At 41.1% G+C, this 66,353-nt stretch overlaps 7 non-coding genes across 7 annotated transcripts; all 7 read right to left on the bottom strand.

Annotated features, from left to right (window-relative positions):
* Positions 1–34,670: 34,670 nt before the first annotated feature.
* LOC147271121 (U1 spliceosomal RNA) lies at positions 34,671–34,834 on the bottom strand. Its single transcript, XR_015116520.1, has one exon. It is a non-coding gene; the product is annotated as a U1 spliceosomal RNA (small nuclear RNA).
* A 542-nt stretch (positions 34,835–35,376) lies between these two features.
* Positions 35,377–35,567, bottom strand: LOC147271120 (U2 spliceosomal RNA). The gene has a single exon (XR_015117211.1). It is a non-coding gene; the product is annotated as a U2 spliceosomal RNA (small nuclear RNA).
* A 586-nt stretch (positions 35,568–36,153) lies between these two features.
* Positions 36,154–36,317, bottom strand: LOC147271119 (U1 spliceosomal RNA). The gene has a single exon (XR_015116506.1). It is a non-coding gene; the product is annotated as a U1 spliceosomal RNA (small nuclear RNA).
* A 542-nt stretch (positions 36,318–36,859) lies between these two features.
* Positions 36,860–37,050, bottom strand: LOC147271118 (U2 spliceosomal RNA). The gene has a single exon (XR_015117204.1). It is a non-coding gene; the product is annotated as a U2 spliceosomal RNA (small nuclear RNA).
* Positions 37,051–37,636: 586 nt separating this feature from the next.
* Positions 37,637–37,799, bottom strand: LOC147271117 (U1 spliceosomal RNA). Its single transcript, XR_015116977.1, has one exon. It is a non-coding gene; the product is annotated as a U1 spliceosomal RNA (small nuclear RNA).
* A 542-nt stretch (positions 37,800–38,341) lies between these two features.
* On the bottom strand, positions 38,342–38,532 carry LOC147271116 (U2 spliceosomal RNA). The gene has a single exon (XR_015117273.1). It is a non-coding gene; the product is annotated as a U2 spliceosomal RNA (small nuclear RNA).
* Positions 38,533–39,118: 586 nt separating this feature from the next.
* Positions 39,119–39,282, bottom strand: LOC147271115 (U1 spliceosomal RNA). Its single transcript, XR_015116895.1, has one exon. It is a non-coding gene; the product is annotated as a U1 spliceosomal RNA (small nuclear RNA).
* Between the last annotated feature and the right edge of the window lie 27,071 nt (positions 39,283–66,353).

Here is a 66,353-nt window from a genome sequence, read left to right as displayed (position 1 = left end):
GTATGAAGTGTTTCGAACAACCTCAAAGTGATGCTGACAGTCATGTAGTAAGAGTTGCTACGAACCTCAAAATAATGTGACAGTGATGTCAGAAGAATTGTTAATGATCTGAAAATGATGCGACAGTGATGTAGTAAGAATTGCTAGTGAACTCAAAATGATGCTAACAGTAATGGAGTGAAAGTTTCGAATAACCTCAAAGAGATGCTGACAGTCATGTAGTAAGAGTTGCTACGAACCTCAAAATAATGTGACAGTAATGTAGTAAAAGTTGCTACGAACCTCAAAATATTGCGACAGTGATGTCGGAAGAATTGCTAATGAACTCAAAATGATGCTAACAGTAATGTAGTGATAGTTGCTAATCAACTCAGTGATGCTGACAGTAATGTATGAAGTGTTTCGAACAACCTCAAAGTGATGCTGACAGTCATGTAGTAAGAGTTGCTACGAACCTCAAAATAATGCGACAGTGATGTCAGAAGAAATCCTAAAGATCTAAAAATGATGCGACAGTGATTTAGTCAGAATTGCTAATGAACTCAAAATGATGCTAACAGTAATGGAGTGAACGTTTTGAATAACCTCAAAGTGATGCTGAGAGTCATGTACTAAGAGTTGCTACGAACCTCAAAATAATGCGACAGTAATGTAGTAAAAGTTGCAACGAACCTCAAAATATTGCGACAGTGATGTCGGAAGAATTGCAAATGAACTCAAGATGATGCTAACAGTAATGGATTGAAACTTTCGAATAACCTCAAAGTGATGCTGACAGTCATGTAGTAAGTGTTGCTACGAACCTCAAAATAATGCGACAGTAATGTAGTCAAAGTTGCTACGAACCTAAAAATATTGCGACAGTGATGTCGGAAGAATTGCTAATGAACTCAAAATGATGCTAACAGTAATGTAGTGATAGTTGCTAAGAAACTCAGTGATGCTTAAAGTAATGTAGAAAGAGTTTCTAACAACCTCAAAGTGATGCTGACAGTCATTTAGTAAGAGTTGCTAATGAACTCAATTTAATGCTACAGTGATGTCGTGAGAATTGCTCAACAACTCAAAATGATGCTAACAGTAATGTAGTGATAGTTGCTAAAAAACTCAAAGTGATGCTGACAATAATGTAGTAAAAGTTGCTACGAACCTCAAAATAATGCAACAATAATGTAGTAAAAGTTGCTACGAACCTCAAAATATTGCGACAGTCATGTAGTAAAAGTTAATACGAACCTCAAAATATTGCGACAGTGATGTCGGAAGAACTGCTAATGAACTCAAAATGATGCTAACAGTAATGTAGTGATAGTTGCTAATCAACTCAGTGATGCTGAAAGTCATGTAGTAAGTGTTTCGAACAACCTCAAAGTGATGCTGACAGTCATGTAGTCAGAGTTGCTACGAACCTCAAAATAATGTGACAGTGATGTAGTAAGAATTGCTAGTGAACTCAAAATGATGCTCACAGTAATGGAGTGAAAGTTTCGAATAACCTCAAAGAGATGCTGACAGTCATGTAGTAAGAGTTGCTTCGAACCTCAAAATAATGCGACAGTAATGTAGTAAAAGTTGCTAGGAACCTCAAAATATTGCGACAGTGATGTCGGAAGAATTGCTAATGAACACAAAATGATGCTAAAAGTAATGTAGTGATAGTTGCTAATCAAGTCAGTAATGCTTTCAGTAATGTAGTAAGTGTTTCGAAGAACCTCAAAGTGATGCTGACAGTGATGTAGTAAGAGTTGCTAAGAACCTCAAAATATTGCACGGGAATGTAGTAAAAGTTGCTACGAACCTCAAAATATTGCGACAGTGATGTCGGAAGAATTGCTAATGAACTTAAAATGATGCTAACAGTAATGTAGTGATAGTTGCTAATCAAGTCAGTGATGCTTACAGTAATGTAGTAAGTGTTTCAAATAACCTCAAAGTGATGCTGACAGTCATGTAGTAAGAGTTGCTGATGAACTCAATATAATGCCACAGTAATGGAGTAAAAGTTGCTACGAACCTCAAAATATTGCGACAGTGATGTCGGAAGAATTGCAAATGAACTTAAAATGATGCTAACAGTAATGTAGTGATAGTTGCTCATTAACTCAGTGATGCTTACAGTAATGTAGTAAGTGTTTCGAATAACCTCAAAGTGATGGTGACAGTCATGTAGTAAGAGTTGCTACGAACCTCAAAATAATGCGACAGTGATGTCGGAAGAATTGCTAATGATCTCAAAATGATGCGACAGTGACGTAGTAAGAAATGCTAATGAACTCAAGATGATGCTAACAGTAATGGAGTGAAACTTTCAAATAACCTCAAAGTGATGCTGACAGTCATGTAGTAAGTGTTGCTACGAACCTCAAAATAATGCGACAGTAATGTAGTAAAAGTTGCTACGAACCTCAAAATATTGCGACAGTGATGTCGGAAGAATTGCTAATGAACTCAAAATGATGCTAACAGTAATGTAGTGATAGTTGCTAAGAAACTCAGTGATGCTTAAAGTAATGTAGAAAGAGTTTCTAACAACCTCAAAGTGATGCTGACAGTCATTTAGTAAGAGTTGCTAATGAACTCAATTTAATGCTACAGTGATGTCGTGAGAATTGCTCAACAACTCAAAATGATGCTAACAGTAATGTAGTGATAGTTGCTAAAAAACTCAAAGTGATGCTGACAATAATGTAGTAAAAGTTGCTATGAACCTCAAAATAATGCAACAATAATGTAGTAAAAGTTGCTACGAACCTCAAAATATTGCAACAGTCATGTAGTAAAAGTTAATACGAACCTCAAAATATTGCGACAGTGATGTCGGAAGAACTGCTAATGAACTCAAAATGATGCTAACAGTAATGAAGTGATAGTTGCTAATCAACTCAGTGATGCTGACAGTAATGTAGTAAGTGTTTCGAACAACCTCAAAGTGATGCTGACAGTCATGTAGTAAGAGTTGCTACGAACCTCAAAATAATGTGACAGTGATGTCAGAAGAATTGTTAATGATCTGAAAATGATGCGACAGTGATGTAGTAAGAATTGCTAGTGAACTAAAAAATGATGCTAACAGTAATGGAGTGAAAGTTTCGAATAACCTCAAAGAGATGCTGACAGTCATGTAGTAAGAGTTGCTACGAACCTCAAAATAATGCGACAGTAATGTAGTAAAAGTTGCTAGGAACCTCAAAATATTGCGACAGTGATGTCGGAAGAATTGCTAATGAACTTAAAATGATGCTAACAGTAATGTAGTGATAGTTGCTCATCAACTCAGTGATGCTTACAGTAATGTAGTAAGTGTTTCGAATAACCTCAAAGTGATGGTGAATGTCATGTAGTAAGAGTTGCTACGAACCTCAAAATAATGCGACAGTGATGTCGGAAGAATTGCTAAATATCTCAAAATGATGCGACAGTGACGTAGTAAGAAATGCTAATGAACTCAAAATGATGCTAACAATAATGGAGTGAAAGTTTCGAATAACCTCAAAGTGATGCTGACAGTCATGTAGTAAGTGTTGCTACGAACCTCAAAATATTGCGACAGTGATGTCGGAAGCATTTCGAATAAACTCAAAATGATGCTAACAGTAATGTAGTGATAGTTGCTAATAAACTCAAAGAGATGCTGACAGTCATGTAGTAAGAGTTGCTACGAACCTTAAAATAATGCAACAATAATGTAGTAAGAGTTGCTACGAACCTCAAAATATTGCGACAGTGATGTCAGAAGAATTGCTAATGAACTCAAAAGGATGCTAAAAGTTATGTAGTGATAGTTGCTAATCAACTCAGTGGTGCTTACAGTAATGTAGTAAGTGTTTCGAATAACCTCAAAGTGATGCTGACAGTCATGTAGTAAGAGTTGCTACGAACCTCAATATAATGCGACAGTGATGTAGTAAGAATTGCTAATGAACTCAAAATGATGACAACAGTAATGGAGTGAAACTTTCGAATAACCTCAAAGTGATGCTGACTGCCATGTAGTAAGAGTTGCTACGAACCTTAAAATAATGCAACAATAATGTAGACAGAGTTGCTACGAACCTCAAAATAATGTGACAGTGATGTCAGAAGAATTGCTCAAAAACTCAAAATGATGCCAACAGTAATGTAGTGATAGTTGCTAATAAACTCAAAGTGATGCTGACAGTAATGTAGTAAGAGTTGCTACGAACCTCAAAATACTGCGACAGTGATGTCGGAAGAATTGCTAATGAACTCAAAATGATGCTAACAGTAATGTAGTGATAGTTGCTCATCAACTCAGTGATGCTTACAGTAATGTAGTAAGTGTTTCGAATAACCTCAAAGTGATGCTGACAGTCAAGTACTAAGAGTTGCTACGAACCTCAAAATAATGCGACAGTAATGTAGTAAAAGTTGCTACGAACCTCAAAATATTGCGACAGTGATGTCGGAAGAATTGCTAATGAACTCAAAATGATGCTAACAGTAATGTAGTGATAGTTGCTAATCAACTCAGTGATGCTGACAGTAATGTAGTAACAGTTTCGAACAACCTCAAAGTGATGCTGAGAGTCATTTAGTAAGAGTTGCTAATGAACTCAATTTAATGCTACAGTGATGTCGTGAGAATTGCTCAACAACTCAAAATGATGCTAACAGTAATGTAGTGATAGTTGCTAATAAACTCAAAGTGATATTGACAGTAATGTAGTAAGAGTTGCTACCAACCTTAAAATAATGCAACAATAATGTAGTAAGAGTTGCTACGAACCTCAAAATATTGTGACAGTGATGTCAGAAGAATTGCTGATGATCTCAAAATGATGTGACAGTGATGTAGTAAGAATTGCTAATGAACTCAAAATGATGCTAACAGTAATGGAGTGAAACTTTCGAATAACCTCAAAGTGATGCTGACAGTCAGGTAGTAAGAGTTGCTACGAACCTCAAAATAATGCGACAGTAATGTAGTAAAAGTTAATAAGAACCTCAAAATATTGCGACAGTGATGTTGGAAGAACTGCGAATGAACTCAAAATGATGCTAACAGTAATGGAGTGAAACTTTCGAATAACCTCAAAGTGATGCTTACAGTCATGTCGTAAGTGTTGCTACAAACCTCAAAATAATGTGACAGTCATGTAGTAAAAGTTGCTACGAACCTCAAAATATTGCGACAGTGATGTCGGAAGAATTGCTAATGAACTTAAAATGATGCTAACAGTAATGTAGTGATAGTTGCTCATCAACTCAGTGATGCTTACAGTAATGTAGTAAGTGTTTCGAATAACCTCAAAGTGATGGTGAATGTCATGTAGTAAGAGTTGCTACGAACCTCAAAATAATGCGACAGTGATGTCGGAAGAATTGCTAAATATCTCAAAATGATGCGACAGTGACGTAGTAAGAAATGCTAATGAACTCAAAATGATGCTAACAATAATGGAGTGAAAGTTTCGAATAACCTCAAAGTGATGCTGACAGTCATGTAGTAAGTGTTGCTACGAACCTCAAAATATTGCGACAGTGATGTCGGAAGCATTTCGAATAAACTCAAAATGATGCTAACAGTAATGTAGTGATAGTTGCTAATAAACTCAAAGAGATGCTGACAGTCATGTAGTAAGAGTTGCTACGAACCTTAAAATAATGCAACAATAATGTAGTAAGAGTTGCTACGAACCTCAAAATATTGCGACAGTGATGTCAGAAGAATTGCTAATGAACTCAAAAGGATGCTAAAAGTTATGTAGTGATAGTTGCTAATCAACTCAGTGGTGCTTACAGTAATGTAGTAAGTGTTTCGAATAACCTCAAAGTGATGCTGACAGTCATGTAGTAAGAGTTGCTACGAACCTCAATATAATGCGACAGTGATGTAGTAAGAATTGCTAATGAACTCAAAATGATGACAACAGTAATGGAGTGATAGTTGCTAATAAACTCAAAGAGATGCTGACAGTCATGTAGTAAGAGTTGCTACGAACCTTAAAATAATGCAACAATAATGTAGTAAGAGTTGCTACGAACCTCAAAATATTGCGACAGTGATGTCAGAAGAATTGCTAATGAACTCAAAAGGATGCTAAAAGTTATGTAGTGATAGTTGCTAATCAACTCAGTGGTGCTTACAGTAATGTAGTAAGTGTTTCGAATAACCTCAAAGTGATGCTGACAGTCATGTAGTAAGAGTTGCTACGAACCTCAATATAATGCGACAGTGATGTAGTAAGAATTGCTAATGAACTCAAAATGATGACAACAGTAATGGAGTGAAACTTTCGAATAACCTCAAAGTGATGCTGACTGCCATGTAGTAAGAGTTGCTACGAACCTTAAAATAATGCAACAATAATGTAGTAAGAGTTGCTACGAACCTCAAAATAATGTGACAGTGATGTCAGAAGAATTGCTCAAAAACTCAAAATGATGCCAACAGTAATGTAGTGATAGTTGCTAATAAACTCAAAGTGATGCTGACAGTAATGTAGTAAGAGTTGCTACGAACCTCAAAATACTGCGACAGTGATGTCGGAAGAATTGCTAATGAACTCAAAATGATGCTAACAGTAATGTAGTGATAGTTGCTCATCAACTCAGTGATGCTTACAGTAATGTAGTAAGTGTTTCGAATAACCTCAAAGTGATGCTGACAGTCAAGTACTAAGAGTTGCTACGAACCTCAAAATAATGCGACAGTAATGTAGTAAAAGTTGCTACGAACCTCAAAATATTGCGACAGTGATGTCGGAAGAATTGCTAATGAACTCAAAATGATGCTAACAGTAATGTAGTGATAGTTGCTAATCAACTCAGTGATGCTGACAGTAATGTAGTAACAGTTTCGAACAACCTCAAAGTGATGCTGAGAGTCATTTAGTAAGAGTTGCTAATGAACTCAATTTAATGCTACAGTGATGTCGTGAGAATTGCTCAACAACTCAAAATGATGCTAACAGTAATGTAGTGATAGTTGCTAATAAACTCAAAGTGATATTGACAGTAATGTAGTAAGAGTTGCTACCAACCTTAAAATAATGCAACAATAATGTAGTAAGAGTTGCTACGAACCTCAAAATATTGTGACAGTGATGTCAGAAGAATTGCTAATGATCTCAAAATGATGCGACAGTGATGTAGTAAGAATTGCTAATGAACTCAAAATGATGCTAACAGTAATGGAGTGAAACTTTCGAATAACCTCAAAGTGATGCTGACAGTCAGGTAGTAAGAGTTGCTACGAACCTCAAAATAATGCGACAGTAATGTAGTAAAAGTTAATAAGAACCTCAAAATATTGCGACAGTGATGTTGGAAGAACTGCGAATGAACTCAAAATGATGCTAACAGTAATGGAGTGAAACTTTCGAATAACCTCAAAGTGATGCTTACAGTCATGTCGTAAGTGTTGCTACAAACCTCAAAATAATGTGACAGTCATGTAGTAAAAGTTGCTACGAACCTCAAAATATTGCGACAGTGATGTCGGAAGAATTGCTAATGAACTAAAGATGATGCTAACAGTAACGTACCGATAGTTGCTAAGAAACTCAGTGATGTTTAAAGTAATGTAGTAAGAGTTTCGAACAACCTTAAAGTGATGCTGACAGTCATTTAGTAAGAGTTGCTAATGAACTCATTTCAACGCTACAGTGATGTCGTGAGAATTGCTCATTGACTCAAAATGATGCTAACAGTAATGTAGTGATAGTTGCAAATAAACTCAAAGTGATGCTGACAGTCATGTAGTAAGAGTTGCAAGGAACCTTAAAATAATGCGACAGTAATGTAGTAAAAGTTGCTACGAACCTCAACATATTGCGACAGTGATGTCGGAAGAATTGCTCATGAACCCAAAATGATGCTAACAGTAATGGAGTGAACGTTTCGAATAACCTCAAAGTGATGCTGACAGTCTTGTACTAAGTGTTGCTACGAACATCAAAATAATGCGACAGTGATGTCAGAAGAATTGCGAATGATCTCAAAATGATGCGACAGTGATGTAGTAAGAATTGCTAATGACCTCAAAATGATGCTAACAGTAATGGAGTGAAACTTTCGAATAACCTCAAAGTGATGCTTACAGTCATGTAGTAAGAGTTGCTCCGAACCTTAAAATAATGCAACAATAATGTAGTAAGAGTTGCAACGAACCTAAAAATATTGCGACAGTGATGTCGGAAGAATTGCTAATGATCTCAAAATGATGCGACAGTGATGTATTAAGAATTGCTAATGGACTCAAAATGATGCAAAAGTAATGTAGTGATAGTTGCTAATCAACTCAGTGATGCTGACAGTAATGCAGTAAGTGTTTCGAATAACCTCAAAGTGATGCTGACAGTCACGTAGTAAGTGTTGCTACGAACCTCAAAAAATGCGACAGTAATGTAGTAAAAGTTTCTACGAACCTCAAAATATTGCGACAGTGATGTCGGAAGAATTGCTAATGAACTAAAGATGATGCTAACAGTAATGTACCGATAGTTGCTAAGAAACTCAGTGATGTTTAAAGTATTGTAGTAAGAGTTTCGAACAACCTCAAAGTGATGCTGACAGTCATTTAGTAAGAGTTGCTAATGAACTCAATTCAACGCTACAGTGATGTCGTGAGAATTGCTCATTAACTCAAAATGATGCTAACAGTAATGTAGTGATAGTTGCAAATAAACTCAAAGTGATGCTGACAGTCATGTAGTAAGAGTTGCTAGGAACCTTAAAATAATGCGACAGTAATGTAGTAAAAGTTGCTACGAACCTCAACATATTGCGAAAGTGATGTCGGAAGAATTGCTCATGAACTCAAAATGATGCTAACAGTAATGGAGTGAACGTTTCGAATAACCTCAAAGTGATGCTGACAGTCTTGTACAAAGAGTTGCTACGAACCTCAAAATAATGCGACAGTGATGTCGGAAGAATTGCTAATGATCTCAAAATGATGCGACAGTGATGTAGTAAGAATTGCTAATGAACTCAAAATGATGCTAACAGTAATGGAGTGAACGTTTCGAATATCCTCAAAGTGATGCTGACAGTCATGTAGTAAGTGTTGCTATAAAACCTCAAAATAATGCGAAAGTAATGTCGTAAAAGTTGCTACGAACCTCAAAATAATGTGACAGTGATGTCGGAAGAATCGCTAATGAACTCAAGATGATGCTAACAGTAATGTAGTGAAAGTTGCTAAGAAACTCAGTGATGCTTACAGTAATGTAGTAAGAGTTTCGAACAACCTCAAAGTGATGCTGATAGTCATTTAATAAGATTTGCTAATGAACTCAATTCAATGCTACAGTGATGTCGTGAGAATTGCTCATGAACTCAAAATGATGCGAACAGTAATGTAGTGATAGTTGCTAATAACCTCAAAGTGATGCTGACAGTCATGTAGTAAGAGTTGCTACGAACCTCAAAATAATGTGACGGTGATGTCAGAAGAATTGCTAATGATCTCAAAATGATGCGACAGTGATTTAGTAAGAATTGCTAATGAAATCAAAATGATGCTAACAGTAATGGAGTGAACGTTTCGAATAACCTCAAAGTGATGCTGACAGTCATGTACTAAGAGTTGCTACGAACCTCAAAATAATGCGACAGTAATGCAGTAAAAGTTGCTACGAACCTCAAAATATTGCGACAGTGATGTCAGAAGAATTGCAAATGATCTCAAAATGATGCGACAGTGATATAGTAAGAATTGCTAATGAACTCAAAATGATGTTAACAGTAATGGAGTAAAAGTTTCGAATAACCTGAAAGTGATGCTGACAGTCATGTAGTAAGTGTTTCGAATAACCTCAAAGTGATGCTGACAGTCATGTACTAAGAGTTGCTACGATCCTCAAAATAATGCGACAGTAATGTAGTAAAAGTTGCGACGAACCTCAAAATATTGCGACAGTGATGTCGGAAGAATTGCTAATGAACTCAAAATGATGCTAACAGTAATGTAGTGATAGTTGCTAATCAACTCAGTGGTGCTAACAGTAATGTAGTAAGTGTTTCGAATAACCTCAAAGTGATGCTGACAGTCATGTAGTAAGAGTTGCTACGAACCTCAAAATAATGCGACAGTGATGTAGTAAGAATTGCTAATGAACTCAAAATGATGATAACAGTAATGGAGTGAAACTTTCGAAGAACCTCAAAGTGATCCTGACAGTCATGTAGTAAGAGTTGCTACGAACCTTAAAATAATGCAACAATAATGTAGACAGAGTTGCTACGAACCTCAAAATATTGCGACAGTGATGTCGGAAGAATTGCTAATGAACTCAAAATGATGCGAACAGTAATGTAGTGATAGTTGCTAATCAACTCAGTGATGCTTACAGTAATGTAGTAAGTGTTTCGAATAACCTCAAAGTGATGCTGACAGTCACGTACTAAGAGTTGCTACGAACCTCAAAATAATGCGACAGTAATGTAGTAAAAGTTGCTACGAACCTCAAAATATTGCGACAGTGATGTCGGAAGAATCGCTAATGAACTCAAGATGATGCTAACAGTAATGTAGTGAAAGTTGCTAAGAAACTCAGTGATGCTGACAGTAATGTAGTAAGAGTTTCGAACAACCTCAAAGTGATGCTGAGATTCATTTAGTAAGAGTTGCTAATGAACTCAATTTAATGCTACAGTGATGTCGTGAGAATTGCTGAACAACTCAAAATGATGCTAACAGTAATGTAGTGATAGTTGCAAATAAACTCAAAGTGATGCTGACAGTAATGTAGTAAGAGTTGCTACCAACCTTAAAATAATGCAACAATAATGTAGTAAGAGTTGCTACGAACCTCAAAATATTGTGACAGTGATGTCAGAAGAATTGCTAAAGATCTCAAAATGATGCGACAGTGATGTCAGAAGAATTGCTAATGAACTCAAAATGATGCTCACAGTAATGGAGTGAACGTTTCGAATAATCTCAAAGTGATGCTGACAGTCATGTACTAAGAGTTGCGACAAACCTCAAAATAATGCGACAGTAATGTAGTAAAAGTTGCTACGAACCTCAAAATATTGCGACAGTAATGTCGGAAGAATTGCTAATGAACTTAAAATGATGCTAACAGTAATGTAGTGATAGTTGCTAATCAAGTCAGTGATGCTTGCAGTAATGTAGTAAGTGTTTCGAATAACCTCAAAGTGATGCTGACAGTCATTTAGTAAGAGTTGCGAATGAACTCAATTCAATGCTACAGTGATGTTGTGAGAATTGCTCATTAATTCAAAATGATGCAAAAAGTAATGTAGTGATAGTTGCTAATAAACTCAAAGTGATGCTGACAGTAATGTAGTAAGAGTTGCTACGGTCCTTAAAATAATGCAACAATAATGTAGTAAGAGTTGCGACGAACCTCAAAATAATGTGACAGTAATGTAGTAAAAGTTGCGACGAACCTCAAAATATTGCGACAGTGATGTCGGAAGAATTGCTAATGAACTCAAAATGATGCTAACAGTAATGTAGTGATAGTTGCTAATCAAGTCAGTGATGCTTACAGTAATGTAGTAAGTGTTTCGAATAACCTCAAAGTGATGCTGACAGTCATGTAGTAAGAGTTGCTACGAACCTCAAAATAATGCGACAGTGATGTCGGAAGAATTGCTAATGAACTCAAAATGATGCTAACAGGAATGGAGTGATAGTTGCTAATTAACTCAGTGATGCTTACAGTAATGTAGTAAGTGTTTCCAACAACCTAAAAGTGATGCTGTCAGTCATGTAGTAACAGTTGCTTCTAACCTCAAAATGATGCTAACAGTAATGTAGTGATAGTTGCTAATAAAGTCAGTGATGCTTACAGTAATGTAGTAAGTGTTTCAAACAACCTCAAAGTGATGCTGACAGTCATGTAGTAAGAGTTGCTACTAACCTCAATTTAATGCTACAGTGATGTCTATGAATTGCTAATAAACTCAAAATGACGCTAACAGTAATGTAGTGATAGTTGCTAATAAACTCAAAATGATGCTAACAGTAATGTAGTAAGAGTTGCTTCGAACCTCAAAGTAATGCGACAGTGATGTCAAAAATATTGTTAATGATCTCAAACTGATGCGACAGTGATGTAGTAAGAATTGCTAAGGAACTCAAAATTATGCTAACAGTAATGGAGTGAAAGTTTCGAATAACCTCAAAGTGATGCTGACAGTCATGTAGTAAGTGTTGCTACGAACCTCAAAATATTGCGACAGTGATGTCGTAAGAATTGCTAATGAACACAAGATGATGCTAACAATAATGTGGTGATAGTTGCTAATGAACTCAGTGATGCTGACAGTAATGTAGTAAGAGTTGCTACGAACCTTTAAATAATGCAACAATAATGTAGTAAGAGTTGCTTCGAACCTCAAAATAATGCGACAGTGATTAGAGAAGAATTGCTAATGATCTCAAAATGATGCGACAGTGATGTAGTAAGTGTTTCGAACAACCTCAAAGTGATGCTGACAGTCATGTGGTTAGAGTTGCGAGTAACCTAAAAATGATGCTGATTGTAATGTAGTAAGAGTTGCTAATAACCTCAAAATAATGATACAGTGATGTAGGAAGAATTGCAAATATTCTCAAAATGATGCGACATTGATGTCGTAAGAATTGCTATTGAACTCAAAATGATGACAACAGTAACGTAGTGATAGTTGCTCATAAACTCAGTGATGCTTACAGTAATGTAGTAAGTGTTTCGAACAACATCAAAGTGATGCTGACAGTCATGTAGTAAGTGTTTTGAACAACCTAAAAGTGATGCTGACAGTCATGTAGTAAGAGTTGGTACGAACCTTAAAATAATACAACAGTAATGTAGTAAGAGTTGCTATGAACCTAAAAAATAATGCGACAGTGATGTCAGAAGAACTGCTAATTATCTCAAAATGATGCGACAGTGATGTCGTAAGAAATGTAATGAACTCAATATGATGCTAACTGTAATGTAGTGAAAGTTTCGAATAACCTCAAAGCGATGCTGACAGTCATGTGGTTAGAGTTGCGAGTAACCTAAAAATGATGCTGATTGTAATGTAGTAAGAGTTGCTAATTAATGTAGTAAGAGTTGCAAAAAAATGATGCGACAGTGATGTTGGAAGAATTGCTATTGAACTCAAAATGATGCTAACAGTAACGTAGTGATAGTTGTTAATCAACTCAGTGATGCTTACAGTAATGTAGTAAGAGTTTTGAACAACCTCAAAGTAATGCTGACAGTCATGTAGTAAGAGTTGCGACGAACCTCAAAATAATGCAACAGTGATGTCAGAAGAATTGCTAATGATCTCAAAATGATGCTACAGTGATTTAGTTAGAATTGCTAATAAACTCTAAATGATGCTGACGGTAATGGAGGAAGAGTTGAAACTAACCTCAAAATGATGCTACAGTTATGTCGTAAGAATTGCTCTTAAATTCAAAATGATGCTAACAGTAATGTAGTGATAGTTCCTAATAAACTCAGTGATGCTTACAGTAATGTAGTAAGTGTTTTGAACAACCTCAAAGTGATGCTGACAGTCATGTGGTCAGAGTTGCGAGTAACCTAAAAATGATGCTGACAGTAATGTAGTAAGAGTTGCTACGAACATCAAAATAATGCTACAGTGATGTCGTAAGAATTGCTAATGAACTCAAAATTATGCTAACAGTAATGTAGTGAAAGTTGCCAATGAACTCAAAGTGATGCTGACAGTAATGCAGGAAGAGTTGCTACGAACCTTAAAATAATGCAACAGTAATGTAGTAAGAGTTGCTACGAACCTCAAAATAATGCGACAGTGATTTTTGGAAGAATTGCTAATGATCTCAAAATGATGCGACAGTGATGTAGTAAGAATTGCTTATGAACTCAAAATGATGCGACAGTAATGGAGTGAAAGTTTCAAATGACCTCAAAGTGATGCTGACAGTCATGTAGTAAGAGTTGCTACGAACCTCCAAATAATGCGACAGTGATGTCGGAAGAATTGCTAATGATCTCAAAATGATGCGACAGTGATGTCGTGAAAGTTGCGAGTAACCTAAAAATGATGCTGAGAGTCATGTAGTAAGAGTTGCTAATAACCTCGAAATGATGCTTACAGTGATGTAGTAAGAGTTGAAACTAGAACAACAAACTGTCCTCTGATGGTTGGACAGGTTGGTTTGGTCCGTCCTCTCACTCATCATTAAAAGCCCTTATTCCTCATCATTCATCCAATCTGACACTCACGTCTGCAGTGCGGAATCCCCAGCAGCCCGCGGCCCACATGTGGCAGTCTCGGCCAATCACGTGGGGCCTGCAGCGGCACCGACCACCAAATGACTCGCAGGTTTCACTCTCAGCTCCAACCTCATGGCAGGCACAAGGCAGGGCGCCGTTGTTGAAGAGAGCCCAAGAGACACAGCTGAGCTGAGACAGAATGGAGACGAAGGACAGGAGGGACGACAGAGAAAAAGGAAACGTTAGCGAGACATTTTAGGAAAATTAGTTTAGTGGGGAAAAGGTTCTTAGCCAAACTTGCTAAATGGAAGGACAACAAAAAAACAAAGATCTTCAAAAGAAAATTAGCACAAAATGAAACCCTGCAAGAGAAAGTAAATCAAGAACTAAATATTCTTGAGGCTCAGGTCTTTAGTTCCAATGCTTGTAAATGACATCTGAATGCATTCACAACCCAAATCTGAGCAGACAGAAGCGTCCCAGTCAGGCCCAGTTTAGTTCCTCTAGAACATTCAGGGATACAGAACATGGACCAACTCAGGCTGAGAGACACCGACTTGACATGAAAGCTGTTGAGGCCACAGTTGCTGATGAAGTGGTCAGATTTCTCCAGTGGTTCTTGGTTCAGGGAGCTGGAGCTGGAGCTGCTCTCAGGCACCACCAGGACGTAATCCTGGAGAGACAGAAGGAAGAAGTCCAGGCCTGACAGAGGAGAAGGAGGCACAGAGTAGAAACAGCAGATAAGTGTGGGGAAAGGGAGAGGGTATCAGTCCAGCAGAGGAGCAGGAAACCTACCACCACAGGGCTCTGCCTGCAGGAACCTGCAGGTGAGGAGGACCTGGTGGTCCGGCACATCCAGAATGATCTGGTTTTCAGACACCGGCACGTTTCGGCAGCCGTAAGCGTGGGGACAGAAGGAGGCGTTGGCGTGGCCTGGAAGACACAAACAACCATCTCCATTTGAATGTTTCTCAAACAGCCGGAGCAGGAAAGCTAAGATGAATCAAAGATCCTCCACCCTGCCAGATCCGACCCTGGTAATGTACGCAGACCGTACGCCATAGCCTGAAACGCGCCTCCAAAATATCCTGCCTCCGCATCGCGTCGCCGCGGGGTGACGTCATTGTCGAGGACTGTCATTGGTCCGCTCAAAACGTCATTTCCGGTTCAGTCGCAGCAAAACAACACCGCCATTTTCAAAGTTTCTGAGGTGAAAGCGTCAAGAAAAAATGGACCAAGACGAAGAAAGGAGTATTCGCGGCACTACAAAGACTGACAAATGGCCAACAATTGTTGTCTGTGACCGGAAGAAAACCAAGGAATCCGACAAGAGCCCCGTAAACAATAAAGACAAAGCCACACCCCCTAGCGGCTTGGCGGTGTATTGCAGAGCAACGTGTTCCCTCGACTCAGAATAAACCAGGCTTTTCAGTCGCACCTGTTTTACGCCCCCGTGCCAGATAAGGACCCCATCGGGCTGTGCCACTCTGGAGGGAGCGCGTCTCACAGTCAGTCAGCGGAACCATGCGGATCCGGGCCGGAGCTGTGGGAAGGAGCGCCAATTGTATCGGGTTGTTGTTTTCTGGACTGCAGCAGAACAGGAGCAGCCGGGACTGGAATGTAGAAGTAGGTTATCTTGAAGTTGACTCAGTTATGGTGAACGATATTGTGGTTCAACACTTTAATGAGCTTTAAGGCAAACACATTTCATGAGGAAACAACGCCGGAATTGGACGGATTTCAGCGGCACACAACAACGTATCCGATACACCTCATTGGAAACCTGGTGGTCTAAGACTAAGAAACACCAGTCACCATGAAGAAGGAACTTTTAGCTGAGTACTCATGTTCTTTTCAGCAGGTTGAATGTGGCATTTGTTGGACAGAAGCGTCTCATCTCAACAAAAGCACCTCTTCAGTGCTGAGGCATGATGGGGCCAGGCATGAGAATGAAGTCTCAGATCCACCAGGATGAACTCAGGTATACAGACACTCTCCAACTGACTCACAGTTGCTTCATTGAGAATTAATTCCTATTCATTTCTTCTCTCCTTCATCTTTAACCATCCAGCTTCCAGGAAGCAGATGCTGGATGAGGCTCTGCTGAATTTCATCCTGAAGGACTGCCAGCCCCTCAGCACTGTTGAGAGGGAAGGGTTCAGGGAACTGGTTCAGGTCCTTGAGCCTCATATGTTTGCCAACCAGAAAGGTTTGTGTGGAAATGATCTAAAGCAGTCGTTGATATCTCCAGTTTATTTCATCTTTAATTTCAATGTATTGATTTACTCTGGGTGTCATTTTCAGACCATCAAACAAACGGTGGCCAAAAAGTACCAGGAGGAACGGGAAGGAGTGAAAAAGGAAGTCCAGCTGCCATGTGGACATCTGTGGACATGGAGGCTCCCTTGGCTCTGACCTGTCACTGCATTAGTGAGAATGAATGTTTTGGGAGTGCAAGACTTTCCACAAAGTCACCCTGCATCATTTTGAGGTTCGTAGCAACTCTTACTACATGACTGTCAGCATCACTTTGAGGTTGTTTGAAACTTTCACTCCATTACTGTTAGCATCATTTTGAGTTCATTAGCAATTCTTCTGACATCACTGTTGCATTATTTAAAGGTTCGTAGCAACTTTTACTACATTACTGTCAGCATCACTTTGAGTTTATTAGCAACTATCACTCCATTACTGTTAGCATCATTTTGAGTTCATTAGCAATTCTTACTACATCACTGTCGCATTATTTTGAGGTTAGTAGCAACTCTTACTACATGACTGTCAGCATCACTTTGAGGTTGTTTGAAACACTTACTACATTACTGTATGCATCACTGAGTTTATTAGCAACTATCACTACATTACTGTTAGCATCATTTTGAGTTCATTAGCAATTCTTACGACATCACTGTACCATCATTTTGAGATCATTAGCAATTCTTCTGAAATCACTGTCGCATTATTTTGAGGTTTGTTGCAACTCTTACTACATGACTTTCAGCATCACTTTGAGGTTTTTCGAAACACTTGCTACATTACTGTTAACATCATTTTGAGTTTATTATCAATTCGTCCTCCATCACTGTCGCATTATTTTAAGGTTCGTAGAAATTCTTACTACATGACTGTCATAATCACTTCGAGGTTATTCCAAACCTTCACTACAGTAATGTTAGCATTATTTTGAGTTCATTACCAATTCTTCTGAAATCACTGTCGCATTATTTTGAGGTTCATAGCAATTCTTAATACATTACTGTCAGCATCAATTGGAGGTAGTTCGAAATACTAACTACGTTACTGTAAGCATCACTGAGTTCATTCGCAACTGTCACTACATTACTTTTAGCATCATTTTGAGTTTATTAGCAATTCTTATGACATCACTGTAGCATCATTTTAACGTTAGTTTCAAGTCTTCCTACATTACCGTCAGCATCATTTTGAGTTTTTTTAGCAATTTTTCCAACATCACTGTCGCATTATTTTTAGGTTCGTAGCAACTCTTACTACATGACTGTCAGCATCACTTTGAGGTTATTCGAAACTTTCACTACATTACTATTCGCATCATTTTGAGTACATTAGCAATTCTTACTCCATTACTGTCGCATCATTTTGAGATCATTAGCAATTCTTCCGACATCACTGTCGCATTATTTTGAGGTTCGTAGCAACTTTTACTACATCACTGTCGCATTATTTTTAGGTTCGTAGCAACTCTTACTACATGACTGTCAGCATCACTTTGAAGTTATTCAAAACTTTCACTACATTACATTTAGCATCAATTTGAGTACATTCGCACTTCTTACTCCATTACTGTTAGCATCATGTTGAGTTCATTGGCAATTCTTCCGAAATCACTGTCGCATTATTTTGAGGTTTTTCGAAACACTTACTACATTACTGTAAGCATCAATGAGTTGATTAGCAACTATCACTCCATTACTGTTACCATCATTCTGAGGTTCGAAGCAACTCTTAGTACATGACTGTCGCATTATTTTGAGGTTTTTCGAAACACTTACTACATTACTGTAAGCATCAATGAGTTGATTAGCAACTATCACTACATTACTTTTAGCATCATTTTGAGTTTGTTAGCAATTCTAACGACATCACTGTCCCATCAGTTTGAGATCATTACCAATTCTTCTGACATCACTTTCGCATTATTTTGAGGTTCGTAGCAACTCTAACCACATGACTGTCAGCATCGCTTCGAGGTTATTCGAAACTTTCACTACATTACTATTAGCATCATTTTGAGTACATTAGCAATTCTTACTCCATTACTGTTGCATCATTTTGAGATCATTAGCAATTCTTCCGACATCACTGTCGCATTATTTTTAGGTTCGGAGCAACTCTTACTGCATTACTGTTGCATTATTTTAAGGTTCGTACCAACTCTTAGTACATGACTGTCAGCATCACTTTGAGGTTATTCGAAACTTTCACTCCATTACTGTTAGCATCATTTTGAGTTCATTAGCAATTCTTACTACATCACTGTCGCATCACTTTGAGATCATTAGCAATTCTTCCGACATCACTGTCGTATTATTTTGAGGTTCGTAGAAACTCTTACTACATGACCGTCAGCATCAGTTTGAGGTTGTTCGAAACTCTTACTACATTACTGTAAGCATCACTGAGTTTATTAGCAACTATCACTACATTACTTTTAGCATCATCTTGAGTTCATAAGCTATTCTTACGACATCACTGTCCCATCAGTTTGAGATCATTACCAATTCTTCTGACATCACTGTCGCATTATTTTGAGGTTCGTAGCAACTTTAACTACATTTCTGTGGCATTATTTTGAGGTTCGTAGCAACTCTTACTACATGACTGTCAGTATCACTTTGAGGTTATTCGAAACTTTCACTCCATTACTGTTAGCATCATTTTATGTTTATTAGCAATTCTTACTACATCACTGTCGCATCATTTTGAGATCATTAGCAATACTTTCGACATCACTGTCGCATTATTTTGAGAATCGTAGCAATTCTTACTACATGACTGTTGCATTATTTAAAGGTTCGTAGCAACTCTTACTAAATTACTGTCAGCATCACTGTGAGTTTATTAGAAACTATCACTACATTACTGTTAGCATCATTTTGAGTTCATTATCAATTCTTACGACATCACTGTAGCATTATTTTGAGGTTCGTAGCAACTCTTACTACATTACTGTAAGCATCACTGAGTTTATTAGCAACTATCACTACATTACTTTTAGCATCATTTTGAGTTCATTAGCAATTCTTACGACATCACTGTCCCATCAGTTTGAGATCATTACCAATTCTTCTGACATCACTGTCGCATTATTTTGAGGTTCGAACCAACTCTGACTACATGACTGTCAGCATCACTTTGAGGTTATTCGAAACTCTTACTACATTACTGTAAGCATCACTGAGTTAATTAGCAACTATCACTACATTACTGTTAGCATCATTTTGAGTTCATTAGCAATTCTTCTGACATCACTGTCGCAATATTTTGAGGTTCGTAGCAACACTTACTCCATCACTGTCGCATTATTTTGATATCATTTGCAACTATCACTACATTACTGTTAGCATCATTTTGAGTTGTTGAGCAATTCTCACGACATCACTGTCAGCATCATTTTTAGGTTACTCGCACCTCTAACTACATGACTGTCAGCATCACTTTGAGGTTATTCGAAACTTTCACTCCATTACTGTTAGCATTATTTTGAGTTCATTAGCAATTCTTACTCATTCACTGTCGCATCATTTTGATATCATTAGCAATTCTTACGACATCACTGTAGCATTATTTTGAGGTTATTAGCAACTCTTACTACATTACTGTCAGCATCATTTTTAGGTTACTCGCAACTCTAACCACAAGACTGTCAGCATCACTTTGAAGTTATTCGAAACTTTCACTACATTACTGTTAACATTATTTTGAGTTCATCAGCAATTCTTACTCCATCACTGTCGCATCATTTTGAGGTTCGTTGCAACTCTAACTAAATGACTGTCAGCATCACTTGTGGTTATTCGAAACTTTCACTACATTACTGTTAGAATCATTTTGAGTTCATTCGCAATTCTTACTCATTCACTGTTGCATCATTTTGAGGTTCGTTGCAAATCTTACTACATGACTGTCAGCATCACTTTGAGGTTGTTCGAAACTTTCACTACATTACTGTTAGCATCATTTTGAGTTGATTAGCAACTATCACTACATTACTGTTAGCATCATTTTGAGTTCATTAGCAATTCTTACTACATCACTGTAGCATCATTTTGAGATCATTAGCAATTCTTCCGACATCACTGTCGCAATATTTTGAGGTTCGTTGCAACTCTTACTACATTATTGTTGCATTATTTTAAGGTTCGTAGCAACTCTTTCTACATTACTGTCAGCATCACTTTGAGTTTATTAGCAACTATCACTACATTACTGTTAGCATCATTTTGAGTTGTTGAGCAATTCTCACGACATCACTGTCGCATTAAATTGAGTTCATTAGCAACTCTTCCGACATCACTGTCGCAATATTTCGAGGTTCGTAGCAACTTTTACTACATGACTGTCAGCATCACTTTTAGGTTATTCGAAACGTTCACTCCATTACTGTTAGCATCATTTTGAGTTCATTAGCAATTCTTACTAAATCACTGTCGCATCTTTTTGAGATCTTTAGCAATTCTACTGACATCACTGTCGCATTATTTTGAGGTTCGTAGCAACTCTTACTATATGACTATCAGCATCACTTTGAGGTTGTTCGAAACACTTACTACATTACTGTAAGCATCACTGAGTTTATTAGCAACTATCACTACATTACTGTCAGCATCACTTTGAGTTCATTAGCAACTATCACTACATTACTTTTAGCATCATTTTGAGGTTAGAAGCAACTCTTACTACATGACTGTCAGCATCACTTTGAGGTTGTTTGAAACACTTACTACATTACTGTAAGCATCACTGAGTTTATTAGCAACTATCACTACATTACTATTAGCGTCATTTTGAGTTTATTAGCAATTCATAGACATCACTGTAGCATTAAATTGAGGTTAGTAGCAACTCTTACTACATGACTTTCAGCATCACTTTGAGGTTGTTTGAAACACTTACTACATTACTGTAAGCATCACTGAGTTTATTAGCAACTATCACGACATTACTGTTAGCGTCATTTTGAGTTTATTAGCAATTCATAGACATCACTGTAGCATTAAATTGAGGTTAGTAGCAACTCTTACTAAATGACTGTCAGCGTCACTTTGAGGTTGTTCGAAACACTGACTACATTACTGTAAGCATCACTGAGTTGATTAGCAACTATCACTACATTACTTTTAGCATCATTTTGAGTTTATTAGCAACTATCACTACATTACTGTTAGCGTCATTTTGAGTTTATTAGCAATTCATAGACATCACTGTAGCATTAAATTGAGGTTAGTAGCAACTCTTACTACATGACTGTCAGCATCACTTTGAGGTTGTTTGAAACACTTACTACATTACTGTAAGCATCACTGAGTTTATTAGCAACTATCACTACATTACTGTTAGCGTCATTTTGAGTTTATTAGCAATTCATAGACATCACTGTAGCATTAAATTGAGGTTAGTAGCAACTCTTACGACATGACTGTCAGCATCACTTTGAGGTTGTTTGAAACACTTACTACATTACTGTCAGCATCACTTTGAGTTCATTAGCAACTATCATTACATTACTGTTAGCATCACTTTGAGGTTAGTAGCAACTCTTACTACATGACTGTCAGCATCACTTTGAGGTTGTTCGAAACACTTACTACATTACTGTAAGCATCACTGAGTTTATTTGCAACTATCACTACGATACTGTTAGCATCGTTTTGAGTTCAATAGCAATTCTTACAACATCACTTTCAGCATCATTTTTAATTTACTCGCAACTCAAACCACATGACTGTCAGCATCACTTTGAGGTTATTCGAAACTTTCACTCCATTACTGTTAGCATCATTTTGAGTTCATTAGCAATTCTTACTACATCACTGTCACATCATTTGAGATCACAAGCAATTCTTCCGACATCACTGTCGCATTATTTTGAGGTTCGAAGCAACTCTTACTACATGACTATCAGCATCACTTTGAGGTTGTTCGAAACTTTCACTCCATTACTGTTAGCATCATTTTGAGTTCATTAGCAATTCTTACTAAATCAGTGTCGCATCATTTTGAGATCTTTAGCAATTCTTCTGACATCAGTCGCATTATTTTGAGGTTCGTAGCAACTCTTACTACATGACCGTCAGCATCATTTTGAGGTTATTCGAAACTTTCACTCCATTACTGTTAGCATCATTTTGAGTTCATTAGCAATTCTTACTACATCACTGTCGCATCATTTTGAGATCATTAGCAATTCTTCCGACATCACTGTCACATTATTTTTAGCTTCGTAGCAACTCTTAGTACATGACTTTCAGCATCACTTTGAGGTTGTTCGAAATGTTCACTCCATTACTGTTAGCATCATTTTGAGTTCATTAGCAATTCTTACTAAATCACTGTCGCATCATTTTGAGATCTTTAGCAATTCTTCTGACATCACTGTCGCATTATTTTGAGGTTCGTAGCAACTCTTACTACATGACTGTCAGCATCACTTTGAGGTTTTTCGAAACACTTACTACATTACTGTAAGCATCACTGAATTGATTAGCAACTATCACTACATTACTGTTAGCTTCATTTTGAGTTAATTAGCTATTCTTCCGATACACTGTCGCAATATTTTGAGGTTCGTAGCAACTTTTACCACATCACCGTTGTTTTATTTTGAGGTTCGAAGCAACTCTTACTACTTTACTGTTAGCATAATTTTGAGTCTATTAGCAATTCTTAAGACATCACTGTCGCATTAAATTGAGTTCATTAGCAACTCTTACTACAAGACTGTCAGCATCACTTTGAAGTTGTTGAAAACACTTACTACATGACTGTCAGCATCACTTTCAGGTTGTTGGAAACTCTTACTACATTACTGTAAGCATCACTGAGTTGATTAGCAACTATCACTACATAACTGTTAGCATCATTTTGAGTTTATTAGCAATTACTCCGACATCACTGTCGCAATATTTTGAGGTTCGTGGCAACTTTTACTACATTACTGTCACATTATTTTGAGGTTCGTAGCAACTCTTACTACATGACTGTCAGCATCACTTTGAGGTTGTTTGAAACACTTACTACATTACTGCAAGCATCACTGACTTGATTAGCAACTATCACTACATTACTGTTAGCATCATTTTAAGTTCATTTGCAATTCTTCTGACATCACAGTCGCATTATTTTGAGGTTCGTAGCAACTATCACTACATTACTGTCAGCATCATTTTGAGTTCATTAGCAATTCTTACTAAATCACTGTCGCATCATTTTGAGATCATTAGCAATTCTTCTGAAATCACTGTCGCATTACTTTGAGGTTATTAGCAACTCTTACTACATTACTGTCTGCATCATTTTTAGGTTACTTGAAACTCTAACCACATGAGTGTCAGCATCACTTAGTTTATTAGCAACTATCACTACATTACTGTTCGCATCATTTTGAGTTCATTAGCAATGTGGGGCTTTGATTGGGAATTGTAAGAAAAATCACTGAATGAACAACACAAACACAGACTGTGTCTGAAATTCCACACCTGCACCCGACTCAGAATGAAAAACCAGTGTGGACTCAATTGTATCCACTAACCATACTGATTCTGGAGAAATTTCTTTGTGTGTTTTGATGGACGCGAGCCAAGTAGAAATTTCCCACAATGCAATAGGGCGGCGTTTGGTCAGTGTTGAGCAGGCGTCAGTCTGACAATGATGTCATTTTATTGTGTCATCACCTGACCAGACCCAAAAGTAGGCTCAGGTATCAGTTTCTTCTCAATGCTAATGTCTGCTAGCTTAGTCTGCTACTTTGATGGCTCTGCCTGCTCAAAGGTCCAGACCCCTGGATGTGGTGGTTCCTACCTGAACGTAGATTCTGTCAGCTCATGTTGTTAAATCAACTCACCAGGAACACCAGTAGATTTCAATGGACTGACAATGAGTCTCATTGAATGGGTGTCTCGTCCAACGAGAAACAATCAGTCTCAGGTTGAAGCTCATCAATGAGGTCTTGTGGATCAGTGGCTTGCATGAATGAATGAGTTGGAAGACTTCTTGGAAATTAAAGAGGATTTAATACAATGAAGAAAACCCTTAAGACAGAGTGATAATTCCAGCAGAGTAATTAAGGCCCATATTGAGTAGCAGGTATGAATTAGCCTGGATTTATCTGAGCTTCAAGTAGACGGCTAAGAGGCAGGTGGAAAGGTGTGTAGGATGAACGATGGTGACCTCCAACCAAATGAAGAGGACTGAGTGGAGGCTGACCAGCTCTACGGAGTCAGGCGGAGTTTGGCAGCGAGACAGGAGTCCAGGCCTGAATCGGTGAAAACCAACGTAACCGGCTTACGTTCTCAGCTGGATTCTCCCATCGATGTACGACGCCTCTCCAACGAACTGGTGGGAGGACGGCCTCCAAAGCCTCCACCTCGTCGACCGTGGCTCCCGCTGAGATTCGCTCGATGAAGAAGGGAAGCGCGTTGATGGGCTACCCTCTGGTCTCAGGCTGCTGGCTGCCTGGACTAAGCTGCTCTTCTCCAACACAAAGGTGGCTTCTCTCTCTTCAAGGCTCACAGGAGGTCAAGAGTGTAGCGACCGTGAGCCGAGATCGATGATGAATTACAAAAATAGAAAATCAAAAAATAAATTAGAGGAATAGAAAAGAAAAGGGGGGGGGGCGGACCAGCTGCTCTAGGAGCTCACACACAAAGGGCAGAAACAAGAAGCACTGAAGAGAGCGCCAGCAGTGGATGGTGCCACCACTGTTACAGTAAACTGGTCCGCCTCAGAGCAGTGACCTTTGACCTGTGAGGGGTTGTTGGCCAATCAGCACACTTTGCTGTCTTCAGTCCTTCTCAGATATCAACAAATGAAGCTGGTTGAACAGACAGCAATCATCATCACTCAGAGACATCACCTGGAGAGGAAGACTGCTCCGAGTTCTGACAATGACAGTGAAGAGGCAAGGAGAGCTGGACAACCACAGACAGTGAAACATTCGGAACATCATGTTGATACACGCGTGTGTGTGTGTGTGTGTGTGTGTGTGTGTCAGAATCGGAATCAGAATCTTTTATTTTCGTTGTACGGGGGGGGGGGGGTACAGTGACAATAGTTAGAGCGCTCTTCCAGAGCCACCGTGCCCCACAGAATGCAGATACAAAGAAAAGATAGAAAAGATAAAAGCAAGATAAAAGACACTGTTAGAACAGAAAGATCCATAAACCCACCAACCAGAGGTGTGTCTGGTACAGATGTGGAATTATTGGCTCACACAATGTTGAGGACACTGGAAGAAGACAAACAAAAAAGGCTGGTGTGATCCAGACCTTCATCAAAAATGGTCCTGGAGAACTGTTCAATGTGTCAGGACTTCTGTCCATTGTCTTCTGCTTATCCTGTTCAGGGTCATGGAGGGGGTGGAGCCTATCCCAGCAGCTTTTGGGCGACAGGCCGTGTTCACCCTGGACAGGTCACCAGTCCATCACAGGGCCAACACATCTACAGACAAACATTCCAAGCCAGACTCAGGAGGATCTCTCCACCCTACAGACTGTAAAGGAACCATCAAAGATGGCAGTTGGAGTTCTGTGGATCTGTGCTGGATTCCTCGTCCTCACGGACCAGAAGTCTGTCTGAAATACTGCACTGATTGATGATCTTTTCATGAATCTGGAAAAGCTTCTAAAATGAAAGGAAAACAATCCTATCTTCTTCATGTCTCAAGCCAAATCAAACCAAGAGTTCTTTTATCATATTTTTTTAACCGGACATCTGCTTTGACTGGTTGGTTGTTGAAAGAGAGCAGGACAGGACAGACAGCAGAAGACAAATATAGAGAAGGAAAGACAAAAGACAGAGAGAAAGGAGGGAGAGAATGACAAAAAGATGGGAACAAGATGAGGGTGAAAGACAAGCAGAGAGAAAGACAGAGGGACAGGGGGATGGAAGACAGACACACAACCAACAACAGCAGCAGCAATAATAGTAAACTAGCTGCCAATGATAACGTCTCCTGGTCGCTGAAGCAATCAACTTCATAATAGGAGGATTGAAGAGCCAGGAAATAAAATATTAGCACAATACTGATGTGAATGTTCGTGCAATACTGAGAACACTGATATGTAGACGACTAGTAGGGGCGGCACGGTGGTGCAAGAAGACAAACAAAAAAGGCTGGTGTGATCCAGACCTTCATCAAAAATGGTCCTGGAGAACTGTTCAATGTGTCAGGACTTCAGAAGCTCCAATCCTCTCTAAGGTCCAGTGAGAGTGGAAGAGATTATAAATGAGAGAAGCAGGGCCCTCACTCAGAACTGAACCAGCTCAGTTGGGAGAGCCTTAGACTGAAGATCTAAAGGTCCCTGGTCCGATCCCAGGTTTCAGCAGAGGAGCAGCATTGACTTTACTTTCCAGTGGAGGAACTGCAGACATGAAGGAAACTAACATCTTGTCCTGTGCATTCTTGTGACATTCAGGACATTTTTGGAGCCTCTTGTTGGATTTTGCCACAGAGAATCAGAGCCAATCAAAAGCATGGTGGACTTTAACATGGAGGACTGAACAAGTCAAGAAAGCATCAGTTTGACCTTCACAGGTGTTTCTGTTCCTGTCTCAATGCTGTAGAAAGAGCCTGAGGAGCTCAGACGGTAGAGCATCAGACTTTTAATCTGAGGGTCCAGGGTTCAAGTCCCTGTTCAGGTGCTGTGGAGGTTCCAGTGTTTGACAACATGGTACTGGATGAAGTTTAGTGTTGAACAAACTGTCATCATCAAAAGTAGAAGTGTTCTTGTCTTGCCACTGTGAGACTGTCGCTAGAAAACTGACCAACAGTAATAAACAATAATTTCATGTGGCATGCAATTAACAAAACACCTATACTGATGGTCGAGGGGGGGGGGTGGAGCCTATCCCAGCATCTACGGGCCAGAGGCGGGGTTCACCCTGGACAGGTCACCAGTCCATCACAGGGTCAGCACACAGAGACGAACAACCATTTATACCTACGGTCAATTTAGAGTGTCCAATCAGCCTCGTCCCCAATTACATGTCTTTGGACGGTGGGAAGGAGCCGGAGTACCAGAGAGAACCCACGCATTCATGGGGAGAACATGCAGGCTCTACACAGAAAGATTCCCCACCCAAGCCTGGACTCAAACCAGAACCTTCTTGCTGTGAGGCCACAGTGCTCACCACTGCACCATCATGCAGCCATGCTCTCTTCTACTTTCCTCAATTGTGTTTCTTTCATGTCCTCCTGAGATCAAAGACAGAATTCTAGTTACTGTCAAAGCCCTGATGACATCATCAGGAATTCTGACTTTGATCTGGAGACTCTTGCTTTAATCTGAATTTGATCTGACTAATGTTTTAGTTTAGGTTGCATGATACCGTCCACCTCATTTCTCCTGATGGACTGGTGACCTGTCCAGGGTGAACCCTGCCTCTTGAACAACGTCACCTGGGATCGCCCCCCCCCCCCCCGTGACCCTTAAAGGATAAGAACAGAAAGTGGATGGAGGGATGGACTCAACACTGAAATCAGCTGATCTGATCCACATTCTAATGTTTCCTGTCCCTCTTTCGGAGTCAGTCAGAATAGTAGTGTATATAATAATGTATATCCAACCTTGTAGTATCTTTCCAAAGCTTTTAGTATTTCTTCTTGTTTCTACTTGTAGTTTTAGTGTCTGGATCTTTTCTTTTGATGTCCTGCTGTCTGCTCTTTGCTTTTGGAGCTTCCTTCAACAACTACCAGGCCTCCTGGGTACTGTAGGAAACATGGTCAAGTTCTTCTGACTTCTCCAGGAACGTCCTGCTCACATTGGTCTGTCTTCATTTTGACTCCTCCCACTGCCACAATGACCAGCCTTTATACTCTTGGTGACTGGGGCCCTGGTTGCTGCAGGCCTCAACACCAGCCTGTGGTTGTGAGCAGGGCAGAACAGAACTGACAGTATCTCCCATGCAGGACCTGGGTCAGCGCCTGGTGCCAGCTGGGGCACCGCTTTAACCTGGACCCCTAGAGGATCTTCTCCAGGAACTGGCCTTTTTGGTTCCATCAAGGCCTGAGAGGATGGTGAAGAGTGATCCTCCACCAGGCAGCACAGTCAGCAGCAGCCATTTTGTTCCACTAGAATCAAGTATGATAGTGACAGACTGGTGAGTACTTGCTAACTAACACTTCCTGTTTTTCCTGCTATTCTTCCATGAATGTGCTCATGTTGGCTGGTCCCCAACCACAGTTTCAAAGCCATGATGACATCTTTCATCAACAATCAGACTTATTTTTTCTCTATTAGGACAAATAAGGTTTCAACTGACATGGCTGGCCAACGTCCTGGAGTTCATTCAGCCTGGAGAACCAGGTGCTGGTTCCTTCTTTTACCAGGCAGGAACGGGCAGCAGATCCAAGATCAGTAGGTGAAGATGTCTGCTTTGACTGGTAGGAGGAAAGAGAGCAGGAGAGCTGGTCAGAGACAAAGACAGATCATGAAGAAGGAGTGCTGTATTCTGCTAGCACATGCTAGTGACAGTCAGAGATCAGGAGTCTCAGCAGGGAAAGATTCATCTCTTATTTCAGAGGACAATTGGACGTTCACTGGAAGACTGTGAATGTTTGAGGGTCAGAGGAGAAAAGAGGACAAGTGCACCTGTTGTGTGTGATGGGGCACCAGCATGGAGGAAGTTGTCAAACATTTTGAGCGAAAAAGCGTGAATCTTCAAGTAAAGAATTAAAATGATTTAGTTAACAATGAGGTCTCTGTCATAAAACAAAAGGAACAACTGACTCCCTCACCATTTCCACCCTCTTCAACAGATTCACATTTCAAAACAACCAGGTTTATTTTGTTCCCTTCTTTCAGCAGAGGATGGTTTTGATCCATCCACCTCTGGGTTCTGGGCCCAGCACGCTTCCTCTGTAAATCCATATTTTGGGTTCTGGCTTGTTCTGCTTTTCATTTTGTGTTTGTATTAAAGTTCTGTTGCTTAAAAAAAGAGTTTTTTGCCTTTTTAAAAACACACACACACACACACACACACACACACACACACACACTACAGCCAAGCATATAGAATGATACAGTCTGAGGTGGTTTTGACTGGTCGGCACCAATGTGCACTGTTTGGCACTGAAGTCATGTGACTGAAGTCATCCAGTCATGTGACTGAAGTCATCCATTCATGTCAGTGATGTCACTCTGCAGGACTGTCACTGCCGTCTCATTCTAGAAAAGAATCCAGACTCCACCTGTGGCTCCATGATAACTGATGGACCTCTGGTTGGAGGCTGGACGATGATGTTTGGTCTGGGGGGGTTAAGATGGTGGGGCTGTTTCAGTTCTAGTGCTGAAGGCTTTCACCATGACAGTCAGACTCTCCTCTGTCCTTCATGGTCCCTCAAATGTGCAGTGTGGACCTCACACACTGAATTTAGCCTGAAAACTCTTCATGAACAGCAGGAGACTCAGAGTCTCTGTGGCGCTCGGCTGTTAACAGAGAGGCTGGTGGTTGGAGCCCCCCAGGGACCAGGACCAGGCTCTACTGGTGCTGAGGACTCAGTTGATCAGCTGCTGAGTTGCTACTTGATGTCAGCATTGGTCTGTTTCATCCTGAGTAGTTTGATCCTAGCAGAGTCGCTGCATCAATGATCTGAATGTGGACGGACAGACTGACCCTCCACAGCAGACGCCTGTCACAGATCTCTGGATGAGACACTTTGAGGTAAAGCCAGGTTCTGCCAGTCCCACTCACATGTTTCAATCACATGTTCAGAGATGGGTTTGTTGTTCCTGAATCCATTTCTTATTTTCTGATCACCTTGTGGATTGTTCATCATTCTCCTCATCACCATAGGTTGCAGTACGAACACCTGAGTTAGTCTGGGGTTGCAGGAATCATACAGCATCCAGATAATAGCAGGCTGAAACATTTATTTAAAAGAGTTTAACATGGTTACACACACACACACACACACACACACACACACACACACACACACGTGTATCAACATGATGTTCCGAATGTTTCACTGTCTGTGGTTGTCCAGCTCTCCTTGCCTCTTCACTGTCATTGTCAGAACTCGGAGCAGTCTTCCTCTCCAGGTGATGTCTCTGAGTGATGATGATTGCTGTCTGTTCAACCAGCTTCATTTGTTGATATCTGAGAAGGACTGAAGACAGCAAAGTGTGCTGAATGGCCAACAACCCCTCACAGGTCAAAGGTCACTGCTCTGAGGCGGACCAGTTTACTGTAACAGTGGTGGCACCATCCACTGCTGGCGCTCTCTTCAGTGCTTCTTGTTTCTGCCCTTTGTGTGTGAGCTCCTAGAGCAGCTGGTCCGCCCCCCCCCCTTTTCTTTTCTATTCCTCTAATTTATTTTTTGATTTTCTATTTTTGTAATTCATCATCGATCTCGGCTCACGGTCGCTACACTCTTGACCTCCTGTGAGCCTTGAAGAGAGAGAAGCCACCTTTGTGTTGGAGAAGAGCAGCTTAGTCCAGGCAGCCAGCAGCCTGAGACCAGAGGGTAGCCAATCAACGCGCTTCCCTTCTTCATCGAGCGAATCTCAGCGGGAGCCACGGTCGACGAGGTGGAGGCTTTGGAGGCCGTCCTCCCACCAGTTCGTTGGAGAGGCGTCGTACATCGATGGGAGAATCCAGCTGAGAACGTAAGCCGGTTACGTTGGTTTTCACCGATTCAGGCCTGGACTCCTGTCTCGCTGCCAAACTCCGCCTGACTCCGTAGAGCTGGTCAGCCTCCACTCAGTCCTCTTCATTTGGTTGGAGGTCACCATCGTTCATCCTACACACCTTTCCACCTGCCTCTTAGCCGTCTACTTGAAGCTCAGATAAATCCAGGCTAATTCATACCTGCTACTCAATATGGGCCTTAATTACTCTGCTGGAATTATCACTCTGTCTTAAGGGTTTTCTGAAGTGTATTAAATCCTCTTTAATTTCCAAGAAGTCTTCCAACTCATTCATTCATGCAAGCCACTGATCCACAAGACCTCATTGATGAGCTTCAACCTGAGACTGAGTGTTTCTCGTTGGACGAGACACCCATTCAATGAGACTCATTGTCAGTCCATTGAAATCTACTGGTGTTCCTGGTGAGTTGATTTAACAACATGAGCTGACAGACTCTACATTCAGGTAGGAACCACCACATCCAGGGGTCTGGACCTTTGAGCAGGCAGAGCCATCAAAGTAGCAGACTAAGCTAGCAGACATTAGCATTGAGAAGAAACTGATACCTGAGCCTACTTTTGGGTCTGGTCAAGTGATGACACAATAATATGACATCATTGTCAGACTGACGCCTGCTCAACACTGACCAAACGCCGCCCTATTGTATTGTGGGAAATTTCTGCTTGGCTCGCGTCCATCAAAACACACAAAGAAATTTCTCCAGAATCAGGATTGACAGTGGATACAATTGATTCCACACTGGTTTCGGGTGCAGGTGTGGAATTTCAGACACAGTCTGTGTTTGTGTTGTTCATTCAGTGATTTTTCTTACAATTCCCAATCAAAGCCCCACATTGCTAATGAACTCAAAATGATGCTAACAGTAATGTAGTGATAGTTGCTAATAAACTAAGTGATGCTGACAGTAATGTAGTAAGAGTTGCTTCGAACCTCAAAGTAATGCGACAGTGATTTCAGAAGAATTGCTAATGATCTCAAAATGATGCGACAGTGATGTCGTAAGAATTGCTAATAAACTCAAAACGATGCAAACAGTAATGTAGTGATAGTTGCTAATAAACTCAGTGATGCTTACAGTCATGTAGTAAGAGTTGCTACGAACCTCAAAATAATGCAAGAATAATGTAGTAAGAGTTGCGAAAAACCACAAAATAATGCGACTGTGATGTCGGAAGAATTGCTCATGATCTCAAAATGATGCGACGGTAATCTAGTAAGAGCTGCTAATAAATTCAAAATGATGCTAACAGTAATGTAGTGAAAGTTTCGAATAACCTCAAAGTGATGCTGACAGTCATGTGGTAAGAGTTGCTACGAACCTCAAAATAATGCAAGAATAATGTAGTAAGAGTTGCTAAAAACCACAAAATAATGCGACTGTGATGTCGGAAGAATTGCTCATGATCTCAAAATGATGCGACGGTAATCTAGTAAGAGCTGCTAATAAATTCAAAATGATGCTAACAGTAATGTAGTGAAAGTTTCGAATAACCTCAAAGTGATGCTGACAGTCATGTGGTTAGAGTTTCGAGTAACCTAAAAATGATGCGGACAGTAATGTATTAAGAGTTGCTAATAACCTCAAAATAATGCGACAGTGATTTCAGAAAAATTTCTAATGAACTCAAAATGATGCTAACAGTAACGTAGTGATAGTTGCTAATAAACTCAGTGATACTTACAATAATGTAGTAAGAGTTTCAAACTCCCTCAAAATGATGCTGACAGTCATGTAGTAAGAGTTGCTACTAAACTCAAAATAATGCGACAGTGATGTCGGAAGAGTTGCTAATGAACTCAAAATGATGCTACAGTGATGTAGTAAGAGATGCTAAAAAACTAAAAATGATGCTGACGGTAATGTAGGAAGAGTTGAAACTAACGTTAAAATTATGCTACACTGTTGTCATAAGAATTGCTAATACACTCAAAATGATGCTTACAGTAATGTAGTAAGTGTTTCGAACTACCTCAAAGTGATGCTGACAGTCATGTAGTCAGAGTTGCTACGAACCTCAAAATAATGCGACAGTGATGTTGGAAGAATTGCTAATGGTCTCAAAATGATGCGACAGTGATGTAGCAAGAATTGCTAATGAACTCAAAATGATGCTAACTGTAATGGAATGAAAGTTTCGAATGGCCTCAAAGTGATGCTTACAGTCATATAGTAAGAGTTGCTACAAAACTCAAAATAATGCGACAGCGATGTCGGAAGAATTGCTAATAAACTCAAAATGATGCTGACGGAAATCTAGTAAGAGCTGCTAATGATCTCAAACTGATGCTACAGTGATGTTGTAAGAATTGCTAATGATATCAAAATGATGTGACGGTCATGTAGTAAGAATTGCTAATGAACTCAAAATAATGCCAACAGTAATGTAGCGATAGTTGCTAATAAACTCAGTGATGCTTACAGTAATGTCGTAAGTGTTTCGAACTACCTCAAAGTGATGCTGACAGTCATGTAGTAAGAGTTGCTACGAACCTCAAAATAATGCGACAGTGATGTCGGAAGAACTGCTAAGGAACTCAAAATGATGCTAACTGTAATGTCGTGAAAGTTTCGAATAACCTCAAAGTGATGCTGACAGTCATGCAGTAAGAGTTGCTACGAACCTCAAAATAATGCGACAGTGATGTCAGAAGAATTGCTAATGATCTCAAAATGATGCGACAGTGATGTAGTGAAAGTTTCGAATAACCTCAAAGTGATGCTGACAGTCACCTGGTTAGAGTTGCGAGTAACCTAAAAATGATGCTGAGAGTAATGTAGTAAGAGTTGCTAATAACCTCAAAATAATGCTACAGTGATGTCGGAAGAATTGTTAATGAACTCAAAGTGATGCTGACAGTCATGTAGTGATAGTTGCTAATAAACTCAGTTATGCTTACAGTAACGTAGTAAGTGTTTTGAACAACCTCAAAGTGAAGCTGACAGTCATGTAGTAAGAGTTGCTACTAACCTCAAAATTATACTACGGTGATGTCGTAAGAATTGCTAATGATCTCAAAATGATGCTACAGTGATGCCGGAAGAATTGCTAATGAATTCAAGAATGATGCTGACAGTAATGTAGTGATAGTTGCTAATAAACTCAAAGTGATGCTGACAGTAATTTATGAAGAGTTGCTAAAAACCTTAAAATAATGACACAGTAATGTAGTAAGAGTTGCTATGAAACTAAAAATAATGCGACAGTGATGTAAGAAGAATTGCTAATGATCTGAGATGAGAGTCAGGGTTTTCCAAGTTGATCTCCTCCCACGCATGAATTCTCTCTGGTATCCTTCCACTTACTGCGAAGACGAGCCGTGGATGTATTGTCCTGAGCCCAGGGCTTGTCAGATACCATGACCCTCAACTAAATGTGGCAGAAACCCTGCCCTCTTCATTTAGGGCTGGAAGGTGTGAGAGATACTGGGAGCTCATCGAGGCTACGTCCTCCGCGGTCTCCTCAGGCTGGCCAGCACAAGAGGAGACCGCCAACTGGCCAGGAAAGGCGGTCACCGTTGTTGTTGTTGCCACCGTGGTCGGCCTTTCTTTCTTTCTTTCCTTTTTTCACACGATCACAGGGGAGAGCGCGGACGCAGTCCCCCACTGTCAGAAATTATGCAGTTGAGATTCCCACATTTGGGGAATTCACCAGGGTCAGCACAGCCCCAGTGCAATGGCTGAGCCTCACCCGGGGAGAACCACCTTGCTGATCATGGTATCTCCCCTGCCAGGTAAGTATGACTCGCTGAGCTTAGGAACAGACATGAGCTCCAGGGACACAGCCTTCTGACTGACAGGCAGGGAGGCCGACACAGCGCCTGATCTTTCCTACCTTGTGCCAATCTGCCGCGTGCGCAGCCCCCTTTGTTTCTCACAACGATGCCGGATGTCGGATATCCCAAGCCCGGGAAGCTCAGGCACATTGAAGGTTCAGGTCTTTCAGAGTGCATTCCAAAGCCTTTTGGGAAAGGCTCCGAGAGCAGTGCCGTCAGCGGACCTCCATCCTTATCTGGAGTGCAAACGGAGCCACAACTTGACGCCCAGCGGCAGCGCGGGCGGAAATCCAGCCCCGGCCTCATGTGCAGCACTCGAGAGTTGGCCTGAAGAGCACGGGATTTGCTCCTGACAAAAGGGGAGGGGCCCGCACTGTTCCTGGAAGGCCATTGAGGCCGCAGGCTGAGGAAAAGCTGCAGTGCAGGAGGAGAACCCTGGTCCGGCTTTGGGTGGAGCAGGTGAGCGAGTGCCTGGCGGAGGCTTGTTTTATTTCCGACGAGAAATGCGGGGCATTGCACCACTCCTGGAAACACTGCAATACCAGGTTGATGCGTGGAAAGGACGGAGCAAGCTCCCGTTCCATCTCCCTGTTCTAAAAAGCAATTTAATATATGGTTCCCGGATAGGGAACGTACCAGATATTAAACTGATAAGAACAGATACTACACTTGATCTTAGCCAAAAGGCCGAGAAGCGATGCCTGTCAGCCACCCGACGTGAGAGCCAGCACCCCCGGTACAGCCAATCCCGGCCGCGGCTGTGGGCAGGAACTGCAACATTTTGGGTGGCGACACAAAATGCAGTGCCATAAACACTACATCTGGCACACTGGTTGTCCCCACTGCTATCCAAAGCAAAGGCAATCGGTGCCTTCACCCTGCTATGCTAGTGGGGCGACTCAAAGTAAAACAAAGCGGTGTTCAAAGCCACAAGCCAGCGACTCATCCTGGAGTCGGGGTTTTCCAAGTTGATCTCCTCCCACGCATGAATTCTCTGGTATCATTCCACTTACTGCGAAGACGAGCCGTGGATGTATTGTCCTGAGCTCAGGGCTTGTCAGATACCATGACCCTCAACTAAATGTGGCAGAAACCCTGCCCTCTTCATTTAGGGCTGGAAGGTGTGAGAGATACTGGGAGCTCATCGAGGCTACGTCCTCCGCGGTCTCCTCAGGCTGGCCAGCACAAGAGGAGACCGCCAACTGGCCGGGACAGGCGGTCACCGTTGTTGTTGTTGCCGCCGTGGTCGGCCTTTCTTTCTTTCTTTCCTTTTTTCACACGATCACAGGGGAGAGCGCGGACGCAGTCCCCCACTGTCAGAAATTATGCAGTTGAGATTCCCACATTTGGGGAATTCACCAGGGTCAGCACAGCCCCAGTGCAATGGCTGAGCCTCACCCGGGGAGAACCACCTTGCTGATCATGGTATCTCCCCTGCCAGGTAAGTATGACTCGCTGAGCTTAGGAACAGACATGAGCTCCAGGGACACAGCCTTCTGACTGACAGGCAGGGAGGCCGACACAGCGCCTGATCTTTCCTACCTTGTGCCAATCTGCCGCGTGCGCAGCCCCCTTTGTTTCTCACAACGATGCCGGATGTCGGATATCCCAAGCCCGGGAAGCTCAGGCACATTGAAGGTTCAGGTCTTTCAGAGTGCATTCCAAAGCCTTTTGGGAAAGGCTCCGAGAGCAGTGCCGTCAGCGGACCTCCATCCTTATCTGGAGTGCAAACGGAGCCACAACTTGACGCCCAGCGGCAGCGCGGGCGGAAATCCAGCCCCGGCCTCATGTGCAGCACTCGAGAGTTGGCCTGAAGAGCACGGGATTTGCTCCTGACAAAAGGGGAGGGGCCCGCACTGTTCCTGGAAGGCCATTGCGGCCGCAGGCTGAGGAAAAGCTGCAGTGCAGGAGGAGAACCCTGGTCCGGCTTTGGGTGGAGCAGGTGAGCGAGTGCCTGGCGGAGGCTTGTTTTATTTCCGACGAGAAATGCGGGGCATTGCACCACTCCTGGAAACACTGCAATACCAGGTTGATGCGTGGAAAGGACGGAGCAAGCTCCCGTTCCATCTCCCTGTTCCAAAAAGCTATTTAATATATGGTTCCCGGATAGGGAACGTACCAGATATTAAACTGATAAGAACAGATACTACACTTGATCTTAGCCAAAAGGCCGAGAAGCGATGCCTGTCAGCCACCCGACGTGAGAGCCAGCACCCCCGGTACAGCCAATCCCGGCCGCGGCTGTGGGCAGGAACTGCAACATTTTGGGTGGCGACACAAAATGCAGTGCCATAAACACTACATCTGGCGCACTGGTTGTCCCCACTGCTATCCAAAGCAAAGGCAATCGGTGCCTTCACCCTGCTATGCTAGTGGGGCGACTCAAAGTAAAACAAAGCGGTGTTCAAAGCCACAAGCCAGCGACTCATCCTGGAGTCGGGGTTTTCCAAGTTGATCTCCTCCCACGCATGAATTCTCTGGTATCATTCCACTTACTGCGAAGACGAGCCGTGGATGTATTGTCCTGAGCCCAGGGCTTGTCAGATACCATGACCCTCAACTAAATGTGGCAGAAACCCTGCCCTCTTCATTTAGGGCTGGAAGGTGTGAGAGATACTGGGAGCTCATCGAGGCTACGTCCTCCGCGGTCTCCTCAGGCTGGCCAGCACAAGAGGAGACCGCCAACTGGCCGGGACAGGCGGTCACCGTTGTTGTTGTTGCCGCCGTGGTCGGCCTTTCTTTCTTTCTTTCCTTTTTTCACACGATCACAGGGGAGAGCGCGGACGCAGTCCCCCACTGTCAGAAATTATGCAGTTGAGATTCCCACATTTGGGGAATTCACCAGGGTCAGCACAGCCCCAGTGCAATGGCTGAGCCTCACCGGGGAGAACCACCTTGCTGATCATGGTATCTCCCCTGCCAGGTAAGTATGACTCGCTGAGCTTAGGAACAGACATGAGCTCCAGGGACACAGCCTTCTGACTGACAGGCAGGGAGGCCGACACAGCGCCTGATCTTTCCTACCTTGTGCCAATCTGCCGCGTGCGCAGCCCCCTTTGTTTCTCACAACGATGCCGGATGTCGGATATCCCAAGCCCGGGAAGCTCAGGCACATTGAAGGTTCAGGTCTTTCAGAGTGCATTCCAAAGCCTTTTGGGAAAGGCTCCGAGAGCAGTGCCGTCAGCGGACCTCCATCCTTATCTGGAGTGCAAACGGAGCCACAACTTGACGCCCAGCGGCAGCGCGGGCGGAAATCCAGCCCCGGCCTCATGTGCAGCACTCGAGAGTTGGCCTGAAGAGCACGGGATTTGCTCCTGACAAAAGGGGAGGGGCCCGCACTGTTCCTGGAAGGCCATTGCGGCCGCAGGCTGAGGAAAAGCTGCAGTGCAGGAGGAGAACCCTGGTCCGGCTTTGGGTGGAGCAGGTGAGCGAGTGCCTAGCGGAGGCTTGTTTTATTTCCGACGAGAAATGCGGGGCATTGCACCACTCCTGGAAACACTGCAATACCAGGTTGATGCGTGGAAAGGACGGAGCAAGCTCCCGTTCCATCTCCCTCTTCCAAAAAGCTTTTTAATATATGGTTCCCGGATAGGGAACGTACCAGATATTAAACTGATAAGAACAGATACTACACTTGATCTTAGCCAAAAGGCCGAGAAGCGATGCCTGTCAGCCACCCGACGTGAGAGCCAGCACCCCCGGTACAGCCAATCCCGGCCGCGGCTGTGGGCAGGAACTGCAACATTTTGGGTGGCGACACAAAATGCAGTGCCATAAACACTACATCTGGCGCACTGGTTGTCCCCACTGCTATCCAAAGCAAAGGCAATCGGTGCCTTCACCCTGCTATGCTAGTGGGGCGACTCAAAGTAAAACAAAGCGGTGTTCAAAGCCACAAGCCAGCGACTCATCCTGGAGTCGGGGTTTTCCAAGTTGATCTCCTCCCACGCATGAATTCTCTGGTATCATTCCACTTACTGCGAAGACGAGCCGTGGATGTATTGTCCTGAGCCCAGGGCTTGTCAGATACCATGACCCTCAACTAAATGTGGCAGAAACCCTGCCCTCTTCATTTAGGGCTGGAAGGTGTGAGAGATACTGGGAGCTCATCGAGGCTACGTCCTCCGCGGTCTCCTCAGGCTGGCCAGCACAAGAGGAGACCGCCAACTGGCCGGGACAGGCGGTCACCGTTGTTGTTGTTGCCGCCGTGGTCGGCCTTTCTTTCTTTCTTTCCTTTTTTCACACGATCACAGGGGAGAGCGCGGACGCAGTCCCCCACTGTCAGAAATTATGCAGTTGAGATTCCCACATTTGGGGAATTCACCAGGGTCAGCACAGCCCCAGTGTAATGGCTGAGCCTCACCCGGGGAGAACCACCTTGCTGATCATGGTATCTCCCCTGCCAGGTAAGTATGACTCGCTGAGCTTAGGAACAGACATGAGCTCCAGGGACACAGCCTTCTGACTGACAGGCAGGGAGGCCGACACAGCGCCTGATCTTTCCTACCTTGTGCCAATCTGCCGCGTGCGCAGCCCCCTTTGTTTCTCACAATGATGCCGGATGTCGGATATCCCAAGCCCGGGAAGCTCGACCGATGCCGTTTTCAAGGCTCACCTTGTCGCTCGGTGAACCAGCGTGGCCTCGAGCCGCATTAGAATTGCCAATGAACTCAAAATGATGCTAAAAGTAATGTTGTGAAAGTTTCGAATAACCTCAAAGTAATGCTGACAGTCATGTAGTAAGAGTTTCTATGAACTTCAAAATAATGCGACAATGATGTCGGAAGAATTGCTAATAATCTCAAAATAATGCGACAGTGATGTCGTAAGAATTGCTAATAAACTCAAAATGATGCTAACAGTAATGTAGTGATCGTTGCTAATAAACTCAGTGATGCTTACAGTAATGTAGTAAGTGTTTCAAACAACCTCAAAGTGATGCTGACAGTCATGTAGTAAGAGTTGCTACTAACCTCAAAATAATGCAACAGTAATGTAGTAAGAATTGCTAATGAACTCAAAATGATGCTGACAGTAATCTAGTGAGAGCTGCTATTAACCTCAAAATGATTCTGACAGTAATGTAGTGAGAGCTGCTAATAACGTCAAAATAATGCAACAGTAAAGTAGAAAGAGTTGCTACGAACCTCAAAATAATGCGATAGTGATGTCGGAAGAATTGCTAATGATCTCAAAATGATGCGACAGTGATGTAGTAAGAATTGCTAATGAACTCAAAATGATGCTAACAGTAATGGAGTGAAAGTTTTGAATAACCTAAAAGTGATGCTGACAGTAATGTAGTAAAAGTTGCTACGAACCTCAAAATATTGCGACAGTGATGTCGGAAGAATTGCTAATGAACTCAAAATGATGTTAACAGTAATGTAGTGATAGTTGCTAATTAACTCAGTGATGCTTAAAGTAATTAGTCAGTGTTTTGAACAACCTCAAAGTGATGCTGACAGTCAGTTAGAAAGAGTTGCTTAAAATAATGCAACAGTAATGTAGTAAGAGTTGCTAACAACCTCAAAATAATGCGACAGTGATGTCAGAAGAATTGGTAATAACCTCAAAATGATGCTGAAAGTGATGTCGGAAGAATTGCTAATGAACTTAAAATGATGCTAACTGTAATGTAGTGATAGTTGCTAATCAACTCAGTGATGCTTACAGCAATGTAGTAAGTGTTTCGAATAACCTCAAAGTGATGCTGACAGTCATGTAGTAAGAGTTGCTACGAAACTCAAAATAATGCTACTGTGATGTCGTAAGAATTGCTAATAAACTCAAAATGATACTAACAGTAATGTAGTGAAAGTTTCGAATAACCTCAAAGTGATGCTGACAGTCATGTGGTTAGAGCTGCGAGTAACCTAAAAATGATGATGACAGTGATGTCGTAAGAATTGCTATTGAACTCAAAACGATGCTAACAGTCACGTGGTGATGGATGCTAATAAACTCAGTGATGCTGACAGTAATGTAGTAATAGTTGCTAATAACCTCAAAATGATGCGACAGTGATGTCGTAAGAATTGCTAATGAACTCAAAATGATGCGACAGTGATGTTGTAAGAATTGCTAATGAACTCAAAATGATGCTGACGGTAATCTAATAAGAGTTGCTAAAAAACTCAAAATAATGCGAAAGTGATGTCGTAAGAATTGCTAATAAACTCAAAATAATACTGACATTATTGTAGTAATAGTTGCTACGAACCTCAAAATGATGCTACCGTGATGTTCTAAGGATTGCTAACAAACTCAAAGTGATGCTGACAGTAATGTAGTGAAAGTTTCGAATAACCTCAAAGTGATGCTGACAGTCTTGTAGTAATATTTGCTACGAACCTCAAAACGATGCTACAGTGATGTAATTAAAGTTACTAATGATCTCAAAATGATGCTGAGAGTGATGTCGTAAGATTTGCGAATAACCTCAAAAAATGCTACAGTGATGTAGGAAGAGTTGCTAACGACCTCAAAAACAATGCTACAGGGATGTAGGAAGAGTTGCTAATAACCTCAAAATAATGCGACAGAGATGTCGTAAGAATTGCTAATGAAATCAAAATAATGCTAACAGTAATGCAGTGAAAGATTCGAATAACCTCAATGATAATAATGAACTCAAAATGATGCTGACAGTGATGTAATGAGGGTATCTACTAATTTCAAAAAGATGCGAAAGTGATGTCATGAGAGTTGCTTCTAACCTAATAAATGATGCGAAAGTGATGTGGTGAGAGTTGCTACTATCCTCAAAATGATGCTACAGTGATGTAGTGAGAGTTTCGATGAACCTCAAAATGATGCTCCAGTGATGTACTGAGAGTTGCTGAAAACCTTAAAATGATGCTGACAGTCATGTAGTGAGAGTTGCTACTATCCTCCAAATGATGCTACAGTGATGTAGTGAGAGTTTCGATGAACCTCAAAATGATGCTCCAGTGATGTACTGAGAGTTGCTTAAAATCTCAAAATAATGCGACAGTGATGTGGTGAGAGTTGCTTCTGTCACGACCCGGCTCAGAAATCGTGACATCGAAGGAGGGAGACGCAGACTAAACGTGAAACACAACTAATAATTTATTATTAGTAACGCAAAATCAACACAAGGCAAACCATAACGTACAGTGGAGTGTGGTTATCAGTAGTGTCAGTGGTGAGTGCGAGTGTGTGCATGAGTGTACAGGGGGTGTATGTGTGCGGTGTGATGGATGCAGAGAACTAAACAAGACATAACTCAAGAAACACAACCATCGCTCCGACGTGGGCCAGGAGGAGTGAGCGAGAGACAACCGGCCAGGTTGATCGCCTGCTTTATAGCTGGGAGACGCCGGGCCCAGGTGCTCCCAATTAGTCAGCAGCTCCGCCCCATGAAGCTCGAACCTGAGAAGGGAAGGAAGTCAAAAATAATGCAACGCCCCCATGCCCGTGACCGTGGGGACGTGACACTACGAACCTCAATATGATGCTCCAGTAATGTAGTGAGAGTTGCTACTAATCTAAGAAATGATGCTCCAGTGATGTAAAAAGAATTGCTACAAACCTAAGAAATGATGCAACAGTGATTTAGTGAGAGTTGCTTAAAACCTCAAAATGATGCTACAGTGATGTAGTGAGAGTTGCTACGAAGCTCAAAATGATGCTACAGTGATGTCGTAAGAGTTGCTAAAAATCTCAAAATGATGCTTCAGTGATGTTGTGAGAGTTGCTAAAAACCTCAAAATGATGCTACAGTAATGTAGTGAGAGTTGCTTAAAACCTCAAAATGATGCTGTCAGTAATGTAGTGAGAGTTGCTACGAACCTCAAAATGATGCTACAGTGATGTGGTGAGAGTTGCGAAAAACCTCAAAATGATGCTACAGTAATGTAGTGAGAGTTGCTACGAACCTCAAAATGATGCTAACAGTAATGTAGTGAGAGTTGCTACGAACCTCAAAATGATGCTACAGTGATGTGGTGAGAGTTGCGAAAAACCTCAAAATGATGCTACAGTAATGAAGTGAGAGTTGCTAAAAACCTCAAAATGATGCTACAGTGATGTAGTGAGAGTTGCTACTAACCTCAAAATGATGCTACAGTTATGTAGTGAGAGTTGCTTAAAATCTATGAATGATGCTACAGTGATGTGGTGAGAGTTGCTTGAAACCTTAAAATGATGCTGACAGTCATTTAGTGAGAGTTGCTACTATCCTCCAAATGATGCTACAGTGATGTAGTGAGAGTTGCTACTATCCTCAAAATGATGCTACAGTTATGTAGTGAGAGTTGCTAAAAATCTCAAAATGATGCTTCAGTGATGTAGTGAGAGTTGCTACTTATCTCAAAATAATGCTACAGTGATGTAGTGAGAGTTGCTAAAACCCTAAAAATGATACTGACAGTAGTGTAGTGACAGTTTCTGCTTAACTCAAAATAAAGCTACAGTAATGTAGTGAGAGTTGCTACAAACCTCAAAATGATGCCAAAGTGATGTCATGAGAGCTGCTACGAACCTCAAAATGATGCTAAAGTCATTTAGTGAGAGTTGCTAAAAACCTAAAAATGATACTGACAGTAATGTAGTGTGAGTTTCTGTTAACTCAAAATAATGCTACAGTGATGTAGTGAGAGTTGCTACCAACCTCAAAATGATGCTGATAGTGATGTAGTGAGAGTTGCTAAAAATCTCAAAATGATGCTATCAGTAATGTTGTGACAGTTGCTAAAAACCTCAAACTGATGCTACAGTGATGTAGTGAGAGTTGCTACTAATCTCAAAATGATGCTGACACTCATGAAGTGGGAGTTTCAAAAATCCTCAAAATGATGCTACAGTGATGTAGTGAGAGTTGCTACGATGCTCAAATGATGCTACAGTGATGTAATAAGAATTGCCACTAACCAAACAAATGATGCTACAGTGATGTAGTGAGAGTTGCGAAAAACCTCAAAATGATGCCACAATAATGTAGTGAGAGTTGCGACTAACCTCAAAATGATGCTGATAGTGATGTCATGAGAGTTGCTACGAACCTCAAAATGATGCTGAAGTGATGTAATGAGACTTGCTACTAACCTAAGAAAGGATGCTACAGTGATGTGGTGAGAGTTCTACGAACCTCAAAATGATGCTGACAGTAATGTAGTGAGAATTGCTACGAACCTTTAAATGATTCGACAGTGGTGTAGTAAGAGTTACTACTATCCTCAAAATGATGCTTCAGTGATGTAGTAAGAGTTGCTACTACCCTAAGAAATGATGCTCCAGTGATGTGGTGAGAGTTGCTAAAAACCTCAAAATGATGCTGACAGTAATGTAGTGAGAGTTTCTGCTAAACTCAAAATAAGGCTACAGTGATGTAGTGAGAGTTTCAACTATTCTCAAAATGATTCTTCAGTGATGTAGTGAGAGTTGCTACTAACCTCAAAATGATGTTACACTGATGTGGTGAGAGTTCTACGAACCTCAAAATGATGCTCAAGTGATGTAATGACAGTTGCTACTAATTTAAAAATGATGCTAAAGTGATGTCATGAGAGTTGCTACGAACCTCAAAATGATGCTGAAGTGATGTAATGAGACTTGCTACTAACCTAAGAAAGGATGCTACAGTGATGTGGTGAGAGTTCTACGAACCTCAAAATGATGCTGACAGTAATGTAGTGAGAATTGCTACGAACCTTTAAATGATTCGACAGTGGTGTAGTAAGAGTTACTACTATCCTCAAAATGATGCTTCAGTGATGTAGTAAGAGTTGCTACTACCCTAAGAAATGATGCTCCAGTGATGTGGTGAGAGTTGCTAAAAACCTCAAAATGATGCTGACAGTAATGTAGTGAGAGTTTCTGCTAAACTCAAAATAAGGCTACAGTGATGTAGTGAGAGTTTCAACTATTCTCAAAATGATTCTTCAGTGATGTAGTGAGAGTTGCTACTAACCTCAAAATGATGTTACACTGATGTGGTGAGAGTTCTACGAACCTCAAAATGATGCTCAAGTGATGTCATGACAGTTGCTACTAATTTAAAAATGATGCTAAAGTGATGTAATGAGAGTTGCTCCGAACCTAAGAAATGATGCGACAGTGATGTAGTGAGAGTCACTAGGAAGCTCAAATTGATGCTGACAGTAATGTAGTGAGAGTTGATTAAAACCTAAAAATTGATGCTAAAGTCATGGAGTGAGAGTTGCTACGAACCTCAAAATGATGCAGTGATGAAGTAAGAGTTGACACTATCCTCAAATTGATGCTTACAGTAATGTAGTGAGAGTTTCTTCTTAACTGAAAATAAAGCTACAGTAATGTAGTGAGAGTTTCTTCTTAACTGAAAATAAAGCTACAGTGATGTAGTGAGAGTTTCTTCTTAACTGAAAATAAAGCTACAGTGATGTAGTGAGAGTTTCTTCTCACATAAGAAATGATAACCAAGTGATGTAATGAGAGATGCTACGAACCTAAGAAATGATGCTACAGTGTTGTAGTGAGACTTGCAACTAATGTCAAAATGATGCGAAAGTGATGTAATGAGAGTTGCTAATAACCTCAAAATGATGCTACAGTGATGTAGTAAGAGTTGCTCATGACATCAAAATGATGCTACAGTGATGTGGTGAGAGTTGATAGTAATTTCAAAATCATGCCAAAGTGATGTAATGAGAGTGGCTACTTACTTAAGAAATGATGCTACAGTGATGTGGTGAGAGTTGCTACGAACCTAAAAAATGATGCTACAGTCATGTAGTGAGAGTTGCTAAAAACCTCAAAATGATGCTGACAGTGATGTAATGAGAGTTGCTACTAACCTAAGAAATGATGCCACAGTGATGGGGTGAGAGTTGCGACTAATCTCAAAATGATGCTAAAGTGATGCAGTAAGAGTTGCTTAAAACCTTAAAATGATGCTGACAGTCATGTAGTGAGAGTTGCTTAAAATCTCAAAATGATGCGACAGTGATGTGGTGAGAGTTGCTACTATCCTTCAAATGATGCTACAATGATGTAGTGAGAGTTGCTTAAAATCTCAAAATGATGTGACAGTGATGTGGTAATAGTTTCAAAAAACTCAAAATGATGCTCCAGTGATGTAGTCAGAGTTGCTACGAACCTCAAAATGATGCTGACAGTCATGAAGTGAGATTTGCTACTATCCTCAAAATGATGCTACAGTGATGTGGTGAGAATTGCTAAAAATCTCATAATGATGCGAAAGTGATGTGATGAGAGTTGCTCAAAACCTCAAATGATGCTGTCAGTAATGTAGTGAGAGTTGCTACGAACCTCAAAATGATGCTCCAGTGATGTAGTGAGAGTTGCTACGAACCTCAAAATGATGCTACAGTAATGTAGTAGGAGTTACTAAAAATCTAAAAATGATGCTGAAGTGATGGGGGGAGAGTTGCTAAAATCCTCAAAATGATGCTACAGGATGTAGTGAGAGTTGCCACGAACCTCAAAATGATGCTACAGTAATGTAGTGAGAGTTGCTACGAAGCTCAAAATGATGCAACAGTAATGTGGTGAGAGTTGCTTAAAACCTCAAAATGATGCTACAGTAATGTGGTGAGAGTTGCTTAAAACCTCAAAATGATGCTACAGTGATGTAGTGAGAGTTGCTACGGACCTGAAAATGATGCTCCAGTGATGCAGTAAGAGTTGCTTAAAACCTCAAAATGATTCTACAGTGATGTGGTGAGAGTTTCTTAAAATCTCAAAATGATGCGACAGTGATGTGGTAAGAGTTGCGAAAGACCTCAAAATGATGCTGACAGTAATGTGGTGAGAGTTGCTAAAAATCTCAAAATGATGCTAAAGTGATATAGTGAGAGTTGCTACGAACCTCAAAATGATGCTCCAGTGATGTGGTGAGAGTTGCTACTATCCTCCAAATGATGCGACAGTGATGTAGTGAGAGTTGCTTAAAATCTCAAATGATGCAACAGTGATGTAGAGAGAGTTGCTACGATCCTCAAAATGATGCTACAGTAATGTATTAGGTTGCTAAAACCTCAAAATGATGCTACAGTGATGTAGTGAGAGTTGCTACGAACGTCAAAATAATGCTCTAGTGATGTGGTAAGAGTTGCTAAAAATCTCAAAATGATGCTAAAGTGATGTGGTGAGAGTTGCTAAAATCCTCAAAATGATGCTACAGTGATGTAGTGAGAGTTGCCACGAACCTCAAAATGATGCACCAGTAATGTAGTGAGAGTTGCTCCGAACCTAAAAATGATGCGACAGTAATGTGGTAAGAGTTGCAAAAAATCTCAAAATGAAGCTAAAGTGATGTGGTGAGAGTTGAAAAAAAAAATCAAAATGATGCTGTCAGTAATGTAGTGAGAGTTGCTACGACCCTCAAAATGATGCTACAGTGATGTAGTGAGAGTTGCTAAAAACCTCAAAATGATGCTACAGTGATACAGTGAGAGTTGCTACTCATCGAAGAAATGATGCTAAAGTGATGTAGTGAGAGTTGCTTCAAATCTCAAAATGATGCTACAGTGATGTGGTGAGAGTTTCTTAAAATCTTAAAATGATGCGACAGTGATATGGTGAGAGTTGCTACTATCCTCCAAATGATGCTACAGTGATGTTGTGAGAGTTGCTTAAAATCTCAAAATGATGCGACAGTGATGTGGTGAGAGTTGCTACTATCCTTCAAATGATGCTACAATGATGTAGTGAGAGTTGCTTAAAATCTCAAAATGATGTGACAGTGATGTGGTAATAGTTTCAAAAAACTCAAAATGATGCTCCAGTGATGTAGTCAGAGTTGCTACGAACCTCAAAATGATGCTGACAGTCATGAAGTGAGATTTGCTACTATCCTCAAAATGATGCTACAGTGATGTGGTGAGAATTGCTAAAAATCTCATAATGATGCGAAAGTGATGTGATGAGAGTTGCTCAAAACCTCAAATGATGCTGTCAGTAATGTAGTGAGAGTTGCTACGAACCTCAAAATGATGCTCCAGTGATGTAGTGAGAGTTGCTACGAACCTCAAAATGATGCTACAGTAATGTAGTAGGAGTTACTAAAAATCTAAAAATGATGCTGAAGTGATGGGGGGAGAGTTGCTAAAATCCTCAAAATGATGCTACAGGATGTAGTGAGAGTTGCCACGAACCTCAAAATGATGCTACAGTAATGTAGTGAGAGTTGCTACGAAGCTCAAAATGATGCAACAGTAATGTGGTGAGAGTTGCTTAAAACCTCAAAATGATGCTACAGTAATGTGGTGAGAGTTGCTTAAAACCTCAAAATGATGCTACAGTGATGTAGTGAGAGTTGCTACGGACCTGAAAATGATGCTCCAGTGATGCAGTAAGAGTTGCTTAAAACCTCAAAATGATTCTACAGTGATGTGGTGAGAGTTTCTTAAAATCTCAAAATGATGCGACAGTGATGTGGTAAGAGTTGCGAAAGACCTCAAAATGATGCTGACAGTAATGTGGTGAGAGTTGCTAAAAATCTCAAAATGATGCTAAAGTGATATAGTGAGAGTTGCTACGAACCTCAAAATGATGCTCCAGTGATGTGGTGAGAGTTGCTACTATCCTCCAAATGATGCGACAGTGATGTAGTGAGAGTTGCTTAAAATCTCAAATGATGCAACAGTGATGTAGAGAGAGTTGCTACGATCCTCAAAATGATGCTACAGTAATGTATTAGGTTGCTAAAACCTCAAAATGATGCTACAGTGATGTAGTGAGAGTTGCTACGAACGTCAAAATGATGCTCTAGTGATGTGGTAAGAGTTGCTAAAAATCTCAAAATGATGCTAAAGTGATGTGGTGAGAGTTGCCACGAACCTCAAAATGATGCACCAGTAATGTAGTGAGAGTTGCTCCGAACCTAAAAATGATGCGACAGTAATGTGGTAAGAGTTGCTAAAAATCTCAAAATGATGCTAAAGTGATGTGGTGAGAGTTGAAAAAAAAAATCAAAATGATGCTGTCAGTAATGTAGTGAGAGTTGCTACGACCCTCAAAATGATGCTACAGTGATGTAGTGAGAGTTGCTAAAAACCTCAAAATGATGCTACAGTGATACAGTGAGAGTTGCTACTCATCGAAGAAATGATGCTAAAGTGATGTAGTGAGAGTTGCTTCAAATCTCAAAATGATGCGACAGTGATATGGTGAGAGTTGCTACTATCCTCCAAATGATGCTACAGTGATGTTGTGAGAGTTGCTACGAACCTCAAAATGATGCTCCAGTGATGTGGTGAGAGTTGCTTCTATCCTCCAAATGATGCTACAGTGATGTAGTGAGAGTTGCTTAAAATCTCAAATGATGCTACAGTGATGTAGTGAGAGTTGCTACGGACCTCAAAATGATGCTCCAGTGATGCAGTAAGAGTTGCTTAAAACCTCAAAATGATGCTGATAGTAATGTAGTGAGAGTTGTTAAGAACCTCAAAATGATGCTACAGTGATGTGGTGAGAGTTGCTACGAACCTCAAAATGATTCTACAGTGATGTAGAGAGAGTTGCTATGATCCTCAAAATGATGCTACAGTAATGTATTAGGTTGCTAAAAACCTCAAAATGATGCTACAGTGATGTAGTGAGAGTTGCTACGATCCTCAAAATGATGCTACAGTAATGTATTCGGTTGACTAAAAACCTCAAAATGATGCTCCAGTGATGCAGTAAGAGTTGCTTAAAACCTTTAAAAATGATGCTGACAGTCATGTAGTGACAGTTGCTACTATCCTCCAAATGATGCGACAGTGATGTGGTGAGAGTTGCTACTATCCTTCAAATGATGCTACAGTGATGTCGTGACAGTTGCTAAAAATCTCAAAATGATGTGACAGTGATGTGGTAATAGTTTCAAAAAACTCAAAATGATGCTCCAGTGATGTAGTAAGAGTTGCTACGAACCTCAAAATGATGCTGAAAGTCATGAAGTGAGATTTGCTACTATCCTCAAAATGATGCTACAGTGATGTAGGAAGAGTTGCTAAAAACCTCAAAATGATGCTGCAGTGATGTAGTGAGAGTTGCTACTAATCTAAGAAATGATGCTAAAGTGATGTGTTGAGAGTTGCTTCAAATCTCAAAATGATCCTCCAGTGATGCAGTAAGAGTTGCTTAAAACCTTAAAATGATGCCACAGTGATGTGGTGAGAGTTGCTACTAACCTAAAAAATGATGCTACAGTCATGTAGTGAGAGTTGCTAAAAACCTCAAAATGATGCTGACAGTGATGTAATGAGAGTTGCTACTAACCTAAGAAATGATGCCACAGTGATGGGGTGAGAGTTGCTACTAATCTCAAAATGATGCTGAAAGTGATGTCGTGAGAGTTTCTACGAACCTCAAAATGATGCTACAGTGATGTGGTGAGAGTTGCTACAAACCTAAGAAATGATGCCACTGTGATGTAGTGATACTTGCTACTAATCTCAAAATGATGCTAAAGTGATGTTGTGAGAGTTGCTATGTACCTAAGAAATGATGCTACTGTGATGTGGTGAGAATTGTTACCGACCTCAAAATGATGCTAGAGTGATGTAGTGAGAGTTGCTACTAATCTCAAAATGATGCTAAAGTGATGTTGTGAAAGTTGCTATGTACCTAAGAAATGATGCTACAGTGATGTGGTGAGAGTTGTTACCGACCTCAAAATGATGCAAGAGTGATGTCGTGAGAGTTGCTCCTAACCTAAAAATGATGCTTACAGTGATGTCGTGAGAGTTGCTACTATCCTCAAAATGATGCTGAAAGTGATGAAGTGAGAGTTGCTACAAACCTCAAAATGATGGTGACAGTCATGTAGTGAGAGTTGCTAGGAACCTCAAAATGATGCTACAGTAATGTGGTGAGAGTTGCTTAAAACCTCAAAATGATGCGACAGTGATGTAGTGAGAGTTGCTACGGACCTGAAAATGATGCTCCAGTGATGCAGTAAGAGTTGCTTAAAACCTCAGAATGATGCTACAGTGATGTGGTGAGAGTTTCTTAAAATCTCAAAATGATGCTAAAGTGATATAGTGAGAGTTGCTACGAACCTCAAAATGATGCTCCAGTGATGTGGTGAGAGTTGCGAAAGACCTCAAAATGATGCTGACAGTAATGTGGTGAGAGTTGCTAAAAATCTCAAAATGATGCTAAAGTGATATAGTGAGAGTTGCTACGAACCTCAAAATGATGCTCCAGTGATGTGGTGAGAGTTGCTACTATCCTCCAAATGATGCTACAGTGATGTAGTGAGAGTTGCTTAAAATCTCAAATGATGCAACAGTGATGTAGTGAGAGTTGCTACGATCCTCAAAATGATGCTACAGTAATGTATTAGGTTGCTAAAACCTCAAAATGATGCTACAGTGATGTAGTGAGAGTTGCTACGAACGTCAAAATGATGCTCCAGTGATGTAGTAAGAGTTGCTTAAAACCTTAAAATGATGCTGACAGTCATGTAGTGAGAGTTGCTACTATCCTCAAAATGATGCTAAAGTGATGTGATGAGAGTTGCTAAAAATCTCAAAATGATGCTGTAAGTAATGAAGTGAGACTTGCTACGAACCTCAATAATGCTACAGTAATGTTGTAAGTGTTGCTAAAAATCTCAAAATGATGCTAAAGTGATGTGGTGAGAGTTGCTAAAATCCTCAAAATGATGCTACAGTGATGTAGTGAGAGTTGCCACGAACCTCAAAATGATGCACCAGTAATGTAGTGAGAGTTGCTCCGAACCTAAAAATGATGCGACAGTGATGTGGTAAGAGTTGCTAAAAATCTCAAAATGAAGCTAAAGTGATGTGGTGAGAGTTGAAAAAAAAAATCAAAATGATGCTGTCAGTAATGTAGTGAGAGTTGCTACGACCCTCAAAATGATGCTACAGTGATGTAGTGAGAGTTGCTAAAAACCTCAAAATGATGCTACAGTGATACAGTGAGAGTTGCTACTCATCGAAGAAATGATGCTAAAGTGATGTAGTGAGAGTTGCTTCAAATCTCAAAATGATGCGACAGTGATATGGTGAGAGTTGCTACTATCCTCCAAATGATGCTACAGTGATGTTGTGAGAGTTGCTACGAACCTCAAAATGATGCTCCAGTGATGTGGTGAGAGTTGCTTCTATCCTCCAAATGATGCTACAGTGATGTAGTGAGAGTTGCTTAAAATCTCAAATGATGCTACAGTGATGTAGTGAGAGTTGCTACGGACCTCAAAATGATGCTCCAGTGATGCAGTAAGAGTTGCTTAAAACCTCAAAATGATGCTGATAGTAATGTAGTGAGAGTTGTTAAGAACCTCAAAATGATGCTACAGTGATGTGGTGAGAGTTGCTACGAACCTCAAAATGATTCTACAGTGATGTAGAGAGAGTTGCTATGATCCTCAAAATGATGCTACAGTAATGTATTAGGTTGCTAAAAACCTCAAAATGATGCTACAGTGATGTAGTGAGAGTTGCTACGATCCTCAAAATGATGCTACAGTAATGTATTCGGTTGACTAAAAACCTCAAAATGATGCTCCAGTGATGCAGTAAGAGTTGCTTAAAACCTTTAAAAATGATGCTGACAGTCATGTAGTGACAGTTGCTACTATCCTCCAAATGATGCGACAGTGATGTGGTGAGAGTTGCTACTATCCTTCAAATGATGCTACAGTGATGTCGTGACAGTTGCTAAAAATCTCAAAATGATGTGACAGTGATGTGGTAATAGTTTCAAAAAACTCAAAATGATGCTCCAGTGATGTAGTAAGAGTTGCTACGAACCTCAAAATGATGCTGAAAGTCATGAAGTGAGATTTGCTACTATCCTCAAAATGATGCTACAGTGATGTAGGAAGAGTTGCTAAAAACCTCAAAATGATGCTGCAGTGATGTAGTGAGAGTTGCTACTAATCTAAGAAATGATGCTAAAGTGATGTGTTGAGAGTTGCTTCAAATCTCAAAATGATCCTCCAGTGATGCAGTAAGAGTTGCTTAAAACCTTAAAATGATGCCACAGTGATGTGGTGAGAGTTGCTACTAACCTAAAAAATGATGCTACAGTCATGTAGTGAGAGTTGCTAAAAACCTCAAAATGATGCTGACAGTGATGTAATGAGAGTTGCTACTAACCTAAGAAATGATGCCACAGTGATGGGGTGAGAGTTGCTACTAATCTCAAAATGATGCTAAAGTGATGTAATGAGAGTTGCTACTAACCTAAGAAATGATGCTACAGTGATGTGGTGAGAGTTGCTACAAACCTAAGAACTGATGCCACAGTGATGTAGTGATAGTTGCTAAAAACCTAAAAATGAGGCTCCAGTAATGTGGTGAGAGTTGCTCCTGTCCTCAAAATGATGCTAAAGTTATATGGTGAGAGTTGCTACTAATCTCAAAATGATGCTGAAAGTGATGTCGTGAGAGTTTCTACGAACCTCAAAATGATGCTACAGTGATGTGGTGAGAGTTGCTACACACCTAAGAAATGATGCCACTGTGATGTAGTGATACTTGCTACTAATCTCAAAATGATGCTAAAGTGATGTTGTGAGAGTTGCTATGTACCTAAGAAATGATGCTACTGTGATGTGGTGAGAATTGTTACCGACCTCAAAATGATGCTAGAGTGATGTAGTGAGAGTTGCTACTAATCTCAAAATGATGCTAAAGTGATGTTGTGAAAGTTGCTATGTACCTAAGAAATGATGCTACAGTGATGTGGTGAGAGTTGTTACCGACCTCAAAATGATGCAAGAGTGATGTCGTGAGAGTTGCTCCTAACCTAAAAATGATGCTTACAGTGATGTCGTGAGAGTTGCTACTATCCTCAAAATGATGCTGAAAGTGATGAAGTGAGAGTTGCTACAAACCTCAAAATGATGGTGACAGTCATGTAGTGAGAGTTGCTAGGAACCTCAAAATGATGCTACAGTAATGTGGTGAGAGTTGCTTAAAACCTCAAAATGATGCGACAGTGATGTAGTGAGAGTTGCTACGGACCTGAAAATGATGCTCCAGTGATGCAGTAAGAGTTGCTTAAAACCTCAGAATGATGCTACAGTGATGTGGTGAGAGTTTCTTAAAATCTCAAAATGATGCTAAAGTGATATAGTGAGAGTTGCTACGAACCTCAAAATGATGCTCCAGTGATGTGGTGAGAGTTGCGAAAGACCTCAAAATGATGCTGACAGTAATGTGGTGAGAGTTGCTAAAAATCTCAAAATGATGCTAAAGTGATATAGTGAGAGTTGCTACGAACCTCAAAATGATGCTCCAGTGATGTGGTGAGAGTTGCTACTATCCTCCAAATGATGCTACAGTGATGTAGTGAGAGTTGCTTAAAATCTCAAATGATGCAACAGTGATGTAGTGAGAGTTGCTACGATCCTCAAAATGATGCTACAGTAATGTATTAGGTTGCTAAAACCTCAAAATGATGCTACAGTGATGTAGTGAGAGTTGCTACGAACGTCAAAATGATGCTCCAGTGATGTAGTAAGAGTTGCTTAAAACCTTAAAATGATGCTGACAGTCATGTAGTGAGAGTTGCTACTATCCTCAAAATGATGCTAAAGTGATGTGATGAGAGTTGCTAAAAATCTCAAAATGATGCTGTAAGTAATGAAGTGAGACTTGCTACGAACCTCAATAATGCTACAGTAATGTTGTAAGTGTTGCTAAAAATCTCAAAATGATGCTAAAGTGATGTGGTGAGAGTTGCTAAAATCCTCAAAATGATGCTACAGTGATGTAGTGAGAGTTGCCACGAACCTCAAAATGATGCACCAGTAATGTAGTGAGAGTTGCTCCGAACCTAAAAATGATGCGACAGTGATGTGGTAAGAGTTGCTAAAAATCTCAAAATGAAGCTAAAGTGATGTGGTGAGAGTTGAAAAAAAAAATCAAAATGATGCTGTCAGTAATGTAGTGAGAGTTGCTACGACCCTCAAAATGATGCTACAGTGATGTAGTGAGAGTTGCTAAAAACCTCAAAATGATGCTACAGTGATACAGTGAGAGTTGCTACTCATCGAAGAAATGATGCTAAAGTGATGTCGTGAGAGTTGCTTCATATCTCAAAATGATGCTACAGTGATGTGGTGAGAGTTTCTTAAAATCTTAAAATGATGCGACACTGATATGGTGAGAGTTTCTACTATCCTCCAAATGATGCTACAGTGATGTAGTGAGAGTTGCTTAAAATCTCAAATGATGCTACAGTGATGTAGTGAGAGTTGCTACGGACCTCAAAATGATGCTCCAGTGATGCAGTAAGAGTTGCTTAAAACCTCAAAATGATGCTGACAGTCATGTAGTGAGAGTTGTTAAGAACCTCAAAATGATGCTACAGTGATGTGGTGAGAGTTGATAGTAATTTCAAAATCATGCCAAAGTGATGTAATGAGAGTTGCTACTTACTTAAGAAATGATGCTACAGTGATGTGGTGAGAGTTGCTACGAACCTCAAAATGATGCTAAAGTAATGTGGTGAGAGTTGCTACGAACCTCAAAATGATTCTACAGTGATGTAGTGAGAGTTGCTACGATCCTCAAAATGATGCTACAGTAATGTATTAGGTTGCTAAAAACCTCAAAATGATGCTACAGTGATGTAGTGAGAGTTGCTACGATCCTCAAAATGATGCTACAGTAATGTATTCGGTTTTCTAAAAACCTCAAAATGATGCTCCAGTGATGCAGTAAGAGTTGCTTAAAACCTTTAAAAATGATGCTGACAGTCATGTAGTGAGAGTTGCTACTATCCTCCAAATGATGCTACAGTGATGTCGTGAGAGTTGCTAAAAATCTCAAAATGATGCTGCAGTGATGTCGTGAGAGTTGCTACTAATCTAAGAAATGATGCTACAGTGATGTGGTGAGAGTTGCTACTCACCTTAAAATGATGCTGACAGTGATGTCGTGAGAGTTGCTAAAAACCTCAAAATGATGCTACAGTGATGTAATGAGAGTTGCTAAAAACCTAAGAAATGATGCCACAGTGATGGGGTGAGAGTTGCTACTAATCTCAAAATGATGCTAAAGTGATGTAATGAGAGTTGCTACTAACCTAAGAAATGATTCTACAGTGATGTGGTGAGAGTTGCTACTAACCTCAAAATGATGGTGACAGTCATGTAGTGAGACTTGCTGCTAACCTTAAAATGATGCTGACAGTGATGTCGTGAGAGTTTCTTTGAACCTCAAAATGATGCTACAGTGATGTAATGAGAGTTGCGACAAACCTAAGAAATGATGCCACAGTGATGTAGTGATAGTTGCTAAAAACCTCAAAATGAGGCTCCAGTAATGTCGTGAGAGTTGCTACTATCCTCAAAATGATGCTAAAGTTATATGGTGAGAGTTGCTTCTAATCTCAAAATGATGCTGAAAGTGATGTCGTGAGAGTTTCTACGAACCTCAAAATGATGCTACAGTGATGTAATGAGAGTTGCTACAAACCTAAGAAATGATGATACAGTGATGTGGTGAGAGTTGCTACTAATCTCAAAATGATGCTAAAGTGATGTTGTGAAAGTCGCTATGTACCTAAGAAATGATGCTCCAGTGATGTGGTGAGAGTTTTTACCGACCTCAAAATGATGCTAGAGTGATGTCGTGAGAGTTGCTACTAACCTAAAAATGATGCTTACAGTGATGTCGTTAGAGTTGCTACTATCCTCCAAAATGATGCTTCAGTAATGTAGTGAGAGTTGCTACTATCCTCAAAATGATGCTGAAAGTGATGAAGTGAGAGTTGCTACAAACCTCAAAAGGATGCTGACAGTGATGTAGTGAGAGTTGCTAAAAACCTGAAAATGATGCTACAGTGATGTGGTGCAAGTTGCTACTAATCTCAAAATGACGCGAAAGTAATGTAATGAGAGTTGCTACTTATTTCAAAATGAGGCTCCACTGATGTAATGAGAGTTGCTACTAACCTAAGAAATGATGCTACAGTAATGTAGTGAGAGTTACTACTAAATTAAAAATGATGGTGACAGTCATGTAGTGAGACTTGCTACTAACCTTAAAATGATGCTGACAGTGATGTCGTGAGAGTTTCTACGAACCTCAAAATGATGCTACAGTGATGTAATGAGAGTTGCTACTAACCTAAAAATGAGGCTCCAGTGATGTCGTGAGAGTTGCTACTATCCTCAAAATGATGCTAAAGTAATATAGTGAGAGTTGCTACAAACCTAAAAATGATGCTACAGTGATGTAATGAGAGTTGCTACTAACCTAAGAAATGATGCTACAGTGATGTCGTGAGAGTTGCTACTAACCTTAAAATGATGCTGACAGTGATGTCGTGAGAGTTTCTTCGAACCTCAAAATGATGCTACAGTGATGTAATGAGAGTTGCTAAAAACCTAAGAAATGATGCCACTGTGATGTAGTGATAGTTGCTACTAATCTCAAAATGATGCTAAAGTGATGTTGTGACAGTTGCTATGTACCTAAGAAATGATGCTACAGTGATGTGGTGAGAGTTGTTACCGACCTCAAAATGATGCTAGAGTGATGTGGTGAGAGTTGCTACGAATCTCAAAATTATGCTAAAGTGATGTTGTGAAAGTTGCTATGTACCTAAGAAATGATGCTACAGTGATGTGGTGAGAGTTGTTACCGACCTCAAAATGATGCTAGAGTGATGTCGTGAGAGTTGCTACTCACCTAAAAATGATGCTTACAGTGATGTCGTGAGAGTTGCTACTATCCTCAAAATGATGCTGAAAGTGATGAAGTGAGAGTTGCTACAAACCTCAAAATGATGGTGACAGTCATGTAGTGAGAGTTGCTACGAACCTCAAAATGATGCTACAGTAATGTGGTGAGAGTTGCTTAAAACCTCAAAATGATGCTCCAGTGATGCAGTAAGAGTTGCTTAAAACCTCAAAATGATGCTACAGTGATGTGGTGAGAGTTTCTTAAAATCTCAAAATGATGCGACAGTGATGTGGTGAGAGTTGCTAAAAATCTCAAAATGATGCTAAAGTGATATAGTGAGAGTTGCTACTAACCTAAGAAATGATGCTACAGTGATTTGGTGAGAGTTGCTACGAACCTCAAAATGATGCTACAGTAATGTGGTGAGAGTTGCTACGAACCTCAAAATGATGCTCCAGTGATGTAGTAAGAGTTGCTACGAACCTCAAAATGATGCTGACAGTCATGAAGTGAGATTTGCTACTATCCTCAAAATGATGCTACAGTGATGTAGGAAGAGTTGCTAAAAACCTCAAAATGATGCTGCAGTGATGTAGTGAGAGTTGCTACTAATCTAAGAAATGATGGTAAAGTGATGTGGTGAGAGTTGCTTCAAATCTCAAAATGATGCTCCAGTGATGCAGTAAGAGTTGCTTAAAACCTTAATATGATGCCACAGTGATGTGGTGAGAGTTGCTATTAACCTAAAAAATGATGCTACAGTCATGTAGTGAGAGTTGCTAAAAACCTCAAAATGATGCTACAGTGATGTAATGAGAGTTGCTACTAACCTAAGAAATGATGCCACAGTGATGGGGTGAGAGTTGCTACTAATCTCAAAATGATGCTAAAGTGATGTAATGAGAGTTGCTACTAACCTAAGAAATGATGCTACAGTGATGTGGTGAGAGTTGCTACTAACCTCAAAATGATGGTGACAGTCATGTAGTGAGACTTGCTGCTAACCTTAAAATGATGCTGACAGTGATGTCGTGAGAGTTTCTTTGAACCTCAAAATGATGCTACAGTGATGTAATGAGAGTTGCGACAAACCTAAGAAATGATGCCACAGTGATGTAGTGATAGTTGCTAAAATCCTCAAAATGAGGCTCCAGTAATGTCGTGAGAGTTGCTACTATCCTCAAAATGATGCTAAAGTTATATGGTGAGAGTTGCTACTAATCTCAAAATGATGCTGAAAGTGATGTCGTGAGAGTTTCTACGAACCTCAAAATGATGCTACAGTGATGTAATGAGAGTTGCTACAAACCTAAGAAATGATGCTACAGTGATGTGGTGAGAGTTGCTACTAATCTCAAAATGATGCAAAAGTGATGTTGTGAAAGTCGCTATGTACCTAAGAAATGATGCTCCAGTGATGTGGTGAGAGTTGTTACCGACCTCAAAATGATGCGAGAGTGATGTCGTGAGAGTTGCTACTATCCTCCAAATGATGCGACAGTAATGTGGTAAGAGTTGCTAAAAAACTCAAAATGATGCTAAAGTGATGTGGTGAGAGTTGAAAAAAAAAATCAAAATGATGCTGTCAGTAATGTAGTGAGAGTTGCTACGACCCTCAAAATGATGCTACAGTGATATAGTGAGAGTTGCTAAAAACCTCAAAATGATGCTACAGTGATACAGTGAGAGTTGCTACTCATCTAAGAAATGATGCTAAAGTGATGTAGTGAGAGTTGCTTCAAATCTCAAAATGATGCTACAGTGATGTAGTGAGAGTTGCTTAAAATCTCAAATGATGCTACAGTGATGTAGTGAGAGTTGCTACGGACCTCAAAATGATGCTCCAGTGATGCAGTAAGAGTTGCTTAAAACCTCAAAATGATGCTGACAGTAATGTAGTGAGAGTTGTTAAGAACCTCAAAATGATGCTACAGTGATGTGGTGAGAGTTGATAGTAATTTCAAAATCATGCCAAAGTGATGTAATGAGAGTTGCTACTTACTTAAGAAATGATGCTACAGTGATGTGGTGAGAGTTGCTACGAACCTCAAAATGATGCTAAAGTAATGTGGTGAGAGTTGCTACGAACCTCAAAATGATTCTACAGTGATGTTGTGAGAGTTGCTACGATCCTCAAAATGATGCTACAGTAATGTATTAGGTTGCTAAAAACCTCAAAATGATGCTCCAGTGATGCAGTAAGAGTTGCTTAAAACCTTTAAAAATGATGCTGACAGTCATGTCGTGAGAGTTGCTGCTATCCTCCAAATGATGCTACAGTGATGTCGTGAGAGTTGCTAAAAATCTCAAAATGATGTGACAGTGATGTAGGAAGAGTTGCTAAAAACCTCAAAATGATGCTGCAGTGATGTAGTGACAGTTGCTACTAATCTCAAAATGATGCTGAAGTGATGTGGTGAGAGTTGCTAAAAATCTCAAAATGATGCTCCAGTGATGCAGTGAGAGTTGCTTAAAACCTTAAAATGATGCCACAGTGATGTGGTGAGAGTTGCTAAAAACCTCAAAATGATGCTGACAGTGATGTAATGAGAGTTGCTACTAACCTAAGAAATGATGCCACAGTGATGGGGTGAGAGTTGCTACTAATCTCAAAATTATGCTAAAGTGATGTAATGAGAGTTGCTACTAACCTAAGAAATGATTCTACAGTGATGTGGTGAGAGTTGCTACTAACCTCAAAATGATGGTGACAGTCATGTAGTGAGACTTGCTGCTAACCTTAAAATGATGCTGACAGTGATGTCGTGAGAGTTTCTTTGAACCTCAAAATGATGCTACAGTGATGTAATGAGAGTTGCGACAAACCTAAGAAATGATGCCACAGTGATGTAGTGATAGTTGCTAAAAACCTCAAAATGAGGCTCCAGTAATGTCGTGAGAGTTGCTACTATCCTCAAAATGATGCTAAAGTTATATGGTGAGAGTTGCTACTAATCTCAAAATGATGCTGAAAGTGATGTCGTGAGAGTTTCTACGAACCTCAAAATGATGCTACAGTGATGTCGTGAGAGTTGCTCCTAACCTAAAAATGATGCTTACAGTGATGTCGTTAGAGTTGCTACTATCCTCCAAAATGATGCTTCAGTAATGTAGTGAGAGTTGCTACTATCCTCAAAATGATGCTGAAAGTGATGAAGTGAGAGTTGCTACAAACCTCAAAAGGATGCTGACAGTGATATAGTGAGAGTTGCTAAAAACCTGAAAATGATGCTACAGTGATGTGGTGCAAGTTGCTACTAATCTCAAAATGATGCTACAGTAATGTAATGAGAGTTGCTACTTATTTCAAAATGAGGCTCCACTGATGTAATGAGAGTTGCTACTAACCTAAGAAATGATGCTACAGTAATGTAGTGAGAGTTACTACTAAATTAAAAATAATGGTGACAGTCATGTAGTGAGACTTGCTCCTAACCTTAAAATGATGCTGACAGTGATGTCGTGAGAGTTTCTACGAACCTCAAAATGATGCTACAGTGATGTAATGAGAGTTGCTAGTAACCTAAAAATGAGGCTCCAGTGATGTCGTGAGAGTTGCTACTATCCTCAAAATGATGCTAAAGTAATATAGTGAGAGTTGCTACGAACCTAAAAATGATGCTACAGTGATGTAATGAGAGTTGCTACTAACCTAAGAAATGATGCTACAGTGATGTCGTGAGAGTTGCTACTAACCTGAAAATGATGGTGACCGTCATGTAGTGAGAGTTGCTAAAAACCTCAAAAGGATACTGACAGTAATGTAGTATCCTTGCTAAAAACCTGAAAATGATGCTGACAGTGATGTAATGAGAGTTGCTATGAACCTAAGAAATGATGCTACAGTGATGTGGTGAGAGTTGCTACTATCCTCCAAATGATGCTAACAGTCATGTGAGCTTCATCAAGACCCAGGCCTCTATTTGTGGTCATGCATCATTGTTGCTGACCAATGGTCCAACTTCATCAGTCAGTCAGTCAGAGACATTAGCATTTGTCGGCCTGGCCTGCTGCCAAAGACTAACACTGCTTTAGTTGATTTACCTGTGCAGCCATGTCACACTCCTCTCGGCCACCTCCAAGGTCAGACGTCAGGTTAAACCAGCCAATGGCGGAAGAATCACTCTCAGAATCTGAAGCGCTCGTAGCTGCAGGGTTTTTCCACACAGCTTCTGTTGAGAGACAAAGTCCATCACTTGATTAACTCTCACCAACAGAAATGTGCAGTTTTCCACTCAGGACAGCTGCTGCATGCTGCTGTTTGTAAAAAGAAGGTCCAGTGGATCCGTTCAGTTCTACATTATTCAGCAGAGAGATGTCACCATTGAATAATGACCATATTTCCTAAAATTATAGCTCAACCACAGAGGGACCAGGCTACTAGAATGACCTCTGTTTATTAGAAGTGCTTCTCCTATGGTGGTGAACTCCTCAGCTGTCAGTGGAGTCAAATCTGTCTTAGAGAGGCCAGAGGTTCCCACACTGGTTCCCTCTCATCATGCAGCCCTGACAGCTGTGTGTGCTGTTCCAGCGTGTTGGCACCTCACTGATGAGTTTCAGGGTTGGCCCTCCCATCTGTTGCTGCACCTGAGCCAGCTTCTCCTTGGCTGTAGTGCTGATCTGAAGGATGTGACAGTGTTCCTGGCTTTGTGTCTGATGATGGAAGTGGGGATCTGATCACAGGATTTTCTGACTCCTAGATTCAGACGATGTGCAGTGCAGACTGAGTGGTGAATTTGGAGCTGTCTAGTGGATGCTGTCATGTTTGGTGCTGCGTCGCTCACAAGACACTTGACTTTGTTGGTGATGGCCCAGTCCTCCATCAGGCCTCTTTGGACTGGGGCCAAACTGTCAGCAGGGTGACTTTGTGGAAAGTCTTGCACTCCCAACACATTCATTCTCACTAATGCAGTGACAGGTCAGAGCCAAGGGAGCCTCCATGTCCACAGATGTCCACATGGCAGCTGGACTTCCTTTTTCACTCCTTCCCGTTCCTCCTGGTACTTTTTGGCCACCGTTTGTTTGATGGTCTGAAAAAGACACCCAGAGTAAATCAATACATTGAAATTAGAGATGAAATAAACTGGAGATATCAACGACTGCTTTAGATCATTTCCACACAAACCTTTCTGGTTGGCAAACATATGAGGCTCAAGGACCTGAACCAGTTCCCTGAACCCTTCCCTCTCAACAGTGCTGAGGGGCTGGCAGTCCTTCAGGATGAAATTCAGCAGAGCCTCATCCAGCATCTGCTTCCTGGAAGCTGGATGGTTAAAGATGAAGGAGAGAAGAAATGAAGAGGAATTAATGATCAATGAAGCAACTGTGAGTCAGTTGGAGAGTGGCTGTATACCTGAGTTCATCCTGGTGGATCTGGGACTTCATTCTCATGCCTGGCCCCATCATGCCTCAGCACTGAAGAGGTGCTTTTGTTGAGATGAGACGCTTCTGTCCAACAAATGCCACATTCAACCTGCAGAAAAGAACATGAGTACTCAGCTAAAAGTTCCTTTCTTCATGGTGACTGGTGTTTCTTAGTCTTAGACCACCAGGTTTCCAATGAGGTGTATCGGATACGTTGTTGTGTGCCGCTGAAATCCGTCCAATTCCGGCGTTGTTTCCTCATGAAATATGTTTGCCTTAAAGCTCATTAAAGTGTTGAACCACAATATCGTTCACCATAACTTAGTCAACTTCAAGATAACCTACTTCTACATTCCAGTCCTGGCTGCTCCTGTTCTGCTGCAGTCCAGAAAACAACAACCCGATACAATTGGCGCTCCTTCCCACAGCTCCGGCCCGGATCCGCATGGTTCCGCTGACTGACTGTGAGACGCGCTCCCTCCAGAGTGGCACAGCCCGATGGGGGTCCGTATCTGGCACGGGGGCGTAAAACAGGTGCGACTGGAAAGCCTGGTTTATTCTGCGTCGAGGGAACGCGTTGCTCTGCAATTCACCGCCAAGCCGCTAGGGGGTGTGGCTTTGTCTTTGTATTGTTTACGGGGCTCTTGTCGGATTCCTTGGTTTTCTTCCGGTCACAGACAACAATTGTTGGCCATTTGTCAGTCTTTGTAGTGCCGCCAATAATCCTTTCTTCGGCTTGGTCCATTTTTTCTTGACGCTTTCACCACAGAAACTTTGAAAATGGCGGTGTTGTTGTGCTGCGACTGAACCGGAAATGACGTTCTGAGCGGACCAATTACAGTCCTCGACGTTGACGTCACCACGCGTTTACGCGACACGGAGGCAGGATTTTGTTGGGGTTTGCGTCGACGCGACGCAGAAGCATAAATCAGGCTTTCGTGGTTTAGAATCTCACGCCAAGCCGGAGAACCAGGTCTTGAATCAGTCACGTGGTCACTGCCGGTCGGCGAGGCTTTGGACGTCACTAAATACGTCATCGATAACCGTTTTTCAAAACGAAATCCTGGATCACTCCACTCATCACTACCGCTGCTACCAGGTTAGCGAGTCTGGAGTGGCACAGAGAACAGAGCTTGGACTCTGCTCGTTTTGAAGAAGAAGAAGAAGAAAAGAAGCGGAAGGCCTCGGTCTTTGTCTCCTGAAGGCTGAGTGGCGCCGGTAGAACCTCAACATGTGCGCCACGCAGCTGCTGCGGGTGTCGGTCCAGGAGCGGATCCTCGCCGCCGCTGAAGACTTCCTGCTGCAGCTGGGAGAAGGAGACTCAGCGGCTGGAGTCCCGGTGCTGAGAGCGCTGCTCACCGAGCGGCTGGCGGCGGCCGCGGAGCAGATCGTGGCTCTGCTGGAGGAAACCGTGGCGGAGTACGAGCGGGAGAACCACCGGCAGAGGTTGCTGCTCGATGCCGTGCTGAAGCCCCGAGTCAGGCTGGACAGAGCAGGTGAGTCCCCCCACACTGACCAGGAGAACCGAGAGACCGCAGTCCTGCCAGCAAGTGTCTCCGGTCTGGTTGTGTCCGTAATCCGGGTCATTGTGCTCAGACCGTCTGAGCAGGAGTGGAACAACGTAGAAGTGTTTCGTAGTTGACGGCTATTCGGTGTTGGTGGAGCCTTAAAACCTCACCTGGCTCGGGACACGCTGGGTGCCATCTTGGCTGCTTCCTGACCAACAAGTAGATGGCGCTGTTTGGTTTCCAGGCTGCGTCCTTCCCGCCGTAGTTCTACTGCTTTTTGTATTTGTTTGGAAGAAAAAAACAAAACTAAGAAACACGGAGAAACATCTCATAGGTTACACGTTACAAATTTTGTCCCAGCCAGAGTTTTCCTCAATTACTGGAAAGGAAAGGGACATTTCCTGATTATTTTTAATAAACTAATCTTCGACCTTGGCTGACTGCATGTTGCTGTGTTTGGGTGGACTGACATGTTTAGCATCAGTACAGGTTCCCTCTGGTTCTAGGGACTGAACTCTCATTCTCCTACAGGGTCTCATTCTAGAAATGAACATTCTGACTAGCAGATGTGATCATGAATGGACAAAACCATTCAGCAGAGGGGACCTATGACCTTTGACCTGGGTGACACAACGTTGATCCAAGCATCTGAAGCCAGCGTTTCTGTTCCCAGTTTGCTGACTGGTCCTCAGTAGCAGGACGTCTCTTTTCATTGAGTTGATTTCTGTTTCTGTCTGTTGCTCCGCTGTTTCAGAGTCAAATGAAGAGATTTCTGATGTTGCTGTTTGTGTCCTGCAGATGTGGAGCAGCTGCTGGTGATTAAAGAAGAGGTTCCCCCTGAGCTGCAGGACCCAGAGCCCCCCCACATTAAAGAGGAGTGGGAGGAGCTGTGGACCAGTGAGGAGGGAGGGCAGCTTCAAGGGCAGGAGGAGGCTGATATCACCACGTTCCCCTTCACTCTGGTTCCTGTGAAGAGTGAAGGGGACGAAGAGAAACCTCAGTTCCCACATCTTCATCAGAGTCTAACTGAGGAGAACTTGAAAGAAGAGTCTCTGAGCAGCAACCCAATTCATCCTCTGAAAACAGAAGCTGATGGAGAAGAGTGTGGAGGACCAGAACCTGAACCAGAACCAGCCAGCAAGGTAGATCCAGATCCACTTGTACAACCCCAGACTGAAGACCAGATGTCAGACTCTTCTGAAGCTGAGACTGAAGTCAGTGAGGATGATTGGGTCAGACCTGATAACACGGCCACTTCTGAGCACAAGGAACCCTTTGGCTCAAGGAGGAATATGCTTCAGAAATTGAGCCCAGGACAGGAAGCGAGTCATTGCAGCTCAAAAGAACAAAAACTAAAGACTGGAAGAGAATCAGAGATCATCAGGAACGTGACCTTTGGTCCTTCTGAATCTGAGACAGAAGTCAGTGAGGATGAGCGTCCCTTTAGGTGCTCAAAGTGCAGTAAAGGTTTTAGTTACAGAAGGAATTTGGATGTACACATGAAAACACACACTGGAGAAAAACCATACCCCTGCTCAGTTTGCGGCACAGGGTTTTCAGAAAATGGATATCTAAAAAGACACATGAAGAGAACACATACTGGAGAGAAACCATTCCCATGCTCAGTTTGTGGCACCACATTTGCAGAAAAGTCAAGTGTGAAAAGACACATTAGGAGAGCCAATACTGGAGAGAAACCATTCCCATGCGCAGTTTGCAGCACAAGATTTTCAGAAAGGGATTGTCTGAAAAGACACATTAGGAGAGCCCATACTGGAGAGAAACCATTCCCCTGCTCAGTTTGCGGCACAAGATTTTCAGAAAGGGGTTGTCTGAATAGACATATGAGAAGACATACTGGAGAGAAACCATTCGGCTGCTCAGTGTGTGGCAAAACATTCTCAGAACAGGGACATCTGAAAAGGCACCTGAACGTGCACACTGGGGAGAAACCATTTCCCTGTGCACTTTGTGGCAAAAGATTCTCACAA

Source organism: Aulostomus chinensis, chromosome 1 (genome assembly GCF_037954235.1).
Source record: "Aulostomus chinensis isolate RoL2024-O1b breed Wild chromosome 1, RoL_Achi_v1.0, whole genome shotgun sequence".
Lineage (NCBI taxonomy): Eukaryota > Metazoa > Chordata > Actinopteri > Syngnathiformes > Aulostomidae > Aulostomus > Aulostomus chinensis.
The sequence above is the reverse complement of the archived record's forward strand: the minus strand, read 5'-3'. Positions and strand labels throughout refer to the sequence as shown.